The sequence below is a fragment of the Arvicanthis niloticus genome, chromosome 18, assembly GCF_011762505.2.
Source record: "Arvicanthis niloticus isolate mArvNil1 chromosome 18, mArvNil1.pat.X, whole genome shotgun sequence".
Taxonomy (NCBI): domain Eukaryota; kingdom Metazoa; phylum Chordata; class Mammalia; order Rodentia; family Muridae; genus Arvicanthis; species Arvicanthis niloticus.
Genome location: NC_047675.1, coordinates 11,110,176 through 11,178,726, shown reverse-complemented (window position 1 = coordinate 11,178,726; position 68,551 = coordinate 11,110,176). Strand labels below are relative to the sequence as shown.

At 48.5% G+C, this 68,551-nt stretch overlaps 4 protein-coding genes and 2 long non-coding RNA genes across 9 annotated transcripts in view; 2 read left to right on the top strand and 4 right to left on the bottom strand.

Moving 5' to 3' along the window:
* Positions 1–2,326, top strand: part of LOC117723218 (uncharacterized) — a 4,228-nt gene extending 1,902 nt beyond the window's left edge. The window contains exon 3 of the long non-coding RNA XR_004608640.2: positions 1–2,326. This exon is cut by the window's left edge and continues 463 nt beyond it. This is a non-coding gene — a long non-coding RNA (uncharacterized LOC117723218).
* A 6,491-nt stretch (positions 2,327–8,817) lies between these two features.
* Dnajb1 (DnaJ heat shock protein family (Hsp40) member B1) lies at positions 8,818–12,604 on the bottom strand. Its single transcript, XM_034522714.2, has 3 exons — positions 12,167–12,604; positions 10,323–10,903; positions 8,818–10,114 (listed from the first exon to the last, which is right to left on the bottom strand). Exons 1-3 carry the CDS (start codon positions 12,375–12,377, stop codon positions 9,884–9,886), a joined length of 1,023 nt encoding a protein of 340 aa, XP_034378605.1. The 5' UTR covers positions 12,378–12,604; the 3' UTR covers positions 8,818–9,883.
* Positions 12,605–17,185: 4,581 nt separating this feature from the next.
* Positions 17,186–19,907, bottom strand: LOC143434924 (uncharacterized). The gene is made up of 3 exons (XR_013104789.1): positions 19,809–19,907; positions 18,450–18,651; positions 17,186–17,259 (listed from the first exon to the last, which is right to left on the bottom strand). It is a non-coding gene; the product is annotated as an uncharacterized LOC143434924 (long non-coding RNA).
* Positions 19,908–29,380: 9,473 nt separating this feature from the next.
* On the top strand, positions 29,381–53,478 carry Tecr (trans-2,3-enoyl-CoA reductase). 4 transcript variants are annotated; one of them, XM_034522406.2, is made up of 13 exons: positions 29,381–29,546; positions 50,746–50,796; positions 51,295–51,346; positions 51,765–51,809; positions 51,897–52,000; positions 52,077–52,192; positions 52,274–52,379; positions 52,462–52,534; positions 52,620–52,663; positions 52,757–52,814; positions 52,889–52,977; positions 53,127–53,172; positions 53,248–53,478. In XM_034522406.2, the coding sequence occupies exons 1-13, from the start codon at positions 29,532–29,534 to the stop codon at positions 53,373–53,375; spliced, it is 927 nt and encodes a 308-aa protein (XP_034378297.1). In that variant the 5' UTR covers positions 29,381–29,531; the 3' UTR covers positions 53,376–53,478. The 4 variants fall into 4 exon arrangements, with proteins under 4 accessions (XP_034378297.1, XP_034378298.1, XP_076771595.1 ...); XM_034522407.2 differs by lacking the exon at positions 51,765–51,809 and having other exon boundaries at positions 29,383–29,546; XM_076915479.1 differs by lacking the exon at positions 29,381–29,546 and having other exon boundaries at positions 50,547–50,796.
* Positions 32,034–50,500, bottom strand: LOC117723043 (uncharacterized). Its single transcript, XM_076916078.1, has 5 exons — positions 50,429–50,500; positions 48,872–48,994; positions 41,509–41,636; positions 38,341–38,460; positions 32,034–32,178 (listed from the first exon to the last, which is right to left on the bottom strand). The coding sequence occupies exons 1-4, from the start codon at positions 50,498–50,500 to the stop codon at positions 38,442–38,444; spliced, it is 342 nt and encodes a 113-aa protein (XP_076772193.1). The 3' UTR covers positions 32,034–32,178; positions 38,341–38,441.
* Positions 53,479–53,550: 72 nt separating the features above from the next.
* On the bottom strand, positions 53,551–57,922 carry Ndufb7 (NADH:ubiquinone oxidoreductase subunit B7). The gene is made up of 3 exons (XM_034522408.2): positions 57,731–57,922; positions 53,938–54,106; positions 53,551–53,744 (listed from the first exon to the last, which is right to left on the bottom strand). Exons 1-3 carry the CDS (start codon positions 57,840–57,842, stop codon positions 53,612–53,614), a joined length of 414 nt encoding a protein of 137 aa, XP_034378299.1. The 5' UTR covers positions 57,843–57,922; the 3' UTR covers positions 53,551–53,611.
* Positions 57,923–68,551: the final 10,629 nt, after the last annotated feature.

Below are 68,551 nucleotides of genomic sequence, written 5' to 3'. Positions count from 1 at the left end.
TCTCTCTCTCTCTCTTTCTTTCTTCCTCTCTTTTTTTTTCCCGATAGTGTGCATTGGTGTTCTGCCACCATATGTGAGGGTACCAGATGCCCTGGATTTGGAGCTACAAACAGTTGTAAGCTGCCATATAGGTACTGGGAATTGAACCTGGGTCCTCTAGGAAAAGCAGCCAGTGCTCTTAACCACTAAGCCATCTCTCCAGCCCCCAAATTTCTGCTTTTTAAGCCGCCTGTTTTTATGACTTTAGAAAACTGAAGCCTTCGGCTAGAAGGATGGTTCATCAGGCAGAGCACCTGTGTGGTAAAACTAATGACCTGAGTTTGATCCCTGGGACATGTGAAAGGAAAGAACCCATTCCCTAGAGTTGACCTTTGACCTCCACACTGTGGCGTGTATGCCTGTACACATATTGCACTAATAATAAAAATAAAACAATATTTTAAAATGAGAAAAACTGAACCCTTAAAGTCTGCCTTCATGGGGGACCCACATCCACTGGGTGTGCCTTCCTGGACCTGGCGCTGAGCTGTCTGTCCATCATAGCTGTTCCCTGGACAAACTGTGACTCACAAAATCCCTAGGGTGAGGGGCTCTCCCAGAGTCAGAGCAATTGTCCGCTTCACCCTGGGGACAGGGAGACTCCTCCCAGAGGCAGCCACCAGCAGACCCTTGGCTGCTATCCTTCCATGACGTAGGCGATCATGGGACAGATGTTGTACATGCTCTGGTCTGAATCATTAGGTTAGTTGGTCACTCAACAAATACTCGGGGGGCAGTTCTAGGTCAAGCACCACTTTGAGCCTGTGGATGCGTGGGTTATTGGAAGGCATGGCTGGTGATGTCAACGGAGACCCAGTTTGCTCTGGAAGGAGCTTTCTGTATTCCTTTTTTGAACCCGGCTCTCTGACCTGTCAAAGAAGGAAGGTGTTTGGCTGCACAACTACTACGGAGTGTGAGAACTCCTAAACAGGGCTCCAGTGCCCTGGGGCGAGCATGGATTTGACAAGCTGTGAGCACAGGTCCAGGCCTGTTCGAGATGAGTTCATGAGCTTGAAAGCCTGCATTTTTCCAGTGGGTACGTGCGTGTGCATGCTCACATAAGTGTATGCATACGAAGGCCAAAGCCAACCTCAGCTATCCTAACTCAGTGACTGTTCACTTTAGTTTCTGAGCTGAGGTCTTTCACTGGGATCAGGGACTTGCCAGTTTGGCTAACCTAGCTGGCAGTGAGTCTTGGGGACTCTCCTGTCTTCCTGGTGCTGGGAGTCTAAGTGTGTGCCACAACACACAAAGGCATTTTTTATTTATAGTTTACATATTAAAAAAGAAAAATTTTTTTTTTTTTTGGTTCTTTCGAGACAGGGTTTCTCTGTGTAGTCCTGGCTATCCTGGAACTCACTCTGTAGACCAGGCTGGCCTCAAACTCAGAAATCCGCCTGTCTCTGCCTCCCAAGTGCTGGGATTAAAGGCGTGCGCCACCACCGCCCAGCTAAGAAAGAAATTTTAACATTTATTCTGTTTTTTAAAATTTAGTTATGTATGTATTGATTGCTTGGTTGGCTAATATATTTTTTCAAGACAGGGTTTCTCTGTGTAGTCCAGGCTGGCCTGAAACTCACTTCTGCCTTGAGAGCACTGAGATTAAGGTGTTTAACACCACACTTGGCTTTTTAATAAATTTTAAAAATTATATTTTGGAGGGAAGGAAAGGTATACCCCAGAACCTATGGTCTTTAAGAGTCTATATTTTTTTCTTCTGCTGCTGCCATTTGGGTTCTGGGGATTGAACTCAAATTGCCAGGTTCAGAAAGAAGCAAGTACCTTTACCAACTGAGCTCTTGTGATGGTTTGAATAAGAATGGTCCCATAGGCTGAACATGGTGGGGCAGGCCTTTAATCCCAGCATTCAGGAGACAGAGGTAGGAGGATCTCTGTGAGTTTCACAGCCTAGTCTACATAGTGAATTCCAGGATAGGTGTGGCTATGTAGAGAGACTCTCTCTCAAAAAATCAAACAGAATGCCCCCCACCCCTTCTGCTAATACATTTGAAAATTTGGTCCCCAATTGGTGGAACTGCTCGGGAAGGATTAGGAGGTGTGGCTTCGTGTGCCCTTTCTAGCCTTGAGCAGACCAAACCTACCTTGTTTGCCACACAGGACCTTAACAGCCACGTTGTTTATACTTGCAACTTCCTACAAGAACTTAGAAGAGACTGCCTGCTGAACCTGCTTTGCAACATTATCCAGCTGAAACAAAGGATGGGATTGAATGGGCTTCCCCTATATAACTGCAGTGCTGAATATTAAGCTTTGAGCCTTGATCAGAGACTTGTCTTGGCGTCATTCTTTTCTTGCCCTCTGTCCTTTATATTTCCAGCCCCGCTTTCGTCCCAGTTCGTCCTTGGGTGCTGGCGGCTACAGCCTTGTGGGAGAAGGTGAGCCACTGGTGGTGGGCTTTGAGATTTCAAAACCCACACTAGGCCCAGTTTTTCTCTCTGCCTCCTGGTTCTGTCTCAAGATGTGAGCTCTCAGCTGTGGGGAAAAAAAAGGCTTGGGGATCCCGCGGTTCCTCCTGCCATGCTGTGGGTAGTCGGCTGGGAACGCTCTGGGTTTCTCCAGCTGGAAGTTGGGCCCGGCTGTTCATTAACTAAAAGTCTCTCCCTGGCTCCTCACGGTTCCTCATAGCGGCGCAGCCCCAACACACGAGGAAGCCCTTGAGTTTCCAAAACTGGTTTATTCACATGGCGAATTGTGGACGGATCTGGATGCATACCCCTCAAACCCAGGATCGACCTGAGTTAAAAGGGGAGGAGAGAAGGGGGGAGGGGCTGGGGAGGAATGTTTAATCGGCTCCACCTCTGGCTTTCAGGTACCTCATTAATATGTAAATCTCTCTAGGGCCTGTTCACGCCCTCCACCTGTGTACATGACTGAAGGGTAGAGGTGAAATGGAGATTAGACCTTGTGTTAGGCCCAACACTCAGCTACTGCTCCAACCTCATGCCTATCTGACTGCCTGCTGCCTCATTCCCTACCACGATGGTCATGGATTCTAACCCTTTGGAAACCTAAGCTCCAAATAAACTTTTCTTGTATAAGTTGCTTTGGTCAAGGTGTCTCCTCACAGAAATAGAGAAAACCTCATTAGCCTGAGTTTTTGTTGTGTCTTTGGATTTATTTCCTCTATGTGTAAGAATGTCTTGTCTGCATGTGTGCTGTACACTATGTATATGTCTGGTGCTCCAAGAGGTCAGAGAGGGCAGTGGATCCCCTGGAGCTGAGTTAGAGACCATTGTGAACCACTGTGTAAATGCTGGGAATCAAACTCAGATCCTCCAGCGACAAATGCTCTTAACTGCTGAGCTGTCTCTCTATGACGCAGCCTCAGGAGTGTGGGACCTCAGGCCTGCTTGCCACACCCGGAAGCCTGCATATTAAGAAAAGCTGAGTTGTGATACTTAATATTCTGTAATCTGCCACTTTGAGACGGAAGTTCCCTGCATCGAGAGATCTTTCAAGGTCCTGATGACTGACTGGTTTCAAGGACCTGAAATTAACTCTGCATTAAAAATGACACTCATTCAGACAGGTGCAATGACTCCAGGGGTAAGGCACTTTTGGCTAAGCCTGAAGACCTGAGTTCGATTCCTGAGACCTACATGGTGGGAAAGAGAGTAGTGGTTCCTGGAAGTTGTCCCCTGACATTCACATGTACATTGTGCCATGGGCCCCTGTAGCCCCTGCCATAAGCAAAAGAAACCTGAAACTTTTCCTAACCCCTAAACCCTGGTAAGCTATCTCCCCACAGGAAGCTCTCCAGGCCTCCGTCATTTGCCTGCACCCTCAAGCATTCCCTCTCCCTCTGCTCTGCCCCCCTACCCCATCCTCCTGTCTCAGGGCCTTTGCACAGCTGTTCCCTCCGCCTCAGTGTTCTTTTCTGTGTCTGCATAGCTCCTATGCACTGCTCTGGTCTTTGCTTAAATGCCACCTTCTTGGCAAAGCATTTGCTGTTATTTAAAAATGTACCCAACATTCTCCACCTACTGTGCCTCCAGCACCTTGGCTCTCATTGGTATCTGACACATCATTGGATGCTGTATTTATATATTCTTGCTCTCACCTACTCCCACTTGACCATCAGTTCCAAAAGGATAGGGATTACTAATTTATTTATTGTACTGCAAGAGGTGGAGCATGGAGTCTCATGCATGCTAGGATGGAGTCTTCTCTCCCTTCTCTGCCCTTTCCTCCTTCTTCCTCAATGGGTAGATACCCAGGGTCTTCTATGTGTGAGGCAGAGTTACCACTGGGCCAAACAGAAATTAAAAAAAAAAAAACCTCTTTAAATATTTACTTATTATGTGTCTATGCATGCCATGACACGCTAGTGGAGGCCGGTGAACAACTTGAGGAAATTGGTTCCCTCTACCATGCAGGTTCTGGGTGTCAAACTCATGTTTGCAGGTGTGGCCAGAGCACATTCAAGGCTGAGCCAGTTCACCGCCCAAAGACAAGAGCTCTTGATAGTCTGCTTCACCACTGTTTCCATCACTAAGATCACAGCTGGGACTCGGTGGATGTTCAACAAATACTTAGTAAATGGATGGGCGCTTACCATAAGACTGTCACACAGCAACAGTCGTTAGAAATTTCGAGAATAGAAAGTAGTCCTCTGTATAGCCTTAGGAATATCTCCTTTTTTCCCCTCTTCCTGCTATGCTGGAAATCATAGCCATGGCATCTTGTGTGCTAAGCACATAGCTCTCACTGACATCAGTTTGACCTAGGAGTTGCGTTGTGTGTTGTTTGACATTTAACAGGCACCCAGACCTTAACACAACTGACTCCATAATGGAGGTACCATTCTGGCCATAAAACCCAGCATGTAGGCAGCACCACCTGCCCAAATGAGACAAGGACCTAATCCATCAAAGTCCATAATTCTGGGAAAGTCCCTAAATATATTAACCTGCTTTTGGCTTCTGTAGTGACACTCTTGGGTAATTGTTCTTATTAACTGAGCTGTGTCATCCTAGGATGTGTGTATGTGTGTGTGTTTAAAAGCTCATCCTCAGAAAAGTTTGGGATTGCTTAAGGGTCCCAGACACCCAGTGTAGTTGCCAGCTGGCTAATAAAGACTTTTTGTTCGCTTGAACCTGTAGTATGAGTGGTCTCCTCTGATGGGTACCTCACAAGATGGCATCATTATGTAGCTTAGGTTATCCTTGAACTCACATCCTTTTGAGGCTCAGCCTCTGAACACTGGAAATTGTAATTCTGCAAGGCTTTCCTTTGCATGTGTATGGTGTGCATGTTTGAATGTGTGGGTGTGTGTTACCTGTGTGTCTTCGTGAAGGCCCCAAGGGGATCTTGTTTTCTTCACCACTCCCATCGACGTCTCTGACTGAACCCACAGCCCCCCAACTTTAGCTAGTCTAGGCAGCCGGGTTACTCTAGGTACCTATCCTCTGGGGTTACAGGCAGCCGGCCACACCCACCTAACGTTTATATGGGAGCTGGGGATCTGAACTCCAGTCCTCATGCCTGGAAGCACTTCCTTGGCTGACCTAACTCCCCAGCCCGAGCTCAGCTTACTTTTTTGACATTTTTTATTATTGTATTTCATGTGTAAGGGTATAAGAAATGTCTTCTCTATCAAAAGCCTAGGAATTAAGATCCTTTTTTTATCTCTCACAATCTCATAAACCCTTTATGCAAATGTTTTAATCCCCCTCACCAAGTAAAACCTTTGTTTATATAAAGGTCCTCCCTCCCCTGGCATTCCAGGAATTTGATAGGCTGGAGCAGGGACCTCCTTCCCCTTCCTCCTTCATTTCCTGTGAGCCAATTCTTTTCAGACAAACCATTAAGATAAAACTGTGAGGTTGGACCCCAGCCAATGGGGGAAATATGCAATCACCACCAGAGTTAGAATAAAAACCAAAAACACTTCCTGTCTCTTCTGAGCTGACCTTATTGATCAATTAGTCTTGTCCAGTTCAGTTGGAGTGGTGGTCTCTTTCTTTGGGACCATGAACTTATTACTAACATTGGGTGTTCTGCTTTCCTATCTGTATGTCTGTGTACCTTGTGCGCGCCTGGTGCCCACGGAGGCCAGAAGAGGTCATGACACTGATTAGATCTGTAAGTAGAGACACAGCTAGTTGTGAGCTAGCATGTGGATGCTGAGACTCAAACCCAAGTCCTCCATAAGAGCTGCCAGTGTTCTTAACCACTGAGCCATCTCTCCAGCATCAACTCGCCTTTTCAAAAAAAGTCACTATGTATGTAGCACTGGCTGACCTGGAACTGGGTATGCAGACCAGCTTCCAGAGTGCTGGGTTTCTGGGATTTGACATTACACCCAGCCATTTCTCCCATTCTTCAAAGATTGCTCAGAGGACCAGAAAGGTGGGATCACTTATCCAACAACACACGGAATCTGGAGCTGGGATTCAAAACTGGGTCTGCCCAGCCTTGGTACCTATTTTCTGGTGCTTGTCCAATAGTGGCCAGAGGTGACAAAGTGTAGGCCTACTTTAGCTTTGGCTTCTGCTTCAGCAGACGTCTACTGAGGGCAGCAATACACCTGGGTTTGGTTCCTGGGACTTGGCCACAGCCCTGATGCAGGATAGGCTTGCCTTCTTTAGGAAGGTAGATGTATGGGTGGGGCTGATATACACTACTGTTCTGTGTTAGCACCTGGGCACTGTGTGCCATGTACATATCTGGAAATCCATACAAACCTAGAAGAGGGGCAGTTACACATACCAACTTTGGGTTTTCTACAAGAAAGATGGCTTTTTCTTCTGGAAAGGTTCTTGATATGTAGCCCTGGCTGTCCTGGAACTCGAGGTCTGCCTCTACCTCCTAAGTACCAGGATTAAAGACATGTACCACATGGGGTTTTTTTAGTTTTTGAGACAGTGTCTAGTGTCTAAGTTTCCTAGGCTGGTCTTGACTGGTTAGGTGTAGGACCTCATGTCCAGAATGGGGTCCTGTATTATACTCATTTCACTGTTGAAGCATTGGCATAATGAGGTCAGTTTCCTTGTCCAAGATTATACAGTGTGAAAAAGGTCAAGCTGGGATTCGAACCTGGAAGCTAAAATTCCAACTGGAGACAGAAGCCACTGGCCATCAACTGGATCTTTATAACTCCACTATCTCAGTTAGAATAAGAGAGAAATCCAAAAAATGAGCTAGAAAGATGGAGGAGAACCAGAGCTCTGCTGCCCTGTATGCTTAGAGTCGCAGCCATCCTGTCCAGTGTCTCAGCAGAAGCCCTCAGAGAGCACAGCACTTGGGAGGGCAGTGAACTTTACTCTGTGAGCCCTTTCTAGTTTCACATTGTGCTATCTGAAGGCAAGAAGTGAAACTGAAAACTGAGAAGTTACGCTTACATAAGCACAGGCACACTCTGTAAAAGTTTTCCATGTATTTATGAGTGTCTTGCCTGAGTGTATCACACATTATCATGTGCATGCTTGATGCCTGAAGCCAAGTGTTGGATCTCCTGGAACTGGAGTTATAGAGGGAGGCAAACTTCCACGTGAACTGAACTGAACTGAACCGGGGTCTTACGTGAGATCAAGTGCTATGAATACTGAGCCCTCACAGGCATCTCTACACTGCACCAAAAGCAGATTCCCATTTCTTCAGTGCCATGCTGTAACAGGAAGGGAGCCTCAGGCTCAGGCCATGTCACGGTGTCAGGTGCCAGGCTATACCCCAGGGCTTCACACACCCAGGCCGGTGCTTTGTACTGCTGATTCATGTGCCCTGGCCCCTGAGAACAGTATGATCCCCAAAGAATCTACTATTGAGGTTGCTGCCCATGCTACCTGTGGGTTTCTAGAACTAACTGTGGACATCGTCTTGTAGGCATAAAACTTTCCTAGCCAAAGTTCACAAGGACACCCTGTCCTTGCGAAGTCAATCACACAGCAGGTCATCTCTCCAGAAGTAACTGCATATAGTTCTTGGAGGTCAGTGTCAGCTACATGTGTGGCTGCTGTGGCAGCTGAGCACCTGGTATGTACTAGGGAAACTGGAGGAGCTACTTTAACTTTATTAAACAACAGACATTCCAGAGTTGTCTTTGGTGTTATGGGAAAGCAGCTCTTAGGTAGACTTACATAGGCTGGACCAATACTCTACCATAGCTTAGACACATTTCCAACTCAAGCTGGCCTTGAACTATTTCCTGGCTTAGTTTTCCCAGTGCTGAGTTTACAGGTGTCACATCTGGCTCTGGATTAACTTTCTATTCTGTCACCACTTCTTACACCAGGTTTCACTGTGGATGGAGCAGACTGCAGTATGGCTGCTAGCGAGCTGTGGTCAGAGAGAACAAAACCCTGGGCTCCATGACCAGCACCACCAGAACACAGAAACAAAACCAACACACTGCTTCATAATAAACTTACTCTTCAAAAAAGTTCCTGGACACCCCTATCAAGTTGGAACAGGAAGTGGGTTCTTTTTCCCCAGGGCAGCCAGCTCTGGGCAGGTGCATCCTAGCTCTGGTCTAGCCTGCCCTACCAAGTTGGAAGGGGGAATGCAGGCAGATGGCATTGTAATCCTCAGCCCTGGTGGTTACTAGGTCCCCAGATGTGGCCAGGAGCCTTGCAAGGTAAAAAAGGCACTCAGGGCAGGCTCCTACCCCAACCTTCACCACAGTGATGCTGGGGCTCAGAATGGGAAACCAGTGTGTCCCAGGAAGGGAAACAGAGCTTTCTTTGGAGAATGAGAACAGTAACCATGTTGCCCCTCCCCCCAGCAAAGCCCTCAAACAGAGTCGCAGGACTGCTCCCCTGAGGTTTAGCATCAGTCTTTAATGCTGTCACACTGCATAATGACAAGTCACACACTTTGGTCTTGTGTTGGTAGTGGCAACTTACAATGAGTCGAATGGTCAGAGCACCAGACTAGCTCCAAAGAACAGATCCGTTCACTCCCCAGGTCTGACTCCACCACAGCCCTGGACACACAGCAGCTGACAGGGACTGCTTTCATCTGAGTGCACACCAGCTTGGAATGGAATTATAAAAACATATTTACATACGTTCCACAGTGCTCCTTTCATCAGAAGCAAAGACCCTTTTATCAAAAGGGATTATATCTAGGACTGTGCAAAATTCAAAAGGATTGTATCCTTTTGAGAAAGTTCAGAGTCCATTACACACACACACACACAAAAAAATCACCTGTGCCTCTGAGAAGTGCCAGGTGTGGCCAAGGGCTACCTCTGGACCAGCAAGTACTGTGACTGTAAGACAGCCACCTGATTTCAATAGAGCCAGAGGTCCAGGGGATCTCCTGGCTGTCCAGGCCCCAGAACCTAGGAAGAGGCTGGCCCTATGGTCCTGCAACCAGGTATTGCTTGTGATGCTGGCTTGGCAGTCCTACAGAACTGGTCTCAATTTGAGATGGCCAAGACAAGACAGGATTCTTCTGGGGAAGAGGAACAAGGTATGGGACAAATACAGAAAAAACAAGAACCTCTCACACAGTGGAGACTGACTAGTGCACAGGGTCTGGCAACCAAGATGGCGGGCCACTGTCACAGGACAGCCAGAAAACTAAGGACAACAGAGGGGAAGAGTCCAGTTGCAGGCCTGCCTCACACCCTTGGGCAGGAGCTGGGGTGCAGAGGGTGGGTCCATTCCAGGAGGGCTGCTGTTCCCACCGCCTGCCTATCGCTCGAAAAACCACTGTAGTCTAGTGCGCGACTTTGAAAGATTGTAATATATTCTGTGGAAAACATTCGGCAGAGCAAAAGCCCTCCCTGGGCCCTCCCGCAGTATGCAACCAGTGGAACGGTCTGGAAATCTGCAGCTCTGGAAAGGTCCCTGGCTCAGTCCTTGAGGAATGCAGGCGGCTATATGGGAAGAACCTGCTCCAGGATGGTTCTGGATGAGATGGGAATCCTTTCAGGGAAGATCACTTCAAATTCGATAATAAGGTCTCCACGTTTCTCAGGTGTTTTGGGGAGAGGGAGGCCTTCTCCAGGAACTTTCCGCCGCATGCCAGGCCTGATGACATCTTTGAATACAACAGGAATGGTCCTGCCGTCCAGAGTAGGGACATTCACAGTGCAACCACAGAGTGCCTAGGGAAGCAAAAGGACACTGTCAGGTAGCAGCTGGCTTAGGAAGCATGACTCCTCCAGACCATCCAGAGAAGGTTCAGGTCCTCCAGACCAGGCCCGATGAGAACCCACTCCAAAGCTCTCCATGCTGTTAGCAGGAGAGCATTCCCTCCCCCACCCCACAACAGCCATCTCTCTTCATGACTCCTCTTCCCACCCAGCAACTTACCTCCCGAAGGCTAATTCTGGCTGGATAAATGACATCAGAACCATCTCTCTTGAAGATATTGTGTGGCTTGTCCTTTAAAACAAAGACGATGTCAGCTGGAATGTTGTTAGAGGTCTGGTCCCCTTCCTTGGGAAAGGTGATTTTGGTCCCTTCTTTCCAGCCCCTCTTCACTTCGATGGTCAGGATCTTATCTTCGTTTCGAATGCTCTTTCCATCAGGGTTCAGCCGCTTGTGGGAGATTTTCATCTTCTTGGTACAGCCGCTGTAGATCTCTTCAAGGGAGACCCGAAGGTCGTGGGTGACTGGGGGATCTTGCTTCTTCCGGGTGGGCTCTTGAGTAGGGCGGGAACGGCCAAAGTTCACATTGGTGAAGCCACCCATGCCCATTGGGAAGGCAGAGAATGGGTCATCGATGTCCATGCCTTCTTCCCCATTGCGCTGCCCAAAAAAGGTATCAAAGGGGTTTCTGCCACCGAAGAACTCAGCAAACATGGCATGAGGGTCTCCATGGAATGTGTAGCTGAAAGAGGTACCATTAGCGCCACCACTGCTCCCGCCACTCGGGCCACCACCCTTCAGGCCTGGAAAACAAAACCGCAAGTCAGGGTTACTGCAGGAGAGCCAGAGCCCACGGGTTTCATCCCCAACATTTCAACACACTTATAAAACATAAAACCCTTGAAACAAAGCACTCGGAACCCCAGCACTCTCAAGACAGGCACAGACTGATCTCTACAAGTTCCAGACAAGCCAGAGCTCCAACATGAGGTGCTGGAGAAATGTCTCAGAGCATTTGCTCATCTGGCAGAGGAACCATGTTCAATTTCCAACACCCACATAGCAGCAGATCATGGTCTAACTAGTCCTGGGAAGGTCAATGCCCTCTTCTCTAGAAGCATGTGAATGGTACCCATATATACACGGAGGCAGACACTCAAATAAATGAATAAAGAAAAGCCCCAGCAACAGTGAGGTCCTGTCACAAATAAGCAGTGACATTTTGTTCCTTTTGCTTGTCAATGCTAAGAAGCACAGGATCGAATGTGCTGTGTAGTCCAGAGTAGCCTCAAGGCAATTCTCCTGACTCAGACATGCCAGAGGGGGGATTGTCACAACATCCGGTTCCTTTGGAAACAGGAGCTCACCCTGTAGCTCAGATTTGCAGCAAATTCACAACGTTCCTAATTCAGCCTCCCAAACGGAGGTGTGAGCCCCCACACTCTGCTCAACAAGTTTTACTCTTAGTAAAAAGGCCGCAGAAACTATAGTGGGTGGGATTTTACGTATATATTTTTAAAAGCTTGTTCCAATTAGTCAAGGACGAATCTCGAGTGGCAACAGGAGCAAGAAACACACCACTCCGTTTTACTTCGTTTGACAACAATTAGGCAGGCAGTAAGGGCTCTAGATGTCGGCGCCACCAGGTTTACGTGACCGCCCCATCCTCCCAGCTATGCTGTTAACACCTTACAAAGAAGTTCCTACGCACTGCTACCAGAAAAGGTTCAACTCTGGGTAAGCACTGAGCTGGCGACTAGAAAAGACCATCAACATTCGGGCAATTTTCATTCCCATCTCGACCGCCGCCCTCCGTCTGCAGCATTCCGGCGCTGTGCAGGCGGCCGGCCGGGAGGGGCTGCGGCAGACGTGCTAGAAGCTTCTGTGCGAGCGACGCGCCCAGAGCTCCTCCTCCCGTCTGAAGCCGCCGAGCAGAGGGTGGAGGAGGCGGCGCCGCCGCTAGATCCCCGGCTGCCCGATCCCAGCCGAGGCCTCGGAGAGGCCCCGAGTGCCTCGGTTTCCCCGCCTGTCAAACGGCGGGTCACCTCGGCCGGGCGCAAGCGTACCTTCCTCTCCATAGCGGTCGAAAATCTCGCGCTTGCGCGGGTCACTGAGCACGTCGTAGGCCTCGGCGATCTCCTTGAACTTCTCCTCGGCGCCGGGCTCCTTGTTCTTGTCCGGGTGGTAGCGCAGCGCCTGGCGGCGGTAGGCACGCTTGATCTCGTCGTCGGACGCGCCGCGGGCCAGGCCCAGCGTCTGGTAGTAGTCCTTGCCCATGGCCACCGCCGCCCAGCTGTCGCCGCCTCCGGCTCCGCTGCTGCCCCGTCCCGGACTCTATATACCCGTCCGGCGGAAGCTTCCAGATCCCGCCAGCCCTCCAGAACCTTCCGCCCCTCCCGATGCGCCGCGCCACACCGGCCAATCGCTGCGGCCCGCTCCGTGACGCAGCACATCCGGGGTGGGACCCGGCCGCCAACGGCTTTCGGCGCGCGGCCACGCCCCTTCCCTCTCTATCCCGGTCAACGCCTTCCTCGGGCGCGCGCGCCGGCTGCCGAGGTTCCGCCTCCGCGGCGGATCCAGCCAATCGCGGCCCGTTCTGTCCACAGACAGGTGACGACGCGCAGGGGCGGGGCTACAGAGGCCGGCCTCCCCGGATGGCCGCACCCTTTCCCAGGTTATCACCGGGGAGGTTCTGCTGCGTGACTTGAGGCAGCTACCTGTCATGTATCTCCAAGTCTTCCAGCTTTAACCCAGGGATAAAAATACGCACCCCGCCCTCTTCTGCCCGTAACCCTTTGTCTTCCCCGTACGGCCGTGGCCGTAAAGCGAGGTGAGGCTGGTCTGCCGTGGGATTGCCCCAGTCGAGCTGCTAATCCGGTTTATTTTACTTCCTACTAGTTCCTACTGGAATTAGCTGGTTTCTTGGCGTTCGTGGTACTTGTCACTTCCTTTGCTGTCTGAGTTTACCACCAGGGCAGAGATTGGAATCTGCTGCGTGATTTTTTAAAGATCCACTAGGTGCTTACTAAATATTTCCAAATACTTTGACATAGGTGCTTTTTGCTTTGGTTTTGTAAGTCTGGGATGATGGCGGTCAAGGATGCAGCTAAGTGAGGAGAGAGCTTCTGATATTGGAAGGCATAGAGAAGCTGGAGTAATCAGTGGTGGTTCTTGCAGGGAATGGAACTGCCAGGAAGACAGTGGGTGAAAGGCTGACTCTAATCCTAGCACTTTCTGGCTGTATGACCTTGGGCTGGTAAAGTAGCCATTCTGGTCTCAGTATGCTCATCTGTACAATGGGAATGGTCATGGAATATGGTGAAGTTGACATTCAGCATTTGTGAAAGTGCTCTAGACAGACAAGGGACAAAGGCAGTGTTCTTGGAAGGGATGATTAATCATCTTGTTTAGTGGACAACTGTAGACACTCCTTTTCTGGCAGCCCTGCAGCACGAGAGTCTGATAACCCTTGCCTTAGGCACCCCTGAGAAAAATGACCTTAGCCCCCATGAAAATTGAGGTAGTTGAGCACCTCCCCCAGATGGATTTGGGGCTAGGGAACTCACTAGCTCATCAGAGAGGGTATCCAGAGCCTGGCACAGTGGCACATGCCTGTAACCCCAGTGTCACCATGCTGCTGTAGGAGGGACTCCGGTGTTAGGTCAGCCTGGCTTCTAAATAGGTGACTAGGAATCGAAAGTACAGAATGAACAGAAGGGCTGTCCGGAGGGACAGAAAGCACGGGCGTGGAGTTCTTCACCTTTACAGTGTGGCTCTAATGGAGGCGTGCAGGTGTGCCTCTGGATGGGCCTATCTCTATCTGGGTTTCACTGAGGCTTCTTGCCATCTGGGGGGATAGTGCCTTGTCCACCACATTGTGCAAAGGAAATCTTTCTGTTTGGGGACCTCACAGCTGGGAACTCCAGCTCTCTAAGCAAGGCTGAGGCTTATTTGCAATGCTGTATTTTTATGATTACTATTGTTATTATTATTTTAGGCACATTCCCATCCTCTAACCCACAGTGCTCTTGGATTCGTTATGTAGCCAACACTAGTCTTGAACTCCAGATTCTCCTGCATCAGTCTCCTTATTGTTGAGATGTAAAGCACCTGCCACCATGCTTATCAGAAAGTATCGGTTGTTCAAAAACAAACGTGTAACGGTGCGTGCCTTTAATCCCAGCACTCTGTAGACAGAGGCATGTGGATCTATGAGTTCAAGGCTAGCCTGATCTACAGAATTCCAGGGCATCCTGGGCTACACAGAGAAGCCCTGTCTTTTTTGTTTGTTTGTTTGTTTGTTTTTTTTTTTGTTTTTGTTTTTTTGAGACAGGGTTTCTCTGTGTAGTCCTGGCTGGCCTCGAACTCAGAAATCCGCCTGCCTCTGCCTTCCAAGTGCTGGGATTAAAGGCTTGCGCCACCACCGCCTGGCAAAACCTTGTCTTTAAACAAACAAACAAACAAACAAACAACAAAAACCAAGCAAGTGCTTCTCAGTGGCACAGGGTGTGGGTCACATGGGCGAGGATCCTGCATTCCATATCTGACAGCAAACAACAGACACAAAAACCAAGACACCAAAATGAAGCCAAAGGCTCTCTTTATGATCCCCTCCCCTCCCCTCCCCTCCCCTCCCCTCCCTCCCCTCCCCTCCCCTCCCTCCCCTCCCTCCCCTCCCCTCCCCTCAGGCCTATGGGGAACCTCACGGATGCTGGGCTTTGAGCCTGGAGAAACTGTTTTTGTTGTTGTTGGTTTTTTTTGTTTGTTTGTTTTTGTTTTTTTACTTTATTTATTTTATATATGTGAGTACACTGTAGCTGTTTTCAGACACAACAGAAGAGGGCATCGGATCCCATTACAGATGGTTGTGAGCCACCATGTGGTTGTTGGGAATTGAACTCAGGACCTCAGGAAGAAGAGTCAGTGCTCTTAACCACTGAGCCATCTCTCCAGCTCCTGGAGAAACTGTTACACTTAGCAGTTATGCGAGGGCTTGGCTAGGCTCAGTTACAGGGGAAGTTATTTTGTATATGAGGCTAGGTTAACATCTTCCACCGGTAGGTTTTAAGTACAGGAGGTGCCCTCAAAGATGTGCGAGGGCTGGGTTCAATTGATCGAAAAGCCCAAAGCAAATGCTTAGCCTTGAAAGCAAGTGTTAGCCAGGCCTGTTGCTCACACCTGAAGTCCCAGCACTTGGGAATCTGAAGCAAGAGAGTTGTTGGGAGCTTGAGTCCTACCTGGGCTGCACATTCAAGGCTAACCTATGTAGAATTTGAGACTCTCTCAAAATGTAGAAGTAGGGCCTAAGAGAGATCTCTGTATGGAAAGCAACCAAGTTTGATTACCAGAATCTACAAAAACAGAAAAACAAAGCCAGGTATTGGTGGCAGGCACCTGGAATCCCAGCGCCGGGCAAGATGACCACACAGCCAGCTGTTGAGAGATGGTTTTGTGCACTGTGCATTCAGATGCTGATTTATCTGCCCAGACTACGGGTTGCAGTCCCTACAAAGGCTTGGTCAAGCATCTCTGGTCTCAAAGTTATGTAAAAATTGTTTTCTATCACCTCTGCTTGGTTAATAAGAACTGAGGAGCCAGTTACCTGGGCAGAAGAGAGTAGGGTAGGACTTCTGATCCCAGTCGGGGGTCCCAGAGAGAGCAGTGGGAGAGGATGTAGAGAGATCATCTGTAGGGACCAGGAGAGGTCACCATGAGAACACACTTGGAGCAGAGCTAGCCAGGGCAAGACTCAGACTGAAGGTAAAGGACCCTGTAGCTGGGAAATAGGCAGCCTTAGAAGGTTAGAATAGCTCAGAACCTGCCCGGCTTAGTGCTTGCAACTTGTTAATAAAAATACCAGGTCTCTGTGTCGTTTACCCAGGAGCTAAACAGTTACTTGGGAGCAGAGGGGGTAAAGAATCCCACCCCCAATACAATTACATCCGGCCTAATCTAATCAGTGTCTCAGAAACCAAGCTGGAGCCAGGTATGGTGGCACAAGCCTTTAGTCCCAGCCCACGGGGGTTGGGGTAAAGTAGCAGATGGATCTCTGAGTTCAAGTCCTGCCTGGTCCACAGTTCAGCTGCCTCAGGTAAGCCAGAGTCACATGGTCCATGTGCATTCTTTTTATTTCCTGGATTGGTACCCAGGGCCTGGCACCTGCTGGGCTAGTTCTATCGCTGAGCCACACCCCCAGGCCCTCATTAACTTATCTTGTCACAACACAATTGCCGTTGGACACTCCCATTTACAGTTAAGGCTCCCAGAAGTTGGACACGCCTATTTTTCCCAGGCCACACAGAAATAAAGCAAAGAGAGTTTGTGTACTGAGCCCTTACTGAGAGTGCTCAGCTGGTATGTGATGTGACCCAAATGTTGGTAAAGCCTTAAAGAATTTCGCTATTGCTGGGCGTGGTGGCGCACGCCTTTAATCCCAGCACTTGGAGGCAGAGGCAGGCGGATTTCTGAGTTCCAGGACAGCCTGGTCTACAGCGTGAGTTCCAGGACAGTCAGGGCTATACAGAGAAACCCTGTCTCGAATCCCTCCCCCCCAAAATCGATATTGCCCTCTTGTCTCCTATCTGTCCATCAAAGACCATCAAAAAACATGGAAGCCCTTTGGCCACCACTGCCATTCCCAGGGAAAGCCTCTGTGCAATAAAACTTATGTTCAAATCGGGCATGGTGGCATGTGGCTTTGATTTCAGAGCTAAAGAGGCCGAAGCAGGAGGATCTCTAACTTCAGGGTGAGCTGGGATTCACAATCATAACAAACATTGTGTCAAAAAAAAAAAAAAAAAAAAAAAGAAAACAAAAAACAAAGCATACCCTATTTTGGAGGGCTAGCAGGAAAGCTCACCATGTAAGGACTCTTACCACCAAACCTGAGGACCTGGGTTCGATCCTTGGGACCCACCCAGCAGAAGCAGGGAACTGACTCCCTGAAGTTTGTCTCTTAGCCACACGGCATGTGCACCCCCTCCCACAAACACACAAAACTTAAAACAGTTTTAAGAAGTTAAATAAACATGCTTATGTAACACTGGATTTTATTTTTACCGAGGCTTTATGAATAATTACCAACAGCTACTGAAACTTGAGTGTCCTTCAGTGGTTGAGTACAAGTTGTGATCCATCCACACAATGGATTATTTTTAAGCTGTAAAAAAAAAAAAGCCATGAATACAGGATACAAAGCCAGTGTACTTCAAAATGCATTATGTCAGTGAGAGAAGGCAGGCTCAAAAGGCTGTGTGGTTCTATTTTCTATGACCTTCTAGAAAACACGAAAGTATGCAAGCACATCAGCAGCTGCTCGGGACTGGGAAACTGCCATAGATGGGGCATGGGGGACTCTGTGAGGATGAGACTGCCACAGATGGGGCACGGGGGACTCTGTGAGGATGAGAGAAATGTTCTCATTCGTAATGATTTTAATTTTTTTCTGTTTCTTTTGGTTTTGTTTTTCTAGACAGTTTTTGTTTCTCTGTGTAGCCTGGCTGTCCTGAACTCCCTCTGTAGACCAGGCTGGCCTCAAACTCAGATATCCACCTGTCTCGACCTCCTGAATGCAGGGATTAAAGGCCCACACTACAACTGCCCGGCTTGTGTGTGCTTTTCTTTCCCTTTTTTCTTGCTACGATGTGTCTGCAAAGCTCAGATTGGCCTTGAATTTATGATTTTCCTGTTTCAGTTTCATGGCTACTTGGAATTACAGGTCTGTGGGATGGGTGGGGCTGGAGAATTTCTTAGAGATCTTGACACAGCAGAAAGTGGCTAAGCAGCCCTAGCCTGTCTAAGCCTGGCTCACATCTTCCCTCAGACGGCTCTGAGTGGACCGTTTCGTGCTCTGAAACAATGCAAGGCATCCAAGGAAGATCACTGCCTACCTTACCTGTGTGGGAAATGCCCACGGCTCTGTGAGATCTGTCCTGTGGAAGTCAGATCCTAGCCATCCAAATGACTGGCAGTTCTCCCAGGACTCAGGATAGAGGGCTCAGTGAGCCGTCATTGAGGCCTGCCTCTTAGAATCAAACATTCAAGTCATAATGGGTGCACCCTGCCATCATCGATGAATCATCCACTGTGTTAGGTGTGTGAGGACACAGTTGGAAGGTGTCTCTACAGACAGGCCCCAACAAGGCACAGTGAGAGGTTTGAACAAAGCAACCAGTCTCCATTCAGGGCTGGATCTATTGTCTATGAATGACCTGGTTACTGGAAGCCAGGTGAGGCAGAGAAGGGACTCCCAACACCCATCTAAGGCAGGAAGCCAGGCATAGGACTTCACCCCTGCTACGCAAGCAACTTAAGAGGCTGAGGCTGGAGGACCACAAGTTCAAGGATTACCTGGACTTCACTTGGAGATTCTTCCTCAAAAAGCCCAAACTAGGGCCTGGAGAGGTGGCTCAGTGTTAAAAGCACACACTGTTCTCGGGATTCAATTCAGTTCTCAGTGTTCCTTGATGGCTCATAAATACTGACACATCTTGGTCCTGCCCTGCTCCCTGTCATCAGGAACTACCTTTAAGGACTTCTTAACCTGCAGGATCTATCAACAGAAACAGGAAAGGTTGAGAGAACAGTCTAGTTTCTGTTTGCGCCCTCTACCGAGCTAGTCACCTCTGCCTCAAGCTTGTGGGTACAGAAGATCAATCCCAAAGCTTTCCTGCGGGTGCTCCACAACCGATTCTCCCTCCTCCCATGCTGTGTGTGTGTGTGTGTGTGTGTGTGTGTGTGTGTGTTTTGGGAGCAGACTCCTAGCAGAAAGCAGCTATCATCTTTGCAGCCATTTCAGGTCATATACCCTGACAAGAGACTTGTTTTCAACAGCCTACAACAGCTGAGCACACTCTGATAAACATTTTGTCTTTCCCACATATCTTGTTTTGTTGTTCAGTGCCCCCAGCTGCAAGGTGAACATGGTAAAGTGTCTTCAGTTGTGTTCCCCTGCTTGTCCACGGCTGCAAGGCATGTGGTAAAGTGTATATGTAGACCCACGATTTCCTTTTAGTAAAGGAGACTTGATCATACACCCTGTCTTATCTCCATTATTCGCATCTCTTGCCCCTCCGTCTCCACTCTCTCTCTTGCTAGACCCTGTTGACTGACCCGATTGGACCAGGACAACTTGGCCCCCAAACGTGGGGCAGCACGGACCAGAGCACTTAGCCTCCAAGCGTGGGGCAGCATGGTCAGGTATATCTTGGCGTCCCAACATGGGGAACGGTCCAGATCATGTGTGTGTGGTGTGTGTGTGTGTGGTGTGTGTGTGTATGGTGTGTGGTGTCTGTGTGTGTGTGGTGTGTGTGTGTGTATGGTGTGTGGTGTCTGTGTGTGTGTGTGTGGTGTGTGTGTATGGTGTGTGGTGTCTGTGTGTGTGTGGTGTGTGTGTGTATGGTGTGTGGTGTCTGTGTGTATGTGTGTGGTCAGAAGTCAGCCTCTGTTGTTTTTCAGGAGCTGTCCACCTCTTTTTTTTTCTTTTTTAAGTCATTGAAGGATAGGGGTTGGAGACAGGGCTCAACTGCTAAGAGCACTTGTTCTTGCAGAGGACCCAGACTTGATTCCCAGCACCCATATGGCAGCTCACAGTCACTAATAACCACAGATTCAGGGGATCCAACAGGCTCCTATGTGGTGCACATACATGTATACAGCTAAACCACTTATAGACATAAAGTAAAACCTAAAAACAATTTAAAGTATTACCTCATTTCCGTCTAACTTCTCTCCCTTTCCAGGACCTTGCACATCCCTGTATCACTTCTTCTCAAATTCATGGCCTCTTTTCCTTTAATTACTATTATGAACAGTTGAGTCCTTTATTTGGGGGGAGGTTGGGGTATAAGGCAGGGCTTCTCTGTGTAGCTCTGCTGTCCACTGTCCTCTGTTGCTTCGTAGACTAGGCTAGTCTTGAACTCAGAGATCTGCCTGTCTCTGCTTCCAGAGTGCTGGGATTCAAGGCAGTTCCACCATAGTCCAGTCATTTTTAAAAACAGACTTAATTTACTTTATTTTTTATGTATAAAACCCCTTATGTGGTAGCCACATCTGGAGCCTGGGTCCTCTGAGCAGGCTAGTGTGAATTTTCACAAGATAGTGAATTCCTGGTGAGGAGACTGGGTAAACACAGTCTCTTTCCAGAAGTTGGGGTCAGGTAGCCGCAGGTCTTGGAGATGGTATCAAAGGTGGCCTTGGCCAAGTTGCCCAGAGTGGCAGTGCAGCCCCTGGCTGATGTGCAGCTGTCATCAATACTGGCCATCATCGGTAGCTTCTTGGGCACAGGAGCAGAGACAGTGAGTGCCATTGCCTCTGGGGTCAGGGATGAGATTCACCAGCACAGAGCCATGTGGCCTGTCACCTTGCAGGGAACAGTGTGGAGTTTGCCAATCTTGTTCCTCCAGTAGTCTGTCTGCACAGGGAAGATGGGAAGCTTGGCCCAGATGATGGCCCCTCAGATGGCAGTGGCTACCGGCTTGGAGCATTCAACACCAAGGCCAACATGACCATTATAGTCCCCAATAGTGACAAAAGCCTTGAGCCCGGTCTGCTGTCCAGCCCGAGTCTGCTTCTGCATCAGTAGCATCATTAGGACATCTTTCTTTAGGGATGCCCCAGGAAAAAGGCAATAATCTTGGATTCCTTAATGGGCAGGGAGAACAGGTTGATCTCCAGGGAATCGATCATGTCCAGGTGGCCCAGCTTGGTGACAAGGATCTACTTCTTGTCTTCGGCTTTCTCTCCATGAGCCCAGTGGCTTTGACCACAGTCGTGTCCTCAACCACTACCTTGGCCCCTAAAACAGCTGCTGAGTCCTCAGTGAAGGTCCAGCCTCCTAATCCTGGGTCCTCCTGTTGCCATGGTGTTTTCCAAAGAAAAAACAGCTGAGACAGTTAACTGTTGCTTATATGCATATGAGTTCAGGGCTGACCATTTAGTAGTGGATAATCAGTTAGGGGGCTCATCCCTGGGGAAGACTAATTCTCCCACTCTCTGCAGTTTTTAGTTGCCTGTAGTTCTTTGTCTAAAGGCGGGACCCTGGGAGATTTCCTTCTTCTAGCATGTCTTTTGGTGATCTTATTATTCAGGTCTTATTTAGTCAGCCATATTATTGAGGTATTACAGGTGTAGCTTCCCTGTCATTTTCCAGGACACACAACCACACAGCAGACCTCTCCTATCCCTCTGACTCTTACAACCTTTTCATCGTCTCTTTGTCGATGTGGGATGTGGTGGTTTTAGTATGAATGACCCCCATAGACTCATGTTTGAATGCTTGGCCCATAAGGAGTTGCACTACTAGGAGGTGTGGCCTTATTGGAGTAGGTGTAGCCTTGTTGGAGAAAGTGTGTCACTGTGGGGCAGGATTGGAGGTTCTCATGCTCAAACTACACCCAGTATGGCTCACAGTCTCCTTCTGCTGCCTGTGGGTCAAGATGTAGAACTCTCAGCTCCTCCAGCACCATGTCTGCCTGCATGTGGTCATGTTTCCCACCATGATGATGATGGGCTAAATCTCTGACACTGTAAGCCAGCCCCAATTAAATGTTTTCCTTTATGAGAGTTGCGCTGGTCATTGGTATCACAGCAATAGGAAACCTTCCTAAGATGTGGAGTTTTTGTTTTAGATATATCCACTGGCTCTGTGTACCCCAGGGTCAGTCGCTCTCTGCGTTTTGTACAGTCGTGGCTTTCTGTAATGGCCTCTGTCTCTCACACAGAGAGAATCTGCTTCTTTGATGAGGAGCAGAGCTACAGTTGCCTGTGGGTATAAAGACAAGAATGTAGAACACAGTGAGGAGTTATGCAGGTTTAGTAAAGAGAAAATGGTGGGTTCTCCTTTAAGATCCGTGACCTCACCAGCCACCTGTAGTTGGCTGGGTTTATATACCAGGCATGATTCCCCACTTGCTGAGCAAGCCTGTAATCCAATTAGACAGCTGGTTGTTACTGCTAAGATATAAGCACCACTTGGCACCTCTAGGGATATGCTGGTCACTGTGCTTCATAGACATCACAGCTGGGTAGGATTGTTGATGCCTTTCTTCTGTCGGCAGCTTGCATAGCACCTCCTGGAACTATGAAAGCTGGTCCTCAGGAAAGAGGTTTTTAGGCCAGGTCCAGCTGAAATCTCTAAATCCTGCGTCTGAACCACATGGTGTCTTCAGCATCTTTAACCTCTGGTAACCAAGGGCAACCAGCAATAGTGTATTGTTTTGGGGAGTCTTGAAAAAGGGTTTCTCATGCCTGCACTGTGGCTTCTGCCACATAGTACAGCTGTTGGGGCCTTGAATAGTGCATTAGTTCCCTGACTGGCACAACTTCATTGAGACAATATGCATGTTCATCTGTATTATATAGAATTGTAACTAAGCATAAAACAATGTGATTCACTGTGGCTTTTCAAACATCCTCAGTGTTATTTACTCCTCCTTCCTCCCTCCCATTCTGTATCGACATTCCTTCCATTCTGAAATCAAAGCCACCTCCATCCCCCCATTTCTTCCTTCATATCACTTGGCCCCTGTTACCCCCCTCTCTGACACTCCCCTGTCACGGTTCTTATTAACTTTCCTGGGTTCTGCAGGTCAGGTTATGGACCTAAATCTAAAGATTTGGAGCTAGGAGCCTCAAATTCGAGAAAGCCCATGGCATTTCTCTTTCTGGGTCTGTTATGTCATTGAATAGGATCAAGTTGAGGTTCATATGCCATTCATTTCCCTGCAAAGTTTACTGGCACAAGCCATGTAGGAAAGGCTATGGTGAGCAAATGAGTTTTCTGGAGATGGTCTACCATTTTGCAACAATGGCTTGCTTGGAGAGACATGGACCCAAGATTTCACCTTAGGATTGCTTCTCACTGTGACATAGGCTAATGAATCCTGGGCATCAGCCCACCCTACTGGGCAAACTTTCTGCAGATTAATATGAAGGTGTACTTTCATGTAATAATGCTGTTAGATGAATTGATGATTTCATAATTCTTGACAATGATTTTATAGAACTCCTGAATTGATTCAAGTAATTTTAAGCTCCCAGTAAAATAAAAGGCTGCCAATAGAGTTCTTTGTCACAGCATGTAAATTGCACTAGGAAGAAAAATGGGCTCAGAGCAAATTAATGATCAAGGAAAAACATTCATTCTGGGTCAGGTCCAAGGACGTAACCACAGGTGTGCACTATTTTAAAGCAAGGCCATGTGAAACTGTTGTTTTGAACTCATAATGAGCTTATAGAATGAAACACTGCCTTGAATTTACTATTGGCATCCTTCTGTGACTCTCTTTTGTTTAATATTTTACCTGTGAGGTAATTTTATAAAGAACTTTTGTCTAAGAAGATATAAAAAGGCTGAGAGAAAAATAAATATGTATATGTCTGTGAGGAGCGGGTGTGCTCGCTCGCTACTTCTTGGCAGTTTGCGCACCATGCGTTTTTCCCTAACTGAGCCACAATGCGCAGACTCGCTGCTACGTAGGCTCGGGCTGTTTGAGGTGCACCAATGAGGCATGCCCACGTGGCTGGTGCTGATTGGGACAGGCAGGGGTATAAAAAGGATGGCCGTTAAGGGGCTAGATCAGAAGAGTTTCCAGAAAGAGAGGAGAGTAGGGTCATCCAGAGAGATAGGAGAAGAGCATCCAGAGAGAGGAAAGATCAGAATGGCATCCAGAGAGAGGAGAGGACAGAAGAGCTTCCAGAAAGAGAGGAGAGAAGGGCTTCCATAGAGAGAGGATAGTAAAGGATCCTGAATAAAATTACGTTGAGAAGAACTCCGAGTTGCGTCGTTCCTGTCTGCTGGTCGGATGGAGAAGCGACATATGTCTGTCTGTATGACTTGCTCTTTATCCTGTTTCTCTGTGGAGCCACAGAGTTATTTATTTTGTATACAGTGTTCTGCCTGCATATTTAGTGTAGGCCAGAAGAGGGCACCAGATCTCACTATAGATAGTAATAAACCACCATGTGGTTGCTAGGAATTGAACTCAGGACCTCTAGAAGAGCAGACAATGCTCTTAACCGCCGAGCCATCTCTCCAGCTGTCACAAACAGTTAATGAGCTTCTTGACAGGCCAGTGGGAGACCCTTGAGTTAAAGAATGAGGAGCCCAAGCAATTAAATTTCTTTTTTTAATTCCACTACTGCTAATCAGCAGGAGTCAGTTGCCAGAAGCATCAGCTCTGGCCCCGGGGAGCAAGAAGAGAGGGTTATTGTCCAGAGGCCATCATCCTCTGAGCTGTCCCCCTCCTCAGCACCTGAGTGTCAGGGTGGGACCCTGACATTTCATGATTTCATTTTTCTTTACAGCAGAATAGTATTGCATAGAGCATCTGTGCCACAGTGTCATTAGCCAGTCGTTCATTAGAGAACACGTAGGCTGTTTGTATTTCCTAGCTATTGTGTATGGAGTAGCAACCAATACGGCTGAACAAGTATCTGTGGAGTAAGATTGTAAGTCCTTTGGTCATACGCTAAGGAGCAGTATACCTGGATTATACAGTAGGTTTATTTTTTGGCTTTTTGAGAATTCTTATACTGATTTTCATAGTGGCTACACCAGTTTGCAATCCACCCAGCAGTGAATGAGGGGTCACCTTTCTCCACTCCCCCTCTAGAATTTGTTAATGGTTGTTTTATTGGTTTTATGCTTTCTGACATAGATGAGATGAAACCTCAAAGTTTAATTTCTGCTTCTCTAACTAAAGAATGAAGAATACTTTGAGACTTATGTCAACCAAGACAAAAAATTAAACCTACTGTATAATCCAGCTATACTGCTCCTTGGCGTATGACCAAAGGGCTTATAATTCTACTCCTCAGTTATTTCTTCTACAGAAAACGCATCTGTTCAGATCTACAGCCCATTTTTTTTAACCACTTATTTGTTTTTTGACTCTTTGTCTTTTGAGTTCTTTGTATTTTCTGGATAGTAATCTTGTGTTGGAGGTATAGCTAGCCAGGATTCTCCCTCACTCTATGGGTTCCTCTTCACTTGTTTCCTTAGCTGTACAGAAGCTTTCTAGTTTTATGAGGTCCCTAGTGTCAATTATTGGCCTTGTAGAAAGTAAGTTAGTGTCAGAAAAGAGTAAGATATGGTTCATTATGTTGTCTTTTAGCAGTCTCGGTGTTCAGGTCTCATCCGTGTTTAGGTCTTTGATAAAGTTGGAGTTAATTTCGTGCTAGATAACAGACACGGGTCTAATGTCAGTCTGCATGTGGACATCTGGGTTTCCAAGTGTCATGTGTAGCAAATGCAACCTTTCCCCCAGAGCATGCTTTGGCATCTTTTTCAATTAGATGGCTGTGTGCTCATGTTTGGGTCTTCTGTCTTGTTCCACTGGTCTTCATGATTGTTCATGATTTCTTTTTCAGTGTGTTTGTTGTTAGTGAATAGAAAGGCTACTGATTCTTGTAAATTGATTTTCTGTATTGCCCCTCATTTAAGCTAGGGTTACTGTTGCTATAATGGAACATCATGACCAAAAGCAAGTTGGGGAGGTGTCTTAGTCAGTGTTCTATTGCTGTGAAGAGACACAGTGACCATGGCAACTGCTATAGAAGAAAGCATTTAATGGGGGGCTTGCTTACAGTTTCAGAGGCTCACTGTCTTCATGGCAGGGAGCATGAAGGCAGCTCACAGGCAGGCATGGTAGCTGAAGAGCTCTCTGTCTGCATCCAGAGTCAGCATGGAGAGAGCGAGAGAGAGCGAGAGAGCCACTGGACCTGGCTTGGGCACTTGAAAGCTCAGAGCCCATTCCCCAGTGACACACCTACCCCAACAAGGCCACAACTCCTAATCTTTTCAAACACTGTCACTCCCTGGTGACCAAGCATTCAAATCTATGAATTTATAGGGGCCATTTTTATTCAAACCACCACAGGAGGAAAGGAATTATTTGGCTTACACTATCACACCATGGTCCATCAGTGAAGAAAGTCAGGACAAGACTTCAAGCAGGGCTGGAACCTGGAGGCAGGAGCTGATGCAGAGGCCATGGAGGGGTGCTACTTACTGGCTTGCTGCTCATGGCTTGCCCAATCTGCTTTCCTCTAGAACCCAGGACCACCAGTTTAGAGTGGTACCATTCATAATGAGCCACCTCAGACACTAATTAAGAAAATGTCCTACAGGTTACCTACAGCCTAGTTTCATGGAGGCATTTTATCGATTGAGATTCCTTCCTCTCGGGTGACTACAGCTTGTGTCAGGCTGACATAAAACCAGCAGTATACATAAATCTTTCTGACTTTGTTGATTGCTTCTGAAGGTTTTCTGGTGGGATATTGGGATCTCTGATGTGTATCACCTGTAAATAGGGATGTTTGGAGTTCTCTCCTGCTTGTATCCCTTTAATTTCCTTCCTTGCCTTATTGCTCCAGCACTTTGAGCAGAGTGTTGCAAAGGAGTGGGGGTGGTGGACAGTCCTGCCTCATTCCTGACGTCAGTGAAATCGCTTCCTGCTTTTCTCCATCTGGGAAGATGTTGGCTTTGGTTTGTCATACACAGCGTTTATTATGTTGAGATGTATTTCCTCCAGACCCACCATCTCTAAGGACTTTTGTCATGTAGGCATGTTAAATTTTTGTCAAATGATTTTTCTATATCAGTTTAGATGGTCATATGACTTTGTCTCTCTCCATAGCTCTGACTGTCCTGTAACTCACTATGGAGACCAGGTTATCCTTGAACCTACAGCGATCTACCTATGTGCTTTTTCCTCCCAAATGCTGGGATAAGTGTGTGTGCCACCATGCCAGGCAGCATCCCTTGTCTCAATGAGGTTCCCTAGAAGATAGAATGCTATATCTTAGAGAAATGGCTACACCAGAAGGAAGAATAGAAAAGACTTCTCATCTTCCCCACACAGGTGCATAAACACACACACACACACACACACACACACACACACACACACAGAGATACTAAAACTTAATAACAAAAAAAAGTAAAAAAAAAAAGAAAAACAAACTGTAGTAGGAATTGTAGTAGAATCATTATATCTAGGGTAAACATTAGAATGAAATAGTTGTTTTTCACTACATCTAGGGTAGACATCAGAATGAACCGGTGTTTTCTAGAAGTACTTTGACCTTGAAGTCACTGTAGAAACCAGTGATTGTTTTCTTTTCTTTTCTTTTTTTCAACTCTCCTCCATTGCTCTCTCGCCAATGGGTAGAGGAACTGGGAATTTCTTTTCATTCTTTCTTCCTTCCTTTCTTTCTTTTTAAGATTTATTTATTTTTATTTACATGAGCACACTGTAGTTATCAGACACATCAGAAGAGGGCATCAGATCCCATTACAGATGGTTGTGAGCCACCATGTGGTTGCTGGGAATTGAACTCAGGACCTCTGGAAGAGTAGTCACTGCTATTAACCTCTGAGCCATCTTCCAGCCCCGATTGTTTTATCTATAGGTTGTTTTTCTGAAGGAGCTTTACACTTTTGCCTGACTTTGGTCATAAGGCAGTCCTGGAACATCTGGAGTGGTTTGCATTATCGAGTGCTACAGACAGTGCACAGTAATGACTAAAGTTGCAGGACCATGAGGTTTTCCTTCAGGAAACATATAGGTTAGGTTAGGGGCTTTGGTATGAGGGACTTGTTTTACCCAAAACCCAACTTTTGTGTAACAACCAATAACTATGCTTTTGCACTCCTGTTTGCGATTCAGTCCATAGAGCCTGGGTCTCCCTGACGCCAGCAGGGCCTTAACTCATCCTTGAGTGACTCTCTTTGATTGATGTGCCACCACTGCCCAGCTTGGAACTTAATTTTAATAATATATTTTAACACAGTGTTATTCTTGTGTTTTACCAGCAAGAAAGGTTGCAAGTTTTTCCTACTTTTTTTTTGTTTTGTTTTGTTTTGTTTTGTTTTTTCGAGAGAGGGTTTTTCTGTGTAGTCCTGGCTGTCTTGGAACTCACTCTGTAGACCAGGCTGGCCTCAAACTCAGAAATCCACCTGCCTCTGCCTCCCAAGTGCTGGGATTAAAGGTGTTCGCCACCACCGCCTAGCTTCCTACTTATTTTTTTTTCCCTATGTATATGAGTACATTGTAGTTCTTTTTCAGACACACCAGAAGAGGGCACCAAATATCATTACAGATGGTTGTGAGCCACCATGTGGTTGCTGGGAATTGAACTCAGGACCTCTGGAAGAGCAGTCAGTACTCTTAACCACTGAGCCATCTCTCCAGCCCCCAGCTTCCCACTTGTTAATATATACCTTTTGTGTGTAAGCTAGGCAGGCACTGTACCAAGTGATCACATTCCCAGTCTTAAACTATTTATTTATTTCTCTTTCCCCTGCCCCCCAGTCTTAAACTATTTATTTATTTATTTATTTATTTATTTATTTATTTATTTCTCTCTCCCCTGCCCCAGCCAGGGTCTCTTTATGTAGGCTGTCCTGGGTCTGCCTAGGTAGACCAAGGCTGGAACTTTCAGAAATTTGTGGGACTCTGTCTCCTTTGTACTGGGTGTGTGCCATCACATCTGGCTGCACTATGCTTTTAACATTTTATATTTATTTATGAGTGCGTATGTATATATGTGTATATGTATAGGTCGCACATGAGCCATGGTGCCTGTTGGACGTCAGAAGATAACTTGACAAAGTCTGTTCTGGCCTTACATTATGTGGGTCCCAGGATTGAATTTAACTTATTAGGCAGGGCAGTAAGTGCCTTCTTCTGTAATGTCGTCTTTCTCTGCACGATTCTTTGATGTCATGTATTTTTAGACTGGCAGCACCTGTCATTTTTTTCCCAGCATATTTCAAGGGTTCAGTAGCTACCTGTGGCCAGTAATAACCATACTATACACGATAACGCAGGCAGAGACAAAGGTGGTTTTGCTTCAAGCGTCAGCTCAACTGACAGAAGCTGTTTTAAGAAGGGGCACCTGCAGAATGCGGTGCAGGCTTTCATTTCGTTTCTCCACTCGTCTTTGGAGTCCTTTCAAGGGTCCTGGTGGTGATATCTGAGGTCTCATCTCTTAGGCGATTGAGACTCTCTACATCTACGAATTCACCCCAAGCAATGTCCTCGGGGCCACTCAGCTCTTTGTTCTGGTTTTGCCGCAATGACCTCTCAGCCCGGTGTCGCTGGATTTCCATCGCAACACTGCAATGGGCGGAGCCAGAGGGCGCGCGGCGCCGAGGCTCCCTTTTGATTGGTAGGTGGCCGGGTTTTAATCTTGACTGCCAAGGTGGGGAGGGCGCTCGTTAAATCTCGAAAGCTGATTGGTTAGTCGTGTGGCGCGAGCGGTGGGTGCGCCTCACGCTGATTGGCAGAAGGGAAGCACGCATAGAGAGGGGCGGAGCCGGAGTCCTGGAGTGCTGCTCCCTGCGTGTGTAGGGCTGGGTGGTGTTTGGTGCGGCAGGGCGGCCACTCAGCTGCAGCAGTGCAGGTGCCATCCTGTGGAAGAACCATGAAGCACTACGAGGTAAGCAGCGCGGGGGCCCTGGGTCATGGCCACCGCAGACCGCATTGTCCTGCAGGACCTCGGGACCTTTTTTTATGGTCCGGCTTTCCGCCATGGCGCAGGCGCAGTGTAATTTCACTGCGCATGTGCAGGGGGTATTTATAAACCTGCCTCCGAGGTTGTTTGGGGATGCCTTTTCTTAGGGTCTTGCAGGGCCTAGGAGAAGCTTGCAGCTTTCTCGCAGCATCCTCGGTGTCCTGAGTGGCAGATGTTCAGGAGGAGTGCGATGCGGAGCACTTGTTTTTGGTGCGAGTGATCCTCTTGCACAAACCTTGCACGGTGAGCGCCTTGGGCTCAGGAGGGGCTCTGCAGCCGCCCTGCCTCTTCCGACCTTCGCACCCACCTCGCCACTGATGCCTGGGCGGCGAGGGAGTTGGTTGCAGGGTCTTGCCAGCCGGTGACCGCCAGGGAAGAAATCCGAATGCTCAAGACTATTCTGGAAGCTCAAGTCTTCTGACTGTATCTTGGGTCTCCTTTCCTCTTAAAACCAAGTCTTCTGATGCTCTTCTCGACCTGACTGATGATACTAATTTCGTTGTTGCTGACTTTTAAGTAATTATCCTAAAACAGTAGCTCATTGGTCACATTCATAATAAGAATACATTAGTAAGGACTAATTACCGTATTACTGAGATTTTTAAAAAAGATTTACTTATTTCATGTATGTGAGTACATTATGTCTCTGTCTTCAGACACACCAGAAGAGGGCATCGGATCCCATTACAGATGGTTGTGAGCCACCGTGTGGTTGCTGGAGATTGAACTCAGGACCTCTGGAAGAGCAGTCAGTGCTCTTAAACCTTATAGTCCTGCTGCAGTGGGATTCTTAATTTCTTACTAATTATGTAGGTGAAAGTCAGAGATGTCAAGTGTGTTGTCGAAAGATCCCTGCTAATAATTGCAGAACAGAGAGGAGATGCAGATTTCCTCTCAAAGACATAGTTCCTAACCTCTAACAATGCAGTTCCATAAAGGAAGGCTGGCAAGTTGAGAGTTCTTGTAGTTCTCCCCCCAGATTTTAAATTTGTGATGAAATTTGACAGCCTAAGACTAGCCTTAGGTTAGGTTTCCCCCCCACCCCCCCATGCCTGCTCCCTTCAATTTATAGTGCTAGGGTTGGAACTCAGGGCCTTTCTCCTGCTAGGCAAGCACTCTCAAACTCTTGTAAGCATTGTACAATATCTCACTATTCCCTACTCCCCTAACCCCTGGCAACCTGGAAATGGGCCTACTTTAGGAACCTGCAATACATAGGAGATCATCCTGTTTCTATCACAGGTTGGGTGCTGATATCTCCATTCATCTTCTGTATTGTGCCTATTGTTGATAGTTTTCCCAGGGCCTTTGAAACTAGTCTAGAAATCCTTGGTCTTTTTAAACACGATGCCAGAGAACCAGGAGGTTGGAGTCTGCAATCTTTATGTTTGGGCTTTCAAAAGGATTTTTTTTTGTTGTTGTTGTTGTTGTTGTTTTTCTGGGGTGCTTTTCCTTTCTCACTTCTCTTGCCCTGGGGGAAAAGCCTGTTTGGTTGGAGGATGGAGTTTTCAGCCAGTGGAAAATCAGGTCAGGTAGGCTTCTGAGACTGGGGTGGGTGCTTTGTTTCAGGGAGGGTGAACATAGCCTGAGGCTCATGGTTTGGCCTGGAAAAACGTGCTCTCATGTATTTCAGTGCCTCATTTCTCCCAGTGCCTAGACCGGCCAATGGCAGTCCTGGTGTCAGAGCAGTTGTTCAGCGAGCACACATGACGTCTGGGTTCCGTATCAGCATTGCACAACAGAGGCAGACAAGAACCAAACTGGGGAATAGGGATAGAGCCCGTTTGGTAGAGCACTTTCCTAACATGTCGGAAGCCCTAGGTGGGATCCTTGGCACTGAGTAAAACCAGGCAAGCTGGCACACGCTTTTAGTTCCAGGTCTTGGGACATGGAGGCAGAAGGACAGGAGTTCAAGGTTATCTTAACTATATAGTGAGTTTGATGCCAACCTGGGCTAGAGATCCTGTCTCAAAAATCCAAACCAAATGAAACAGACAAAAAAATAAAAACAAAGCTTGAGGGACCCGGAGAGGACACCACAGGAAGACCGACAGAGTCAACTATCCTGGACCCCTGGGGGCTCCTGGAGACCGAACCACCAACCAAAGAGCAAACAAAGGCTGAACCTAGGCCTCCCACGTATGTAGCAGATGTGCAGCTTGGTTTTCATGGACCAACAGCTGGAGCAGGGACTGAACACCTGCCTGAAGCCTGCCTCCTGTGGATCCTGTTCTCTAACTGGGCTCCTGGTCCTGCAGTGACTTGATGTGCCGGGGTGGGGTGGGGGTGGGGGTGGGGGGGGAGGCTCTTCTTTACCAGAGGAGAAGGGGAGGGGGTAGGGGGAGCCATGGGGGGCTGGGAGGAGAAAGGGGGCTGTAATGGGTATGTAAAGAGAATAAATAAACAAATGGGAAAAATAAAAAGCCAATGTGATTTTAGTTAAAAAAAAGTTATTTCATAATTTTTTTGTTGTTCTCTGTTGACATTTGTCTAGCACTCACTGAGGCCATAGTTTCGGGATAGGAGCATCTGCTGTCTTCTAGCCCAGTTTGCAGAGCTGTTGGAAAAGATGTTTTCATAGTTAAGATCTTGGGGAAAAGTGTCAGCTATCCACATCAAAGAGTCGAGTTCTGGGCTGTCAGGCCTGCGCACAGGGATCCTGAGTTCCAGCTCCAGTCCTAGATAAAACCAGGCATGGCGGTTCCGTGTTTGTGATCCCAGGACTTGGATTCGAAGTTTGAGTTACCCTTTTCTAGTGACATTGTGACTTCCAGGCCATCCTGGTAGGATGGCTCAGCAGGTAAAGGTATCTGCTGTTGAGCCCGAAGACCTGCATTTAGTCTCCGGACCTCACATGGTAAAAGGGAAGAACTCCCATGGGCTTCCCTCTGACTTCCACAGGGCACACCAGTGTGCATTCAGTTACAATAAATAAAAATGTAGAATCTGTACCTGTGTAGCTCTGCCTGATCCTAAGGCCTGGAACTTGCCTTGTATCTGAGTCTGGCCTTGAACTCAGAGATCTCCCCTGTCTCCCCAAGTGCTGGGTTTAAAGATGTGCGCTACCACAACAGCCTAATAATTTAATTTAAAAAACAATAATAGATACCTTTGAAGGACTGAGGCCATCCTTTGCTCTGAGGCACCTCAGTCCACTGGGAAGTCTGTCTCAAAAGCCTTGGAGAGGGATAGCTCTTAGAAGACCTACCTGAGTTTGATCCCTGCACCCCACAAGGTGGCAGGAGAGAACCAATTTCTAGAAAATACTGAATTTTAAGAAAGAGGAAGACTTTTTGCCCATAGGCAGACACCTCAGAGATTATGACATACAGTTAATTTTTTTTTTTTTTTTTTTTGATATTGTGTTGCTAAGCTAGAACCCAGGGTCTTGCTCAGGCCAACCAAGCACTCTGCCACTGAAGCTGCGCCCCAAGACTGAAGGCCAGTTGATGTGACAGACAGACAGACAGACTTGGTGCTCAGGGGCTGGAGAGATGGGTCTAGAAGACCCAGGTTCAATTCCCAACACCACTGACATTCTGTAACCCCAGTTCTAGGTTCTCCAGCACCAGCTTCTGTCCTGTGGGCATTGCATAAGCTAAGTGCACATAATGTACATGCAGGTAAACAACCCTAAAAAAAGTTGAGCTCAGAAAAGTTCAGGACCTATGTCTTCATCGTCACATGGTTAGTTACTGTCACAGGAAAGACCCAAGGCACAGTGAATTCCACCCCTGAGTACAGATTGTGGCTTTTTGATGGGTTTCATATCAGCACAGTTCATTGCTTATTTATCAGGAAAGAGAATCCCTTTGTTGGCCTAGGCCTAGTGGAGGTGAAGCCTCCAGAACAGGCTGGCTTTGGGATTGTTATAAATGAGCAGGGTAGGTATGAAACAGCTTATCCTGGCTCGGGTTTTTTTTTTTTTTTATTAGTGTTTTGCCACTGGAGACGATGCTCAGAGAGCGTGCCTGTGGTAGCTTGAGACAGCTACTGTGCCTTGTAAATCTGCCTGTAAATCTGTGAGAGGAATTCCGTGCAGAGAGAGCCTCTGTAGCTCAGGCTGATCTGAAGCTCATGGAATGGTGGGAATTCACTATGTAGACCGTAAAGGTAGCTGTTGGTACCTACCTTGCAGATCATTACAGACCAACTTAGTACCTCACTTCTGGCAGGTTCTTGCCTGGTTGGCTCTCTCCAAGGACTTAGTATGAAAATTCTGAAAGTAATTTTGGTCAAGTGACATTTAAAAAAAATGTATTTTTTTTTTTGCTAGGCATTGGAACCCAGGGCCTTTCTTACATGTGACGAACACGTCCTCTGCCACCAAGCTGCATCCCTACCCCTTGATGAAAAAAATGATGGTTATTATCATTATTATCTGTGTGTGTTTGGTGTATGTGATGCCTGTGTACACATGAACTTGACCAGTGGTCAAAGGAGGGTGTCGTGCACTTGATCATACTTGGCCCGAGTTTTGAAGCAGAAACCTGAACCTAGGCTAGGCTGGAGGCCAGCAATCCTTGGCACGTCTCTGTCCATCTCAACTTGGGGTTACAGATGTGAGGTGTTATACACCCCCCCCCCCCCCCGCTTGTCACTCCAGCATCCTGGTTTTTTTTTGTTGCTGTTGTTGTGTTGCAGAGTCTCACTATGTAGCCCTGGCTGACCTGGAACTTGGCTGCTTAGACCAGGCTAGCTTCAAACTCAGGTGCACTTGGCTCTGCCTCTGGTGTGCTGGGATCAAAGGTGTGTGCTCCCAGGCTCAGCCCCTCCCCCTGGATATTTAGACGTGGCCTCACCGTGTAACATAGGCAGACTTGGATCTGTGTTCTTCCTGCCACACCCAGCCTTGACTATTGGCATTTACAGGCATGTGTCATCACGCTTGGTGCTATGAGGCAGAAAACAGCTAGGTGATAGGTAAGGAGAAAGAAGACCTGTGTGCCGGTACTGAGTCGGGCCTCAGACCGAATTCTGGCATGGCCGCTTCCTGAAATGGTGGTTTGATTCAGTGGATTGGCTAACCTCTCAGCTTGTCTGTGCTTGGAACGAAACCTGCTTGGTTGTGAAAGGACCATGAAGGTTAGGGTCATCATGCTGAGGCAATGCCATCAAGGCTGTGTATGCAGGAGAGGTTTGGGTGTGATACTTTCAGTTTAGTTTACTTTTTTTTTTTTTTTTTTTGAGAAAAATTTTTAGGGGGCCCTGTCCTGGAACTCAAGAGCGATCTGCTCTGCTCTTGCCTTTCAAGTGATAGGATTAAAGTCATGAACCTGCATGCCTGGCCAGCTTCTCTGTAGATTTCTTTTATGTGCTGGTGCAGGTGTGTGCCAGCATGTCGGCTGCTCTGAGCATGTCACACTTCTCCTGACTGAGCATGCTCAGACCGTGATCATGGCTATGGCTTGTGCCCTGGGTAGTAGTGGCTCAGATTGCACATTCTCTGCAGAATCTTTAAGCTGCACAGCACATTGGGGCAGGCGATCTCAGCCTTAACACCTACGTTGTGCCGATGGCGGCTGACCCTGGCCAGGGCCTTGCCCAAGACCCAGTTCCTGACTTTCATTAGCTGGATTTGTACAGAGTCTCTGTCCTACGAAGACTACAAGGTTTGCAGGCTTTGCAGCAGACCTGGGGTGGGATCCTTCTCTGCCACTGGCACGTTCTTTTATTTTTATTGTATTTTAATGTATATACGTATGGGTGTTTGCTTGCATGTATATATCTGTGCACCATCTGAGTGTCTGCTGACTTTGGAGGCCAGAAGTCATCAGTTTCCCTGTAGTTGGAGTTACAGTTGTGAGCTGACAAGTGGGTTCTGGGAATTAAACTCAGGTGCCCTGGAAGAGCTTCCTGTGCTGTAAACTGAGCTAATATTCTTTTTTTCTTTTGTTTGTTTTTTGAGACAGAGTTTCTCTGTGTAATCCTGGCTGTCCTAGAATTTGCTCTGTAGACAAGCCTGGCCTTGAACTCAGGTCTGCCTGTCTCTGCCCCACGAGTGCTGGGATTAAAGGTGTGCACCACCATGCCTGATTAAACTCAGCTAACTCTTTGGCTAGCCCTCATGGGCAAATTTTTTAACTTCTCTAGACTTTGCATCCTGTGTTGACACAGTGGGTTTGCAAGAGTGAATATTGACAAATGACATGGGTTTGTAAGTGGGTATTGACAGATGACATAACGGGTTTGCAAGCGTATGTATTGACTCACATTTTGTTTTCAGGGACATCAGGTGGGCAGCTTAATTGGCCACTGTGGGATGTTCCCACCTTGAAAAGGGGCTGGAGCTGCAGTCAGCTCCCTACCCCCTACCTCCCCCTGCCTGCACATTGATGAGTACCAGCAGTGACCATGTCCGTGTGGAAGGTTGTCCCTTCCAAGCTTTGGTGCTCTGGTGAGCATTAGGTGCACACATTGAGCCAGGCACTGCACAACAGCTGGAAGGAATGCAGGGATACGTTCAGCAGCTCAGGGTTCTGGAGTCTGGCAGAGCAGGAAAGACCTGAAGAGAAGGTGCCTCTCTGCGGAGGAGGAGGCAGGCTGAGACTGAAGGACCCTGGGAGAAGCTAAGCTGATGGTCCCGATGTGTACATGTTAGGTCAGTTATGCTAGGGGCACCTTAGAGGCCCACAGAGCACTGCAGAGCCTTGCTTCACTGACTCCCAAGTGGAGAGAGGCGTGAGTGGCCTGGACAGACCGGCCAGTGCGTTCTAGTTCTGATAACACTGTTGGCTTTGGTTGGGTGCCCTGCCCTTTGACAGGCAGGTCTGGCTGGGTGGGAAAGCTCTTTGGTCAAGTTCAGGTCTTAACACCTTCTTGGTGCTATTGATAGTGACAGATGGGAATGTTTTAGCAGCTGGAGATACTTACCTCAGCTGTGAGCGTAGCTGGCCATCACAGTCACAGTGAAGCTGTGCGAGCGCTGCTCATTTAGTTTTTCTCTTGTGCAATCCCCCCCACCCCGTTTTTGTAATAGACAAGGTCTCATTATGCAGCCCTGGCTAGCTGGAACTCACTGAATAGACCAGGCTGACCTTGAACTGACAGCGCTGTCTGCTTCCTGCGTACTGTGATTAAAGGCTGGCACCATTTTACTTGGCTTGCTTTTTTCTTTGTTACTGGGGATGAACCTAGGGACTGGAGTGCACTGAGCCAACTCTTACACTGTCCTCCATCCCCACTCGTCCACCCATACATGCCTGTGGTCTAGCCTTATAATATATATGTGAAGTAGGAATGGTTCCTGTCCACTTGACGTATGGGGAAACAGTCACAGAACACTACAACTTCATGTCCGTAGCTGGCAAGTGGCAGAATCCAGGCAAGCTCTGGTGACTATGTACCGAGGAAGGGGTGGGTATGTGACTGCAGGACATGGCCTTTGGGGCCACCTGGCATGTCCTCAGCAAGGTTACCTTGCCATTGTGACTTCTCAGGTAGGAGGGCAGGATAAGAATAGCAGTCTGCCTGCCAGGGAGGCTGAGGTACTGGGCACTCTGCCTGACTGTAGACAAGCTCTCAGTTCTAAATCATCAGGTAAAAGCAAATCTGCATCCCTGTGGCGCCCCCCCCCACACCCCTTTGTGATGTTGGGGAGCAAACTCAGTGCCTGGAACAGCCATGAAGGTCCTACCATCCAGCTGTACCCCGTCCTCTTAAAAAATAAACTGGCCAGTTATTTTCTTCTGTGTGCATGATAGTTTTGCCTGCATGTCTGTAGGTACATCACATGTGTGTCTGCTGTCTGTGGAGGCCAGAAGAGAGGTTGGATCATCTGGGACTGGAGTTACAGGTGGTTGTGAGCTGTCATGTGTGCACTGGGAATTGAACCTGGGTCCTGTGAAAGAGTGGCAGGTGTTCTTGAGTCATCTCCAGCTGCCTCCTCAGTGCTTAGAATTACGTGTGTGTGTGTGTGTGTGTGTGTGTGTGCGCGCGCGCGCGCGCGCATGAGAGAGAGAGAAAGAGAGAGAGAGAGAGAGAGAGAGAGAGAGAGAGATCTCGAGAGAGAGCGCGCAAGCGTGCGCTTATCTGTGGAGCTCAGAGGACTAAGTTTGCTGGGCGTGAGTAAAGTGCCCTTATTTGCTGTGCCCTATGCTAACCCTTTTTCTGTGGTTTTTCGCTTTTTTTTTGGAGGGTCTGTGTGTTGAGACAGGGTTTCTCTGTGTAGTCCTGGCTGTTCTGGAACTCAATCCATAGTAGACTAGGCTGGCCTCGAACTCACAAGTCACCTACCTCTCTCTCCCAAGTGCAGGGACTAAAGGCAGGTGCCACCATTTGACACTTTTCTTTAAAAAATTTTTAAAAAGCTTACTTTATGTGTGTTTGTGTACACGTATGAGTGTTGTATGCACATGTGTGTCTGGGTACTGGAAGAGGCCATCCGATCGCTTGGAGCTGGAGTTAGCTGAGCTCGGATCTGTGTGAGCTGCCTGACATCAGCTATTGGTTTAGTGGTATGACTGAACAGCAGTTGTTCTCAGTCAGAGTCACCTCTCCAGTCCCACCCCCACTCCCCCCCCATTCCCCCCACCCCTTTTTAAAAATTTTTTTTCAAGACACTATCACTATAGCCTTGGCTGGCCAGGAATTCACTGTGTAGACCAGGCTGACCTTCTTTGTGGGAGTTCCGTGTTAGACAGACTGGCTAGGCAGGGCAGGATTCTGTAGCTTCCCTGAGGACCTATGGACTTTATGCAGGGGATGATGAAACCCTTACCTGTTGATCTTGCCGAATGTCAGAGGCAGTCTACTGTCGGTCCTCTGGGGCCTCAACAGAACCATTGGGTTTGGAAAGGCACAGGCCACTGCTCCTTATTTTCAGCCTCTCCCAGCCTCACTTGCAAGAAAGAAAAGGTTCTGTAAATAGTTTAGAAGCTGGGCACAGGTTTGTAGCAGGCCTTTTGTAGTCAGCCCTGGAGCGTGCAAGGGCCTGTATCCCTCCTGCTACCTTCTGAGTCCTCTTACCCATGGAAGGGGCATCTGGAAGCCTCTGGGGCTGGAGGACCCTGCTGGAGTCTGACCTATGTGTGCATGTGCATGTAGGCGGAGGTCTGGTTAGGAGGGGTTGGGGTCACTTTAGAGGGTGCTTTCGGAATAGAGTGTCAGAATCCTTAGGAGGGGGTATAGCTGGTTTCCAGCTGATCTTAGAGCTTGCACATCTATTGATGATGTGAGAGCCTGTTTCTGTCCATTGACCTACAGAGCTAAACCAGGGCAAACTATTGGCAGCCACATGACCCATCTCCCTAGAAGCCCACCAGGGAGGACACACCATCTTCTGGTCTGTCCCAGGGTTGTGTGCCTGGCAGATCTGGCTTTGAGTATGGGGCCTGTGCTCAGCATGACCTGCCTGGGCTCCTGTCTCTTGTGAAGACAGCTGAGCCTTGATGTAGCGCCCTGGAGTTTACACCTCTGTTTCTCTTTCCTGTTTTCTTTCCCAGTGCTAGAGCTGGAGGCTGGAGGCCAGAGGAGGCATTGGTTCCTCTGAAGTTGGAATGACAGGGCAGGGCACTGTGAGCCGCGCTGCCTGACAAGCATTGGCGTGGAGCTCTGCAGGAGCAACACGCTTTTTTTTTTTTTTTTAAGACAGGGTTTTTCTGTGTATCCCTAGCTGTCCTGGAACTGGCTTTGTAGACCAGGCTGGACTTAAATGCACAGAGATCTGCCTGCTTCTGCCTCCTGCATGCCACACCAGGCTCACAGCAAGCATTTTTAACTGCTGAGCCACCCCTGTCCATTTTAGGTTTTAGTGTTAAGTTGGGAAGCAACTAAACACTGGCTTGATGGCTTGGCTGAGCCCTGCAGGCTGGGACTTGAGTGTAGATGGCCTATTGCGGCCTTATGATGTCATCCATCCATCTATCTTTCTAGTTTTTTTTTAAAGCATTTCACTGTATAGCCCAGGGTAGCCTCATTTGTAATCACAATAGTCCTACTATACCTTCACAGTGCTGAGATTAAACTCCTGCCATTTTCCCTCTGGGGTTAAATTCAGGTCTTTGTATGTAACAGCTTCTTAGTTTTTCTTTGAGGTTGGGTTTCACTATGTAGCTTAGGCTGACCTGGCAATCCTCCTGCCTCAACCTGCCAAATGCTGGGGTAGCAGGTATATACCAGTACCTCTAGCTGTGGATATTTCCTATCGTTCTGCAGATAACTCAGGAGTCTGGTCTCTGATTGGGGTAGAAGAGCCTGGTGTGGTGGTGACACCCTGTCGCCTCAGCGCAGCAGAGGCGGGGAACGAGTGCCTGAGGCCAGCCGGGCCTGTAAGTGACAGACCCTGCCTCACACTCACAGGAAGTTTCCCTTTGATCAGCAGGGTTGGCTGGCCTCCAGCCATGGTGTGCAGCTGGTAGAGACAGAGCTGTCACCTGCTTGTCACCTGCAGCTTCTCTAGGAGCCGGTACTGCTGCTGCCTTGGCCCTCTGAAATACCCACATCCCACCCACTCCTGCCTTTCTTATTGTAATTTAAAAAATAAGTAATATTTTGTTATTAACTTACTATTCAAATATTATAGGCTAACAGAATCCCATCATTGTCAGTATAGTATTGAGTACATAGAAATTCCTATCATTCTTTAAGCAGGAGATAGCAATAATAAACAGTATAATATGTGTGTATTTTAAAATTGTAATTTTTTTTTTTTTTTGGTGCTGTGAATGGAATCCAGGGTTTTGTGTCTTCTAGGCAAAACTCTATCTCTGAGGGCCCCATCCTGAGCCCCATCCGGATTCAGGTGTATCTTTATTTTTGAGATAAAGTTTTTGCTATGTAGCCCAGGCTGGCTGGGGGTCTCAACCTGACCTTTCCCGTGTACTACCGGTAGAGGTCTCCCTACTGTGTGCTCAGTGCTGGGGGTCTCAACCTGACCTTTCCAGTGAACTACCAGTAAAGGTCTCCCTACTGTGCGCCCCCAGGCCTAGCTCCGTTGTTGTTTGGAGGGAATTATTTTCACAGCCTCCAGCAGGCTTCTGCTTTCAGACTAATTCTCTCAAAAGGATCCCTTAAGATCTCAAGCCACAGCTGGGGGTGGTGGTGCTGCCTTTAATCCCAGCACTCAGGAGACAGCAGACCCCTACAGGCATGGGGTGAGTTCCAGGTCAGACAGGACCTACACAGTGAGACCTCTGTCAGCAATCACAACAAAGCAAGCCGATTTAAACTCAAGTCAGGTCTTAACCCTCTTCTGCCCGGAGTTCCCTATAGCTCCCTGTCCTCACCCAGCCCTTGGGACCGTCTGCCACGTCACCTCCATGTTTCTACCTCATCTCCTTCCTCTCATGCGTCACACGTCACTTCAGGCCCTTTGCGCGGCCCTTCTTCCTGTGAGGATGGCTGCCTAAAGTGCCTTTACTCGGTTGCGAGCCCTTCCGGGAGCCCCATCCTCACCCCCCCCCCCCCACACTCCCCTTGCTCTCCCGACAGCATTTCACTAAGCACTCTGCAGCCTGGCTGGCCTGACACTTATGTAGGCCAGGCTAGCCTCATACTCAGGGATCCTCCTGCCTTTGCCTTCTGAAGTATGGGTAGGGGAGGTCTTTCTTGACCCCTTTGTATAGAAAACTGCATGTACGTCCCTCCCCGCCGCACGCCTTTGTCTGTTCCATGCCTTGTTTTGCGAAGTCGTGTCACCTCATATTGTATAGAACTATTTGCTTTACATATTCATTCTCTTGCTGTCCTTCCTTTATGCTGGGGGTTGACACACTAGACCAGCAGCTCCGCAAGCTGCTGGCCGAACCTCCCGATCTCCACAGATCTGGAACATGTCTAGGTTTTCAATCAAAGGGCATTATTCGTAAAGGAGGAATCTTTTAAGAACGAGCTATGAATGAGGACCTTAGAGGGGTGTCTGGCAGACTGAGCGCATGCGCAGACTCACCTGCCTGCTGGCTTGGGTGGAGCCAGGGCCGGCATAACGGACAGTGGCCTACGATCGCCTCTAATCAGTTCATCCTTGAGGTTTAGGGTCTCTGGCTTCCTTAAGCTTCCTGGCTTGCCCAAGTCTTCCTGCCCAGAAATGGAGAGAGGCCATTAGATCACTAATTGCAAGAGAGCAGCAGGTGGGAGGACCCGTGAACAGGACAGGCGGAGGGCGGCCCTGGAGGAGGGCGAGGTGCTAAGGCTGCAGCTCCCAGAATGAGATCTCATCCACATTAAGGAATAGAAAGAAGCAGGCGAGGTTCAGCCCTCTGAGCTCTGAGCCTTGTCCTGGGGCTCAAGACCTGTGCCCCGCAGCTGCAGTTTCTTGTCAGTAAGTGGGGTAACAGCGTCACTCTAGCAGCCTGGAGAGAGCAGCAGAGCAGACTTGCATGTTGCCTACCCACACCCTTGGGTCACGGAAGGAGGGCAAGGGAGATACGAGGTGAGGACCTCGGGGTGGGCCATGCCAGTATGATAGCGGTGTTTGGAGATGGCTGTCCCACCTGGCCCTGGGAAGTGTTTTATTTTTTTGCTGAGGATGAAATCTTTGGCCTTGTACATACTAAGCACCTACTGCCCACTGAGATAAGAGTCCAATCACTAGGAAGATTATTTAACATTTTTAAATTTCATTTTTTATTGTATGATGCTAGGAGTTGAGTTCAGGGCCTTATGCATGCTACGCCAGGTCTTGGTCCTATCTGTGGGAAATTTGAAGCTATATATGCCGGGCAGTGGTTAGAATTTCTGATGTTGGCACCTAGGACAGGGTTCTTCCTGCCAGTCCACTGGGTGGTGCTATGGCAATCTGTTATTTTTTATTTGTACTCGAGACAGTATTTTGCTATCTAGCCCAGGTTAGCTTTGCATGCGGCATTCTCTGGCTCATCACTGTCACCGGCAAGCTTAGCCCATGGCAGTCATTGTGAATTCGCACACAGCCCTGAGGGTTAGACTCCCATGAACATAGCCTTTCTGACCTTAGCTAGTGTTGGAGACACCCCACCTTCCCAGGCTGGATGGTGGCAGTGGCTTTCATCTGCCATAGGAAAACATGAAATTGTTGCTCCATCCTGCCTTGGCCTCTCTGGATTTAGGAGGTGTCTTGGGTGTGGCCCACCGTACCAGGCTGGGCTAGCAGAGGTGGGTACATAGGGTTCTGGGGTCAAGAAATGTGGTTTAGCCCTTGGATCCTCTGTAGCAGTCACATGCCCTGTGTAGGTGATACAGTCTACGTGAGACTGGTCCTTTAAGATGTGCTGTAGCCTCCCTGTGTCTGTCTGTCTGTCTGTCTGTCTGTCTGTCTGTCTGTCTGTCTCTGTGTGTGCATGTGTGCCCTGCTGGTCTAGAACTTACTTTATAGATGAGGCTGGCCTCAGTCTCAGAGATTTCTATCCCCCTGCCTTCAGAATACTAGGTTTAAAGGTGTACATTCAGCACAAACTAACTTTAAACAAAAAATTATGTCGCCGGGCAGAAACAGAGGCAGGCAGATCTCTGAGTTCAAAACCAGCCCAGTATACTTGGTCAGTTCCAGGCTAGCCAGGGCTGCATAATGAGATCCTGCCTCAAAAACAAAACAAACACAAATCCAAACAACAACAACAACAACAAAATGAGTGTGTGTGCACGTGCTGTGGTGTGTGTGCATGTGGAAGTTAAAGGGTGAGCTACAGGAATCTGCTCTCTCCTTCACCGTGTGAGTCCTGGGGCTAGACCTTCGGCATCAGGCTTGTTACACGCTGAACTATCTCTCCAGCTCAGCCTTCCTCCCCTCCTCCCCTCTCTTCCCTTCCCTCTTACCTTCCCTCTGCTCCCCAGTCCTCCCCTCCCCTTCCCTCTGCACCCCTCCCTTCTCCACTGTCCCTCCCCCACCCCCCCTTCACTGCTGTGGCCTCTGCGCTTGGTGCCAGTCCTGGGTTGAGAGCCTGTGAACATGGTGTTCAGACTCTGGCTTCTGAAGTAACCTGGTCACAGGCCAAGCATAGGTGGTCAGTGTCCGTGCTGTCCCTGCTCGCGGTAGCCTGTTTGCACTGCTGCTCCTAGAGAGGCTGGCTAGCAAAAGGCCTGCTCCTTTGCCCCTGGTGCATCACGGAGAAATGAAGTCAGATGCCAAGGCCACTGGGGAAGGAGAAGTTTGGGCTAGAGCAGGTGCCGTCTGTGCTGACTTTCTGGCAGCTGAGAGCAGGCCATCAGCTCTCACAACGTTGTTAGGGTTACTGGGTATCACATCAGCTATCACAACGTTGTTAGGGTTACTGGGTATTTCTGGAAAGTTAAAAAGAACAGGAGCCAGGACCTTTGAGCCAGAGTCTCGGATGAACGCGGGGAGGCTGCATGTCTAACTGCAAGCTGCCTGCACTGTGCTTGGGCCAACGGTTGGGCCAGGTCTCTGCCCTCTGGGCTCAGCGCTGCCCCTTAGAAGAATGTACATGCCCTTACGCCTCAGGATTGCTTGCAACAGCTGACTGAAGGACCAGAGAGGTTCTTTGAATCTTTACCTCGGGTTCCAAGTAGCAGTGAGTGGAGAGAGCATGCTGCCCTGCCCTGTGGAGATACTGACTGTGAGACTGTGTTGTGCTAGGCTGTCCAGTATGGGACCTGTGCCAGGGTCGAGAGCCTGAAGGAGTGGTGTCTTGCTCTTTGCATCACTGTGGATTCATGGCTGATATCCTGCCTCAGGCATTCACTCCTAGTTGACTCAGCCTTTGGACCTTGCTTCCTCATCTGGGACAGGAATGTGAAGCCTGTTGTGGTGGTTTGAATAACAGTGGTCCCATAGACTTACACGTTTAAATATCTGGTCCTTAGCTGGTAGAACTGTTTGGGAAGGATTAGGAGGTGTGGCCTTGTTCGAGGTGTGTCACTGGGGGTGGGTTTTGAGGATTCAAAAATCCACATCATTCCCAGCTAACTTTCTCTGCCTTGTGGTTGTGTCTCAAGATGTGAGAGATACTGTTTCAGCATCGTGACAGCCCGCCTGCTGCCATGCTCCATGCCCATGGCGTGATGGACTCTAGCCCTCTGGAACCATGAGCCCCAAATAAGAAAAGCCTTCGTCATTGTGTCTTACTACGGCAGTAGAGAAGTAACTAAGACACCACAGTTCTGGATGTGTGGGGCTGTTACAAAGGAGAGGCACTTGTGAAGCTGGGCAGGGTTGTAACTCTTTGTCAGTGTCTCCTCCCAGAGTCATCGGGCAGGCCCTGTAGACCTGGATGGCTGTTTGGAGGCACCCAGCTGGCCTGGGACATGAACTCTGCAGCCATGGCCTCGCTTACTGAGGTCCTTGGAGCAGCAGGGCTCCCACGTTTGTGAAGAGGTGTGCAGACCTTATGGCATGCAGACATTGCACATGAGACTTCCAGACTGGCCTTAACGGGGCTGCTCCTTCCTACTGGACAGCAGATCAAGCTATCCTGGGGTCCGCTGCTTCCACTCTCTGTCTAGAATCCAACCACTGTTCCTCCTCGCTTGTCCCTCCCCGTCTTGGTCTCCTAGCCTCTGCTTCACCACTCAGACTGTCCCACCACCATGGCACTTGTGAACTCCTGATTGAACCTGTGTCCCTTCTCAGAAACCCTCTGTGACTCCCATCTGAGCCCAGGCAAAAGCCAAGACCCTCCCCTGGCCCACAGGCCTGCTCAGCTGCGCCTCTTCCTCCCTGATCCTCTGGCATGCTGGGCACCTAGTAGGACTTTGGTATTTGTTGTTGCCGGACAGCTCTCTCTGGGAGGTCTTGATCTCTCTCCCCCTCCCTCCCTCCCTCCCTCCCTCCCTCCCTCCTCCTCTTCCTCCTCCTCCTCCTCCTCCTCCTCCTCCTCCTCCTCCTCCTCCTCCTCCTCCTCCTCCTCCTTCTCTCTCTCTCTCTCTCTCTCTCTCTCTCTCTCTCTCTCTCTCTCTCTCTCTCTCTCTCTCTCTCTCTCTTTTGTTTTTTGAGACAGGGTTTCTCTATGTAGCCCTGGCTGTCCTGGAACTCACTCTGTAGACCAGGCCGGCTTTGAACTCAGAAATCTGCCTGCCTCTGCCTCCCAAGTCCTGGGGTTAAATAAAGTCGTGCACCACCACTGCGCGGCTCTCTGGGAGGTGTTTATTCCTTTACCTTGATTTTTTAGCTTTATGTATTATTTTTGAGATAGGGTCTTTTTGACCAGCCTGACTGGACTTGAACTTTGGGTGCTTCCTGAGGGATAGGATTGCTGGCCTGTGCTGCCATGCCCTGCTGCCACTCTGTCCTGCTACTTCCCTCAACTCTTGGTGACGGTACAGGTTGCTTCTGTTTGTCCTTCCCTTTGCTCCTGCTTCCTTGACAGGGATTGAGAGAAAGGCTTGGTAGTGTTTGTCCCCATGCCTGAGGCAGGGACAGTGGGGAGACAGGTGGTGGCTAAGTGGGAGAGTGAGGTTAGGGTTTCTTTTGGTCCCACCCTGCACCCCAGCTGTGTGCTTGCATGTTAGGACTGTCTCTGTGGCCATTCTTCCACCTCTTGGCACAAGAGGACAATGGAAAGTATTGCGGCCTTTATTGGCTGTCATCGCCCCTTTCCCTGTCCTCCCACATGGCCCCTTGTTGCTTGTGTTCAGGCTCACTGCCATCAGCTGGGTGGGGCAGGATCCTGTCAGCCCTCTGACCTTGGGTCCCTTCATGGATGCAGTCAAGGTTGTAGGACAGAGGGGCTTGGCTGGCTCCTGGCACATCTTCTACTGCTCTTCTGCCATAGTCAGTCAGTCAGTCATATGGTACTCTTGTGTGCCATAGTCAGTCAGTTGTATGGTATTCTTGTGTGCCATAGTCAGTCAGTCGTATGGTATTCTTGTGTGCCATAGCCAGTCAGTCGTATGGTACTCTTGTGTGCCATAGTCAGTCAGTCGTATGGTATTCTTGTGCTTTTCCTCTTTCCCCGAGACAAAGTCTTAGTACGTAGCTGAGGCCAGGACAAGGTGGGCCTCCCATTTTCTGATCCTTCCGCCTTCCTTCACCTCCCAGAGCTGGGATTCCAGGCACATGTCTGCTGCTGCATTTATTCTAGATGGGCGCTATCTGAAGGCTCAGGTGGTCTTCTTTTTGCCCTTCGTTATCTAATTCCTACACTGAGCATGGGAGGCTGCACTTGGGGGAGCTGAGGTGGTGAAGAGCTTGTCCGGGGCCACACAGATAGGTCTTTTAAAACTTTAGCGTCCAGGGAATGTGTGTGTTTCCTCCACTGTGCCTTGCAGAACCTGTCAGCTCTGGGTCACCATTGAGAGGCACCCCAGTTTCTCTGGGGCTTGAGCCTGGGGAGCTGATCCATTCTCTCAGTATGGGGTGCCTTAGCTCCAGGGCTGTAAGGCCTGGCTGCCTGCAGTGTAGTGTAGGCTCTGAAGCCTTTTATACCACATGGCTGTCTTCAGTGCAGTTTGGGGTCAGAACAAGGCTCCTTGGAGAGGTGAAGGAGCAGTCAGGAAAGGGTGGGGGGACTTTGGGAGGGGACCTCAGGCCAGATCCTGGTGACCTTTTCCCAAGGGGCAAAACTGTACTGGGCTCTAACTGGGACTACTTGGGTGTTAGAAAACAGCCAGGCCCAGGGTAGGTTCGAGGTCTCCCTGGTCTTTCTTCAGTCTTTCTTTTCTTTTTCTTTTCTTTTTTTTTTTTTTAGCAAAAGCTTAGTGAGTGACAGTGGACAGGCAGTAACTAGACTATTACCTGCAGTCTTTGTTTTGTTTTTTTTTTCTTGAGACAGGGTCTCATGTAGCTCAGGCTGGCCTCAAACTTGTATGATGCTAGGGTTGTCTCTGAACTGATCCTGAGTCCATCTGCTGATTGCTGGGATCACAAGCAGATACCACCCTGCCTGGTGGGGTTACTGTTTTAATTGGTGCTGTGATGAGGTGTCCAGGAGCCTGAGGCAGGAGGTGTGAGCCTTCCGTGTAACAGCGACACGGGGCATGTTTCTCTAGTGCTACCTTTGTGACTTAGAGCAAGGAACTGGCGCTGTCTCTAGTATGCCACCCTTGGTCTTGCCACACAATGGCATGCCAAGGCCAGCAACCCCCCACCCCCACCCAGGGTGGGCTTCCGTTCTTAGACTGCTTTTTTGTCCTTGACCTTGGGCTGCTCTGATTTGTTGTTGGCTGCAGCCTGGCCTTGTTATCTCAACCTTTGGGTGAGAATTCTTCACAGACTAGTGGGACTGTCATCGCAGAAGCAGCACACGTGGTGTGCCAGGGCTCCTGCCCTTGTGCTTGTCTTTGACCCCTGTCTATTGTGCTTTGAATAACAGGTCCCCCCTACTCCCACCCCCAGACAGCCTAGGGATCAGGTTACCCCTCATGGGCTACCCTTATATAGATATACAACTATTTCACTGTAGGGGTCCCTTCCTTAGCTTAAGCTGTGCTTTCTCTCCAGGATGGACAGCCTGCTGGCTGCCTGCCCTCAGGATTCACCCTGGCTGGGGCACCTTTCCTTAGCCGTCTGTGCACTCTGACCCTTCTTGACCTAGGTGTCCCTCCTGGTTGTACTGTAGGCTGGCTTCAGTGTGGATGTGTGTGTGTGTGTGTGTGTGTGTGTGTGTGTGTGTGTAAGTGTGTGTAAGTTACGGGGCAGGGGTGGGGTGGCAGTGGTTGAGGAGTGTGGTGGGGACCAAGGTCTAAGGTGCGCATTGATTCCCCTCAGTCTCCTTAACCCTTTCCCTGCTGTTTTGTCTTTTCTCTTTGATGGACACTTTGCCTGTCTGTTACCTCGGTGGTCCAGTATCTGCCTTGCGGCAGTGTGAGAGTCCTCCATAGAATCCCCTGAAGCCAGAGCTTTTGTAGTGCAGATCCTGGGCCTGAATCAAGTGCACAGTTCACCCAGGTGTTGCAGACGCTGTACTTCTCAGCACTCCGGAAACCGAGACAGGAGTGTTTCCAGTTTAAGGACTCAGCCCCTGTCTCACCCGAGTGATGCCCTCCTCCCAAAAAGTACACAACCTAGTGTATTTCATCACCTTTGGTATGCAGCCCCCACCTCTGTGACTGGCACCTTTGCCTTACCCACAAAGAGCGTGTGTCTTTTAGCACCCTCCCAATCCCCCAGTCCCCCAAATCCTGGGTTACCAGCAGGCTGCTTTCTGTCTGTCCTGGTCTGGTCCTGGGCCTCTGAGCCTGAAAGTCTGGTTTCTTTCTCCTAGCCAACCTCTTGCTACACTTAGCATACCTTTCATCTTGATTTTGAAATAATTCTAGAGGCTCAGGAAGTTGCAAGAACAGCCTCTGGCCCACTGAGCCTCTTCAGACCTATGCCTGGGGGATGACGGCTGTGGGAATCTGGGACTTGGGCAGGCCGTGGGAGGCCCCGGACTCACCTCTGCTTCAGGCGGCTCCTCTCCTTGCCGCTCTTCACTGTGCCCCTCTCCATGCCGCTTTCCTGCTGCCCACTCGTAGCCAGTTGGTGCACCACGGCTCCTGGCCTGGTTGCAGAGCCCCAGCTGGGGGAGAGGCTAGGGTTTCAGCCCTCCCCGGCAGCTGGCCCAGTAGGGAGAGGGGCTGGTTGTATTTTAAGCTATTGAGTGGTTCAGCAGGAACTCCATGGCCTTCTCTCCAGCGAGTCCTGTGATTCACATGGACTCTGAGCATGTGGATGGTGCTCGTGGGGCCCAGCAACTATTAATATAGCCACAGCCGGAGCCCTGCCACCGAGCCCTTCTAGCACATTTCGCATGTGCTCATCCCCTGCCATTCCTCTTTAGCGGGTTCCCAGCGTATGACCGCTCAGTCTGGCACTGATTGTCCATGTGTGGACTCATTCACCTGCCCCTCAGGCCACAGGGTGAGGCAGAGTATGCTGCTGATCCACGTAATCTCTGGGTTTTCTCCTGTGCGGTGTCCATGATGTAGGCACTGGCACATAGGGCAAGCAGGCCTGGGTCCCACTGCCTGGCATAGGAGCCTTGCTCTGAGCTCAAGGCCAGGCCCTGCACGGCAGCATCACCGTGTAGGGTCACCTCCATGGGGGCTTCCCTACCTGAATATGCACACATACACACATGCATGCACTTCCTGTGTGCCAGCACCATGTTGATTTACCCACATCCTCTCAGGGACCCCTAGCCACACTGAGAGGCCTCATGCCATGGCCTCTGCTGTTGGGAGCATGGAGGTGGCAACAGTCAGCTTCCCTGGCCTGTGATGCTCTCTTCGGGATAAAAGGGGGCAGATCCCCTCAGCGCTTAGGTCTCTCCCAGGCAGCTTGGGGTGTTGAGCATCATGCAGTAGCCTTCTCTGACCTTCTGGGCCTGATGGATCGGATCCCCCTGGGGCTCCTGCCTCCTACTCTGCACCTGAGCATACTTTCCAGCCACAGCCTGCCGGCTTCTCCTTTGGGGGCTGTGGACCCCAGCCGTGCAGGCAGGGTGTGTGCTGGGCGTTGGAAGGCTCATGGGGGGTGGGGGGAGCACATTGTGTTGGCCCGACGTGGTAGGAACTGGAGAGAAGTGAGGCAGGTGGAGAGAGGGAGGTGGAGGGCCTTGGGTACTCTGCACCAATACCTCTGGAATCTGTCACCTCCCTGGGAACACAAATGCACAAGGGAAATAATCCAGTGTCCCTTACAGCTTAGAAGTGGAAATGGATGATCTGTCTCACAGATTCTCCAAATAGCTGGCATTTCCCCAGGCTCAGTAACCTGTCAGCCAGAGCTGTGCGCTGGGGCTGGGCTAGCCACACCTGCCATGGCTGTGGGTTTTTCCTTCTCTGGGAGATCTTCTTGCCCCTGGCACTTTTGAGGGCCTGTGCCCACCGACTGCCTGTGTGAGGGTAGCCCTCAGGGGAGGACTCTGGCTCCTTTGGGGGGTGGGGGGAACGACTCAGGCTGAGATGGTTTTATATTTAGCCAGGCCAGGCCCTGGTGCCACTCAGGTTACATCTGGCGTTGAAGCTGGCTGGGCCTGGTCAGACACAGGCTCCCTTCCAGCACCGAGGCAGAATTTGATCATGTTGCCCAGCCCAGCTCAGAGCGGCTTTGTGAGGAGAGGTCGGAGGTGGGGGCTGGCGGCCGGCAGTGGGCACCACAGCCTAGAAGGCAGAGCAGCCTGGAAGGCAGAGCAGGAGGGCCAGCGGTGGCATGGATTTCAGCTTGAGCATGACAGCCAAAGAGGCCCACCAAGGCCTCGATGGTCTGCCCATGCCCACGCCCCACAAGGCAGCCAAGAAGCATAAAAAGGCGGTTCTCTTCTTTGAGGTGGAGATCCGGGATGCGAAGACGAGGGAGAAACTCTGCTTCCTGGACAAGGTAGGACTGTGCCCTGGGGCTGAAGTGCCCGGAGGGCTGGCTCCCTGTCCTTCAGAGGGCATGCAAGGGGTATTGTCTTCATCTAGAGCAGTGGTTCTCAACCTGTGGGCTGAGACCCTATGGGGTCGCCTATCAGATATCCCCCATATCAGATATTTACATTATAATTTACAACAGCAAAATTACAGGTCTGAAGTAGCAATGAACTAACTTTCTGGTTGGGTTCGGCACACCATGAGGAATTGTATTAAAGGGTGGCAGCTTTAGGAAGGGTGAGAACCACTGTGTTAGAGTGAGCAGCTGTGACCCGTGTGGGGCTGGCAGCCTGGTACGGGAAGGGACGTGGCAGCCTGGGAGGGCTCTGTGTCTGTAAAGGAGGTGGAGGACGGATGAACCGCATGAAGTCCGCCAGCTTGATCCTGACTTGCCTGTACCTGGAACCCCTCTCCCATCCTGGGTCTGGCTCCCTCAGGACTGATAACCCCGTTTTTCCCTTAGGTAGAGCCTCAGGCCACCATTTCTGAAATCAAGACCCTTTTCACCAAGACACGTGAGTCTCCTGACACACCTATCCCTGCTCCTGACACACCTGCCCGCCCCCCCCCCCCCCGCCCCCTCGCTCCCGACACATCTACCTCCACTCCTGCCACCCCTCTGGATGTGACCTGAGCCCGCATGCCTCCGCATGCCATTTCCTCATCGGCTTGTAGCCTCGGCACACTGGAACAGTGAGTGAGGCCCGGCTGACTGGGCAGGCTGCCTCTGTGTGGTCACCAGCGGGAATGCTCTTGTGCTATCCAAAGGGGAAAAAAATCTGTTGCTGCCTATCCTGTGTGTCCTTGCACAGGGTGGGAGGAGCTGGGGGGTCCTAGAGTTCTGGAAGCCTTGAGAGGCAGGCCAAGTTTGGGGCGTGGGTAGGCTGAACCTTGCCAGATTAGGTGCTGCAACCCCTGACCTTCTCCTGGCAGACCCGCAGTGGTATCCTGCCCGCCAGTCCCTCCGCCTGGACCCCAGTGAGTACAGCTGTCCACCAGCCTATCCCTTGGGCTCTTGGGGTCAGGAAACCAGGGCAGTAACCAAATACTGACTTATCTCTGTAGAGGGGAAGTCCTTGAAAGATGAAGATGTCTTGCAGAAGCTTCCGGTGGGCACCACAGCCACGCTCTACTTCCGGGACCTCGGAGCCCAGATCAGCTGGGTGACGGTGAGCTCTGACTCCTCTCCTGGTCTCTGCGGTCAGCCACCCTGGGGTGACTCACCTTGTCTCTGGGCACTCCCAGGTCTTCCTGACGGAGTATGCCGGGCCCCTTTTCATCTACCTGCTCTTCTACTTCCGGGTACCCTTCATTTATGGCCGCAAATACGACTTTACGTCCAGTCGGCATACGGTGGTGCAGTGAGTGGGCCCACAAGAAGGTGGGAGTGGGAGGGAGGGTGGAGGCTGGATTGGCCCTGGCTGAATTGGCTACCCCACTAGCCTCGCCTGCATGTGCCACTCGTTCCACTACATCAAGCGCCTGCTGGAGACTCTCTTTGTGCACCGATTCTCTCACGGAACCATGCCTTTGCGGAACATCTTCAAGGTGAGCACCCCGAGTCTTCTCGTCCTGCGCACCCACCAGCAGCAGTGACCTGCCCCCCAGGCTAACTTATCTGCTCTTCCAGAACTGCACCTACTATTGGGGCTTTGCTGCATGGATGGCTTATTACATCAACCACCCGCTCTACACACCCCCTAGTAAGTGGGCCCAGGCAGTGCCCCTACCCTGTGACTGCACCGTGAGGCTTCCTCTTACGGTGCTCCCTCCCCGCTTTTTCTACAGCTTATGGAGTTCAGCAGGTTAAACTGGCACTGGCCGTTTTTGTGGTAAAGAGGCTGGGGCAGCAACCAAATGTGGTGAGGTGTGGTGACTGGGTGGGGTGAGGCCGCGGGCTGTGGGCTGACCCTTCTCCTTTATAGATCTGCCAGCTTGGGAACTTCTCCATCCACATGGCTCTTCGGGACCTTCGGCCGGCTGGTGAGTGGCGGGCCGGGGCTGGGGCCGAGTGAGCTGGGTGAGGGGTCTGACTTATTCTTAATCCTCCATGCTAGGGTCAAAAACCAGGAAGATCCCGTACCCCACCAAGAACCCCTTTACCTGGCTATTTCTGTTGGTGTCCTGCCCCAACTACACTTATGAGGTGAGGGACTGCCTTTGTCCCCTCAGGTCTGAGGTCCTGCACGTGGTAAATGCAAGGGTGGGTTGTGGGGAGTAAAAAAGCTTGACCTCGGTGAGGTTGTTGCCTTCCTGGGTTTCCCTCTGCCCTCACCCTGCTTGTGCTGTCCACAGGTAGGCTCCTGGATTGGCTTTGCCATCTTGACCCAGTGCGTCCCAGGTGAGTCCCTTGTCCCTGTGTGGCGCTGCCCTTCCAGCCAGGCAGCCTCATTCTGATACCCGACTCTGCCCACAGTGGCCCTCTTCTCCCTGGTGGGCTTCACCCAGATGACTATCTGGGCCAAGGGCAAGCATCGCAGCTACCTGAAGGAGTTCCGCGACTACCCGCCCCTGCGCATGCCCATTATCCCCTTCCTGCTCTGAGCGGCTCCTTGTGTCCACCCAACAATACTGTCCACCCACTGCCCCTGTCATGATGTGGCTGGCCATGGCTCTCCAGCAGCAACAATAAAACCTGCTTACCCAACTGGCTTTGTGTTCTTTAGGGGGTACAGGGACCACACCATTCCTTCCCATCCTTGAAGCAGCACAGACGAAGTTTAGGCAGGTGACCCAAAACTTTTATTTCACTGGTAGGTCCACAGGCTGGTGGGTAACCCCTACAAGGCCACCTCAGGGCCCACCTCTCCATCTCCGTGGCCTGAAGCAACCCGTGCTTCCTTCAGTTCCCTCCGCTTCTTCCTTTGGAGCAGTCGCCGCTCACGTTCAAACTCCTTCATGCGCTTCACGTAGCTGTGGGCAGAACACACAGAGGGGCTCAGCGCCAAAGGCCCAGGCTGGGTTCCATTCCCAGCCACCAGAAAGCCCTTGCTAGGGGTGAGACCTCCCCCAGGAATTCTGGCTTGGCCCCTGTCCTAGGTGGCTCTAGCCTCTTCCCATGACCATGTAGGTGGCCAAGGTGTGGGTTGGGGCAGGGCAGTCTCACTCCAGGTGCTCGCAGTAGTCCCAGTCATGCTGCTCATGCTTGCAGGCCAGGAAGTTTGGGAAGCTGTCTCGCTTGCACTTCAGCAGCCGGATGAGGTAGTGGGCACAGTAGTCACGTTGCTGCAGTGTCAGCTGGGCATCGTTCATCTCTTGTTGTGTGGCCACCATCACTGTGGGGAGTGATGAGCTCAGCACTGTGGCCAGCCCCCAACTCCACACTCCCAATGTGTGCATGGCACAAACAAGCCATATACCATATACCGAGTATGGTTTAGCAGAACCCATTGGATTATGGCCACACCCTGTCAGGAAGGGTGACTCCCTGTCTGTCCCCTTTGTCCTAAACAGCAATAAAGAACTCTCAGCGTCCCGTCCCTTCATCTAGAGATGCTGTCTTCTAGAGAGCTCAGCTCGCCTTCCCCAGCCCCTAAGCCTTCACTGAAGGCTTCCTAGTTCACTGCATTAAAACATACTCCATTAGAGATGGTGGCTGTACACACCTTTGATCTCAGCACTGGGGCAGCAGAGGCAAGCAGATCTCCAAGTTCAAGGCCAGGCTGGTCTAAAGGACAGCAAGAAGTACACAGAAACCTTGTCTTGAAAACAAACCAAGTTGGCTAGAGAGATGGCTCAGCATGTACGGCTCCTGCAGAGAACTGGAGGTGGGCAGCTCACAACCACTGCCTGTAACTCCAGGGATCCAGTACCCTCTCTGGCCTTATCTGGCACTTGAACCCTTATGTCCAGATGTCTATACAGACACATTAAAAACAAGAAGAATATTAAAAAGATACACAGAAACCGGTTGGAGTGTAAGTCACTGGTAGCTTGTGTGAGGCCGTGGGAAAACCTTAGCACTACAGCCACCACACGCTCCAGTCATCTGCTGCCTTCCTCTCAGGGCTGTTGGCTCCCTCCCATTATGCTTCCAGCTACCTTCCTTTCTCACATGGTCTCAGGTCCTTGTCCCCTTTTGGGCCTTCTAACCTGGTGCCCAGACATGACTCAACAGGGCTGCATGTCACTCAGATAGCCTTTCTCTGCCTTCTGTGTTGCACTCACTCTCTCATCTCCCCAGCCCTATAGCAGCCACCTGCCTCTGCAGCCTTGAGCGCACTTCTGACTGCTGTTGCCCCAGCAGGCTGATGAGGCCTGCTTGGTCCCTCCGCTGCACTCTGTACTCCAGAGCTACTCACCCCGGAGCTCAGGTTAGGAGCTCAAGCTCCAGCCTCTCATTTCCAGTCCACCAGAGGCCAGCAGCAAGCCTCCAGCACACTGCTGCCTGCTAGATTGCAGGAGTGTAGCAGGGAGCCAGGCAGATAGATGATGGTCTGCATCTTTAGAGGGACACAAAGCAGCCCCAACACACTCATTGAATGGCTGGCAGCCTTGCTGACTGCAGAGGGCAAACCAAACCCAAACCCAACCAAAACCAGGGTTAGGAAGTGCTAGAAAGGAGGCCATGAGGAGGCAGGGGGTGAGCCGGGCAGACGCCTGTGAAGAGCATTTCAGGTTGAAGGGTGCCGAAGCCTTAAGGCAACAGGTGCTTTTCCTGCCTCCTGGGTTTTGACCTAAGCACAAGGAAAGGTAGAGCTGTCCTTTACAGTGACTGAGGCGAGGGCAGTAGGCTTAAGAGGAGGGCAGACCTGAGTACAAGAGTACAAGACAGACATTGAAGGCAGAGGGGAAGGGTACAAGCCAACAACCTCAGCACTCAGGAGGCTGTGGTAAGAGGATTTTAAGTTTGAGGCTAGCCTGTGCTACACTACACAGCAGGATCCTGTCTCAAGAGGAAAATAAAACCAGGCTGGGCTTGTTGGCTTACTCCTGTGATCTCAGCACTCAGAGGCTGGCCAGCCTGTGTTACAGAGTGAGACCCTGTCTCAAAAATAAGGTGTTAGTGGAGGGTGGTGGTGGCTCCTGGGGGAGGAAGGAAAGGGGGCGTGGTTTGAGGAATAGACTGAATGCAGACTTCGGGAGGACACAAGCACACGGGTGCTCACATACACAGGCACCACTAATAAAGCCCTAAAACTCAGAAGACAAAAATCAGCAATGTCATTCATAAGTTCACGGTTAAGGGGCTGGAGAGATGGCTCAGTGGTTGAGAGCACTGACTTAACCACATGGTGGCTCACAATCATCTGTAATGGGATCCAATGCCCTCTTCTGGTATGTCTGAAGACAGGGACAGTGCACTCACATACATAAAATAAATAAATAATGCTTTAAAAAAAGTTGAAGGTTAAGGCTTAACTTGGAGATAAACTGGGCCGCACTGGTGTACCCCAGGCAGTGAGCTGCTTCCAGGGCAAAACAGAGAAGGCCTGAGCTTCAAGGCAGCCAACGGCGCTGAGGAAGAATCAGTAAGAGCACCCAGGGACGTGGAAGTGAGCAAGGCAGAACTGAGGAATGACAAGTGGCACTGGGGCTGGGCTGGGAGCCTTGAGAGAAGCCCTTCAGTGAGGGGTTAGCTGGGAAGGCAGGGCCAGAGTGGGATTTTATGCTTGTTTTTGAGACAGGATTGCTATGTATCCCAGGAACTCATGATGTCCCTGCTGGGGCATTTCAAAACCACTGATAGGCAATCTATCAGTCTACTGACAGGAACCTGTTGAGAGAGATTTCTGGAGCAGAGTCCTTTCCTTGTGGAGGATGGTTGGAGGATATTGTGTCTGTGTGTGTGTGTGTGTGTGGGGGGGGGTGGTGTTCATCTGGGATGGCGGCTCTGCCAGGCTAGGGACAAGTCATTTGGAAAGAGGTTGAGGATGCTTGGGTGTGGGAGCAGAAGCTGCTCCTGCTTTCTCACAAGAGCTTGCCTAAGATGGAGGAACAGGCAGTAAAGAACTGCAGAAGTAACATGCAGGCTAGCATCCCCAAGCACACTGGGCCTGTAACATGCAGGCTAGCATCCCCAAGCACACTGGGCCTGTGATCTCTATGCTCCAGAGGCCAAAGGGAAAGGATTGTGAGTTAAGAGACTAGTTTGACTCCAAAATAAGAACGGGTCCAGTGAGGAAGCAACCTGGAGACCAGGTCAGCAGGACTAGCTGAGTTTTACCAAGGTTTTGGTTTAGCCAAGCAAGAGAAAGGGCCAGGGAGTGCTGTGTTTTCAGTATGACTATGGGCAAGGCAGGGTGTCAGGTGGATAAATGGCCTGCAGGTTCGGTACTGACTGCACCATCTTTTAGCCTACACTACTTTTGGTAAAGCAAGCAACTTGTGTCTTTCCTCTGCTTACAAGTGGAACCAGCTTTATCGGTTTCATCATACATGCACGCCTCTTTAAGCCTTTGCTTCCACACTCTTAAATCTGCTTCCAGATCTTCCTGGACACGCAGCTTTGTCCAATGGGCTCCCTGAAGACAGTGACAGTGTCTCTCTGCTACCCTGGGGCATGCCTATCATTTCCCTATACGGGAAGAACGAGAACGGTGCGAGTATACACAGGCCTTGGGTTCCACCCCCAGCACCATCACACTAGACAGGACAAGTGCACTGCATGCCCGTCCCATCCCCGACCTTGTATTATTGTACGTAACCAAATACAAGTGACACTGTATGGAGATGTAAGGAACATGTCCCTAGGCTCCGCGCCGTGCCCAGGACGAAGTGCACCGGGGCAGTCTCGTCTTCCTGTTCTCTGCTGTCTTGTCCCAGCCTTTTACTTCAACCAACCCTGCACAGCCTCCACATTCAAGGAGGTCGGGCACCCTCTCGACCCGATTCGACCCTCTGCAAACAGGCAGCAGGATTCCACGGGATCTGCGGTCGCGCCTGCGCACTGAGCTCACCTCGCTCCTTGCGCTCCGGAAAGCCGTAGTCCGGCGCGAAGGTGGGCATCTTCTCGGGGTCAGGCTCCACCGAGGCATCCCAGAGATAGCGCCGGGCCAGGTGCGCCCCCATGGCTACTCTGCCTTACCTTTCTTTAGCAGCCGGGGTCACCTCGCTCCCACCTGGAAGCACTGCCCCTTCAGTGTCTTCCGGGTCATCTAGCCCGCGGCTGGGGTCATAGAGATGAATGGTGGATGACTTCCTGGCCCGCTGGCACCCCCTGGCGGTGTGGAGGAGAAAGGGCAGGTGCGGCGAACGCCAGCCGGCTAGAAGGCCAGGCTGGCCAGAGAGCTGCAGGGTGGGGGCCGGGGGTGGGGGAGCGGCCCGTACGCTTTGACCAGTCCTAGGATTACAGATGTGTGCCACCAAGTCTGGTTACAGGGGTACTGTGGACACTCTGGTTCACATGCTTGCATGGCAGGCATTTTGCAGACCGAATCATCTTCCACGTTCCCTCCTCCTCTCCCTCTTCCTCCCCCTTCTCCCTCCTTCTTTTTGGTTTTTTTTTTGTTTGTTTGTTTGTTTGTTTTTTGTTTGTTTGTTTGTTTTTGTTTTTCGAGACAGGGTTTCTCTGTGTAGTCCTGGCTGTCCTGGAATTCACTTTGTAGACCAGGCTGGCCTCGAACTCAGAAATCCTCCTGCCTCTGCCTCCCAAGTGCTGGGATTAAAGGTGCGCGCCACCACTGCCCGGCTCCTTCTTTCTTCTTAAATAGAAAAAAAAAATTTTTTTTTTTGAATGATGCGATAGACCCCAAGGCCTAGCACATCTAGTTCCCACGGATATACACTACCACTTCCAACTCTCCAACATCCAAACACTCTCCCTAGGTTTGTTGGTGTGCATGCACTTGTGTAGGTGCATTTGGTGGTCAGAGGTCAGTTTTGGGGGTCATTTTTCTGGCACTGTCCATCTTGTTCGAGTCTGTCTCCCACTGGCTTTGAGCTCTTCGAGTAGGTGAGGCTGGCTGTCCAGGAGTCCAGAGAGATTTAACCGGGCTCCCTATCTGTGTTTCTGGAATTGCAAGCATGCGTCACCACACCAAGACTTTTCTTACAAGGGGTTTGGGGACTGAATTTAGTTCTTTATGTTTAAAGCAATCACAATAATGACTGAGCCCTCCTCCCAGTCATTGTTCTTCTAAAATTAATAACTTTTGTGATCCTGGGCTAGAACACGGTAGATGAATGTTTTCCCACTGAAGCCTACCCTTAGTGCCAAATCCTGACCAGAGAGGGTGGAGCCAACCTGTTGGTTTTGGAAGCTTTTGGTCCAGGATCTGCCCAGAGCTTCTGAAGGTACCACTGTCTTCTTTGTTCCTAAGAATCTGTCAGGTTGTGTCCTCCCTTGGCTTCCTGTCTCCTCTCATCCAGGACAGCTTATTTGACACAGACTAAAGTGAAGTCCTCAACCAGGAGCATCTCTGTTCAGAGCGCCCCCAGGCCCGCTGGTCTGTAAGCCCCAGGGATCCTCTTGTCTTTGCCTCCTCTGGGGTGCCATGCCAGGCATCTGTTTTACATCTGTTTTAGTTAGGGTTTCCATTGCTCTGATGAAATACCACCAGAAGCAATTTGGGGAGGTAAGTGTTTTATTTTACAGTTTGTAATGCATCATCCAGGGAAGTCAGGACAGGAACACAGACAGGGCAGGAACTTGGAGGCAGGAGCTGACACAGAGGCCACTGAGGAGTGCTGGTTACTGGCTTTCTCAGACTGCTTTCTTTTAGTACCCATGGGGTGACACCACATGCAGTGGGCTGGGCTTTCCCATATCGATCACTAAGTAAGAAAATGTACTCCAGGCTTGCCCATAGACCAGTCCTGTGGGGGCATTCTCTCAATTGAGGTTTTCTGTTCCAAAATGACTCAAACCTGTGTCAAGTTGACATAAAAGCCAGGTAGCACAGTATGACTTCGAGATCAAACATAGGTCCTTGCATTTGTGAGACAGTACTTTAAAACTGAGTGTCTTAGTTAGGGTTTTATTGCTGTAAAGAAACAAAGAAAACATGTAATTGGGGCTGGCTTATAGATTTAGAGGTTCAGTTCCTTACCATCATGGTGGGAAGCATGGCAGCATGCAGGCAGATGTGGTGCTGGAGAAGGAGCTGAGAGTTCTCCATCTTGATCTGAAGGCAGCCAGGAGGAGCCTCTCTTCTTCATTGGGCAGAGCTTGATCACATGCATGTTGTCTTTCTCCCTCCCTGTCTCTCTTTCTTTTCTATGTCTCTGTGATGTGCAGGCACTCTGTCTTTGTGTCAAACATATACTTTGGGTCTCTGTCTCTTTGTCTCTGTGTCACAATACATTCTCTATCTCTCTGTCTCCATGTGCGTCACACACAATTCATGCGTCTGTCTCTCTGTGTCTGATACACAATCCTCTGTCTTTCTCAGTGTCTTTGTCATGTACCCTGTGTCTCATTCTCTGTCTCTGTCACACACACTGCTTCTCTGTTTCACACATACACTTTCTGTGTCCCACACAATACTCATTCACACTGTCTCTCAGCACGTCACACACACTGTTTCTTTCTGTCTTTGTTTATCTCTGTTATACACACTCTCTCTGTCTGTCTGTCTGTCCCCCAGTCTCTGAATTTCAGTCTGTGTAACACACACACACACACACACACACACACACACACACACACACACACAATCTTTTTGTATCTCTCGGTTCTCCCTCCCTTGTTTTTTTTTTTTTTTTTTTTTTGTATTTTTGTATTTTTGTATTTTTGAGACAGGGTTTCTCTGTGTAGCCTTGGCTGTCCTGGAACTCACTCTGTAGTCCAGGCTGACCTCGAACTCAGAAATCCACCTGCCTCTGCCTCCCAAGTGCTGGGATTAAAGGCGTGTGCCACCACTGCTCAGCTCTTTTTCATTTCTGAACTTATAATTACATTTCATCCTTTCCTTTCTTCCTCTAAACCTTCTAGTATACCCTTCCATGCTGTCTTTCAAATAAATGGCCTCTTTTCATTAATATCTATGTATCTATATATCTATGTATCCATCTATCTATCTATCTATCTATCTATCTATCTATCTAATCTGCTCAGTCTGTACGGTGATACTCATATGTCTGTTTTTTGGGCTGACTGTTTGGCACTAGACAACCGATTGGTGAGCTCCTCCCAGGGGAAGCCCACCTTTCAGATTTCTTAGTTGCCTGTACTTCTTTGGGTAGGGTTGAGGTCTTGTGGGCTTTTCCCTGTCCACTTTGGCATGCTCTGATTTTTCCACTCTCACCTGCTATTAATTGCCTGTAGTTCTTCATCTAAGGATGAGGCCTTGTGAGATTTCCCTTTACCAGGTACCAACTAGTGTGGTTGTACAGGTCTCATGTGTGCAGCTTCCTTGTCATGCGCAGAAGACACGATCTCACGGCAGATGTCCTGGTCCTCTGGTTCTTACAATCTCTTGTCCATCTCTTCTACAATGTTCTGCTCCTCTTGCTTGTGAGCTTGCACAGCCTCTTCAGGTGTAACGGGAGATAGTCCTCAGGGAGGATGCTTCAGGCTAGCTCCAGCTCCATTTCTCCAGGTCCAGTGTTCACTTTCTGCTTCTATTTCTGTTATACACATTGTCTCTTTGTCTCTGTATCACACACAAACACACTGTGTGACACACAGTTCTCCCTGTCTCTTTTGGTCTCTCTACTGTCTCTTTGTCTTACCCACTCAGACACACACACAGGCACACACACAGATACACACAGACACACACATAGGCATGTGAGCACATGCATACGAACACACAATACACACACACCCACACCCTCTCACATACACTCTGCCTCTGTCATATTTAAATACACTTACTTTCCATTTTCCTCTGCCTACCCCTCAGTGTTACCCACTCTGTCTCTCTCTGTTACATACTGTGCTTCCTGTCTCTCTCATCGACACCTACACACTTTATTCTTTTGTGTCACACACATTCTCTTTGACTTTCCCTGTGATTTATGTACACTTGAGCTTCCTATGTGTATCTTCCCTGCTTCTTTTTGTCACACATACACTCTCTCAGTCACATATACGCTTCTCTCTGTAATGCACAAACACATTCACCATTCTCTCTGTCACACACCTGGGCTCTTGTCTCTGTGTCACTATATAATCTCTGTCTCTCTGTCACACACACTTGCTCTAACCCTGAGCTATGAAGAACCCCAAATCTGGATTATTTGAAGTAGGAAGACCCACTCCAAACCTGGAGCACATCTTCTGGTGGCAGCCATGTGAAAGGACATGGAGGAAGGCAGCCCACATGAACGGATATGAAGAAAGAAGCTTTTGTTTTTTTTTTTTCCTGCTTACTCTTACTCAAGCTGGTAGGTTCATCTACCCTGTTCCTAAGGTATCTCTTTGCTCCTCTTGCTGGCATTAGAATCTATACACCTTTAATCCCTCTGTCTGGAATAAAGACACATCTTTAGTACATCCCTTTAATCCTAGACAATGACATCCAATTGAAGGGCAGATGAAATGTCGAATCAGAGAAAGATTTAATAGAATGAGTCAGTTATAGGATATACCCGAGTTTCATGAGAGCAGACAGGAGAGAGAGGCTACTTAAGAGCAGTGCAGAGAGGGGACAGTTCAGTTTGGTGCAGCACAGTTGAGCTCAGTTGATTTATTGTATTTCTGTTTGATTCATGCAGTCAGTGCAGTTCAGTTCATGGGGTTCAGAGGCAGTTTTTCTAAGAAAAGCAATTCAGTCAGAAGCAAGAGAAGCCAATTTGAATCAGTCAGCTTGGAGAGGAATTTAAGCCAGAATAGATGAATTGAACCAGCCAGCCGTAGTTCTGAAAGAGCTAGAAAGGGTGACCTTATTCAGCAGTAAGTCTCCAAGACAACAATTATATCTGGTGAATAAAAGTTACTTTTACATTTGGTGCCCAACATAGTTGGAGAAGAAGAAAGGCCACCAATGTTGCAGAAAGCAGAGGATATCTGGCAGAAACGTCACAGAGGACAGGAGATGTTTAGCAGAAAGCCACAGAGGTGAAATTCATCTGGGAGCATCACCAGAGGAAGCATCAGTTCTTTGAGTCTGGCTGGATGCCCAGAGAAAACTCAGGAGACTCCAAAGTGGTGGAAACCTAGTACCCAGAGCAAGGAACTACATAGGAGCCTTTGAGACAGCGAATCGTAGCAAGTCATCCCCAAAGACAATTTTAATTATATAGATAGACTTTTAGACTTTTCCTGCATTAAAAAATAAGAAACTCCATTTCAGATTCTTTAAGACCAAGTGTAGAGATTAAGGGGGATAAGAATGTTACTTGAAAGCCGGGCGGTGGTGGCGCACGCCTATAATCCCAGCACTTGGGAGGCAGAGGCAGGCGGATTTCTGAGTTCGAGGCCAGCCTGGTCTACAGAGTGAGTTCCAGGATAGCTAGAACTACACAGAGAAACCCTGTCTCAAAAAAAAAAAAAAAAAAAAAAATAATGTTACTTGAAAAAGCCATTGCAGTACTTATTGCAACTGTGTCCACTGGAGTACAACCCTCCCTATTATCAATTGCAGTCTTTATATATTTTCTCTCAAAAAAGGTTGAAAATAACTGTACAACAACTAAAATTAGTTATACAATAAGAAAAAATAACTGTACAACAAGAAAAAAATAGCTACAGTAGTACAAAATTTGATCAACAAGAGACAAAGGAAGTAAGAGAACAGGAATTGCTTCATTGTGAACCTATGGTACCTAATGAAATTGAGACTCAAGATAGACAGTACCTACGCTGCCACATCTTAATGAAACTGAGGAAAGGCAAACCATTTCCACTAGCTTTTCCAGTTACCCAGAAACAAATGCCAGGAAATAAAATAAAATACAAGATTGTAAACATTTTCTGATCTTATACATGCTACAGAAGGGAGGGCAGCTTTGGATCTGGCCACAGATATGCCTCTTACACTATCCCTAAAAGTTGAATGTTATAAGTTAACCACTGGTGTTTATGGTCTTTTGCCTTCAGGGACAGTGGGAATAATCTTGGGAAGAAGTGGATTAATTTCTCAAGGATCTATTGTGTATTCAGGTATAGTAGATAAGGATAACAAGGAAGAAATAAAAATTATGGCATATGTGAAAAAGGAGATGCAAATTGATGCAGGGGATAGAATTGCACAACTGTTGTTTCCTTACATCAAGGACATGGCTGCTCCAGTAGAAAGGACAGAAGCTTTTGGGAGTACCAGAAAATGGCTGTTCTGGCAAACAGTGGATAATGATCAGAGACCCAAATTAATGATACAAATGAATGGTGTTGACATAGAAGGTTTGGTGGATACAGGAGCTGATCTCAGTATACTTTCACAAAAGTCTTAGAATCCAGATTGGCCACTTCAGAAGGTTTATACACAGTTTATAGGAATTGGTAAATTATCATGAATAAGACAAAATGATTAATGGATTAATTGTGTGGGAAGAGAAGGACAAACAGGGAAGTTGAGACCTTATGTGGCTGACATACCTATAAACTTACGGGGAAGGGATCTTTTACAACAATGGATAATCAAATTAATATTCCTGCAATTCCAGAGACAGCAAATGAAGAAATAAGAGGTGATATGGTAGACACTCCTGGGGAGCTGATACAGGAGATAGAGAACAATTGCAGGCTGTGTCCAAGGTCAAAAATTGGCGTCACAGGGATTGAGTTTCCAAATTTATAAAAGGGGCCCGTTGATATACCAACAGCCTTGCCCCTAGACTGGTTATCAAACAGACCTGTGTGGTAAGAGCAGTGGCCCATATGCAAAGAAAAATTGCAAGCACTTGAACAACTGGTACAAGAGCAGCTGGGGGTCAACATACAGAAGAGTCTAACAGCCCATTGGATTCCCCCGTGTTTGCTGTAGACTAGAAATCAGGAAGAATGGAGGATGATAATGGATTTAAGAGCAGTTAATAAGGTAACTCAACCAATGGGTTCTTTACAGCCTGGATTTCCTTTGTTTTTTTTTTTTTTTTTTTTTTGTTTTGTTTTTTTTTTGTTTTTGTTTTGTTTTGTTTTGTTTTGTTACCGAGATCAAGGCCTATAATAATAATTGACTTGAAAGTTTGCTTTTTCACAATACCCTTGCATGAACAGAACAGGGAAAGGTTCGCTTTCTCAGTACCCACTTTGAACAACAGTGGTCCAATAAAAACATTCCATCGTGAAGTGGAAACTTAAGGGTTCTTTGGAAAGTCAGTTGGGTTGGGTAGTGTTTTGCTGGGGCAAACATGTGAAGGAGAGTTCCTGAAGCAGACACAGATGAAAGAATGTTTTGCTAAAGCAAGCATATGAAAGACAGGTGATGAAGGATTCTTTGCTAATGACACACATGTATTCATCCACTTTACATTGTATAGTTTGTGCCCTTCTTCCAGGCCTGAGAAGGCCTGCAAGTCTTTTATTACAATAGACCAAGCAATAGTAGGACCCGAGATGCATTGCATTACCAGCCTTGGCACCCTGGAGCCTGCTACCTGAGCTAAGAAGAATGGACTGCCTGCTGAGCTAGCCTTGACACCTTCCAGACTGCCATCTCCTTACCCAGCCCCTGGGCTGAACCAAGAAAAGACTCTGGGGGGTGGGGCTTCCCCTTTATATGTGAAAGCAAATTATTAAACTTCAGGCCTTGATCAAAATACTTTGTCTTGGCCCCATGTTTCTCTTGCCCTCCATTCCCATTAATTCCCAGGCTTCGTCTCAGGAGAACCCTGTACTCGTGGCTGCAGGCAGCTACAGAATGGCACCTAATGTGGGACCTGAGAAGTGAAGACCAGCAGAGGAAAACACTGTCTTGGTGGAGCTCCACGGAAAATGGAAGAAAAAGTAAAGTATCCAGAGCACTAGGTAAACAAGGAACTCCATTGATGCTAGCTAAGGTATGGCTGTGTTTACAGGAAGTGCGAGTAAGGTGGATATGGGTCTAGAATTGAGTGAGCATTGACTTGATGCTAAACTCAGCTAGGGAGGTGACAGTGAGTTGGGGAAAGGAGAGTATTTGGCAAGCCCAAGAGAGGCAGCCTTAGATGAGAGGAACTGGGTTTAAAAGAATTTGAAAAACAAAAAAGGGCAGAGCACTGAGTAGTATCCATAATTCTGCCTTCTTTGTCCCTTGGCACGCCAATGTCCACGTGTCTCATTATGTTTTTTGCCCACGTGTCTCATTGTATGAATTATTGGAGGTCTATGTTTTATGTTCTATGTTTAATGTTTAAAAGATCGTTAAAATTGCTTGATCCAACCCTTGGTCTAGTTTATCTTGGTTTTCAAAGGCAGTTTTAATATGCAGAGCAGCGGCTGATAAGTTTGCTTAACACCTGTAGCTAAGAGTCGAGCTGAACTGGAAAAGCTACCTTTAAAGGGACCAGCAGGGTTTTTTCTTAGATTCAATAAGGAAGCTAAGAGTTGTTTGTCATAAAAAAATCTCTTTGATAAGGTGCTTTTATCTTAAAATTACAGCTAGAGAAATCGAGAAATTTTGTTTGGTTTAAATATATAAGACGCGTTGTCACTTTATTTTTGTTTCTAATTGGTTTTAAGATATAAATATGTTCTACATGTCTTGGTTATAAATTATTGGCCTAAAGTTATTGGGTATGATGAAAAAGTTACAATCTTGGTAACAAAAATTGGCTTAAGATTGGTAACTCAGGGTTAAGAGTCATTCAGAAACCAGATGTATAAAGATAAGATTTAAGAACAATGTCTCTTTAGTGAGATCTTAAAAGCTGCACTATCATGCATTCATATATAAGAATTGGCAGCAAAACTTTATAGCATAAAGGTAATCTACTTGGTGTTGATTTTAGAGAAAATAGATTGCTTACATCATTGAAAATTGGTTTTGTTTCTCAAAATTATGGTTATACTCTAATGTTACAAAAGAGGCTTAAAAACATAGTTAAACTGCCAATATTTCATTGGCTACAGTTGGTAGTGCTATCGAGAGTTTGAGATTTTTTGATTTGCCCATGTTTATAGAAAGAAGATAAAGTTTAAATTTAAAGTTAAAAAAAAATTGCGTTCTGGGTAGTGGTGGCGCACGCCTTTAATCCCAGCACTTGGGAGGCAGAGGCAGGCGGATTTCTGAGTTCGAGGCCAGCCTGGTCTACAGAGTGAGTTCCAGGACAGCCAGGGCTACACAGAGAAACCCTGTCTCGGAAAAAAAAATTGCACAGTTCAGGTCTACAAAAAGGGCCAGGCCTTAGAAAACAGGCCAGAGATTAAGAACACTTACATTTGAATTAAGAGAATGTAGACCAAGCTCTGTGGCTCAGGTGCCAAGCATTACTTTTGTCCTGGGTCTTGACCAGCAAGGTGTTTCTTGCAGGGGAGGAGGGGTAATTCTAAGACCCAAAGAAGCTTACAACTGTCTGCGAGTTATAATTATGCTGGAGACATTAGAATTATGCCTACTTCCCTCCATGAGTTATAACTATACCTGCTGACAAAAAATTGTTCAATTTTGTTTCGGTTCGTTTGCGTCCGCTTCCTTCCAAAGTTGTTGAAAATGAGATGGTTTTGATTCCTGTAATATATGTAACAATTATTAGAGGATAAGGTTGGCCTTTATCTAATATTCTCACTCAGCTAAAAAAGATTGGTTATTACATTAATCCAAAACAAAGTTCAAACTTAAGATTTATGAAACTAATGGGGCATCACAGCCTGACTTGCCTACTCCAGCTGCCATTTCAGTAAATGCTTATAGAATTATAGATATAAAAGATGTTTTTATACCATTCCTTTACATTTCTGGTAAAGGTGGAAGGCTTGCAGTCAGTAAATTTATTCATAATTTTTAAGAGCCCATGAAGTGATATCATTAGAAAAGTTTGCCTCAAAGAATGGTTAATCGCTTTACATTATTGTTGTTGCTTTAATACAAAAAATTAAGAGTTTAAATCTTTTAGTGTATATTATTCATTGTGTGATACTTTGTTGGCGAATTTCTCTAAAGAAGTTTTTCTGCAAGCCTTTGCTCCAATATAACGAGCTTTAAAATTTTTGGAGTACTTGTTGCTCCAGAAAAGATTCAAAGGCAGTATCTTTTCAATATTTGAGACCTCAGTTATATCCTATGCAGATTGTGACACAGAAAATTCTAATAAAAATAGATAGTTGGGGCTAGAGAGATGGCTCAGCCGTTAAAGGCTAGACTTATAATTAAAAGTGTAAAAAATGAATTCCCAGCAACCACATGGTGGCTCACAACCATTTGTGGTGGAGATCTAGCGCCATCTTCTGGCTTTTAAGTATATACAAAAAGAAAATGGTTTGCTTTTAAGTTGATTTGCTAATGACTCTTAAAAGTTGGTAAGAGATATTATTTGGCTAAAATCTCATCTTAAGCTTACCATAGGAGGATTTAAACCTCTGATTGATATTTTCAGAGGGATACAAGTCCTAATTCCCCTTGATAATTAACTAATAAAGGAGAGATAGCTTTACTGAAAATAGAGTAAGCTGTTAGTTATCAACAGATAAATTATATAGATAGCTTTGCTGAAAATAGAGTGAGCTGTTGGTTGTCAACAGATAGATTATATAGACTGATAAATTGTTGGCTGTTTGTGTTATTACTACTCATATGCCCACAGCAGCCCTTTGACAAAAGAAAGCATCAATGTGGATTTATCTTTCTTCATCTACAAGTAAAGTTTAAACATCCTATTATAAAATTATAATTGTGTTAATACAAGATTATATGATAAAATCCTAAAAGCATTTTAGATAAAAGGTTTATTCCTTATTCCAAATAGCAACTAAATTG

Bases quoted from the DNA above. Each gene is read 5' to 3' on its own strand.
- Dnajb1 (XM_034522714.2), bottom strand. From the start codon at position 12,377: ATGGGCAAGGACTACTACCAGACGCTGGGCCTGGCCCGCGGCGCGTCC. The intron at 10,904-12,166 runs GTACGCTTGCGC...TTTGTTTTCCAG, and splicing joins CGACCGCTATGGAGAGGAAG to GCCTGAAGGGTGGTGGCCCG. The intron at 10,115-10,322 runs GTAAGTTGCTGG...TTGCTTCCCTAG, and splicing joins CCAGAATTAGCCTTCGGGAG to GCACTCTGTGGTTGCACTGT.
- LOC117723043 (XM_076916078.1), bottom strand. From the start codon at position 50,500: ATGATCAAATTCTGCCTCGGTGCTGGAAGGGAGCCTGTGTCTGACCAG. The intron at 48,995-50,428 runs GTAACCTGAGTG...CCTCTCCCCCAG, and splicing joins AGCCAGCTTCAACGCCAGAT to CTGGGGCTCTGCAACCAGGC. The intron at 41,637-48,871 runs GTGAGTCCGGGG...ATTTCTGGGCAG, and splicing joins AGGAGCCGCCTGAAGCAGAG to GAAGACTTGGGCAAGCCAGG.
- Tecr (XM_076915479.1), top strand. From the start codon at position 50,629: ATGGATTTCAGCTTGAGCATGACAGCCAAAGAGGCCCACCAAGGCCTC. The intron at 52,978-53,126 runs GTGAGGGACTGC...TGCTGTCCACAG, and splicing joins GCCCCAACTACACTTATGAG to GTAGGCTCCTGGATTGGCTT. The intron at 53,173-53,247 runs GTGAGTCCCTTG...CTCTGCCCACAG, and splicing joins CTTGACCCAGTGCGTCCCAG to TGGCCCTCTTCTCCCTGGTG.
- Ndufb7 (XM_034522408.2), bottom strand. From the start codon at position 57,842: ATGGGGGCGCACCTGGCCCGGCGCTATCTCTGGGATGCCTCGGTGGAG. The intron at 54,107-57,730 runs GTGAGCTCAGTG...CACTCCCCACAG, and splicing joins TCCGGAGCGCAAGGAGCGAG to TGATGGTGGCCACACAACAA. The intron at 53,745-53,937 runs GTGAGACTGCCC...TTCTGCCCACAG, and splicing joins GACTACTGCGAGCACCTGGA to CTACGTGAAGCGCATGAAGG.